Source organism: Cyprinodon tularosa, unplaced genomic scaffold (genome assembly GCF_016077235.1).
Source record: "Cyprinodon tularosa strain WSP-4 unplaced genomic scaffold, ASM1607723v1 ctg324, whole genome shotgun sequence".
NCBI lineage: Eukaryota > Metazoa > Chordata > Actinopteri > Cyprinodontiformes > Cyprinodontidae > Cyprinodon > Cyprinodon tularosa.
The window spans coordinates 366,573-438,661 of NW_024039035.1; the positions used below are offsets into that span (position 1 = coordinate 366,573).

General features: G+C 37.1%; 1 protein-coding gene across 2 annotated transcripts; it reads left to right on the plus strand.

The window, feature by feature from the left end:
• Positions 1-13,382: 13,382 nt before the first annotated feature.
• On the plus strand, positions 13,383-51,116 carry nlgn4xb (neuroligin 4 X-linked b). Of its 2 annotated transcripts, XM_038293352.1 has the most exons (9): positions 13,383-13,875; positions 16,477-17,389; positions 17,888-18,040; positions 22,803-22,988; positions 25,056-25,506; positions 27,876-28,089; positions 31,255-31,379; positions 42,584-43,193; positions 50,138-50,542. In XM_038293352.1, the coding sequence occupies exons 2-9, from the start codon at positions 16,921-16,923 to the stop codon at positions 50,540-50,542; spliced, it is 2,613 nt and encodes an 870-aa protein (XP_038149280.1). In that variant the 5' UTR covers positions 13,383-13,875; positions 16,477-16,920. The 2 variants fall into 2 exon arrangements, with proteins under 2 accessions (XP_038149280.1, XP_038149281.1); XM_038293353.1 differs by lacking the exon at positions 13,383-13,875 and having other exon boundaries at positions 16,921-17,389; positions 50,138-51,116.
• Positions 51,117-72,089: the final 20,973 nt, after the last annotated feature.

A 72,089-nucleotide genomic window follows, 5' to 3' on the forward strand; every position in this document is an offset into this window, starting at 1 on the left:
TAATTAAAATTTTCTATCATGCAATTTCAAATGATTAAGATGGGCAGTGATGGATTAGTGTTTGGACAGCACTATGATTTGCAAATGTAGGTTGGAATATTTTGCCTTAAACAGATAGATGCAAAACTTAGGGGGTAAACATATATGTATATCACCTATAAAATAACAAATTTAACCATTTATATATTTAAGTACATCCATTTTGTAAAAAGACATTGTTCTTTTCTCTTCATTTGACTTTATATCAGATTAAATATTTCATGTTTTAGGTTAGTTGCGGCCTAGTGGTTAGGGCATAGGGCTTGGAACCCTGAGATTGTGAGTTTGAAACCCACTCCCGCAGACTACAGCTGTGGCTGTCTGAGCAAAGACCCTTAACCCTTGATTACTACCCAGGTGCTGCACAATGGCAGCTCACTGCTCCCCAAGGGCGATGGGTTAAAGGCAGAGAGTCAATTTCTCTATTTTGAGTATATAAAGTTCAATATATATATATCTATATATATATTTTTTTATTTATGACATCCGATTTTTTTCCTAATAAAAACTAAACACTACCATTCATAGTTTGTTCCAGTGTTGTAGATGTAACAGACTGTGCACTGCTCCTCTTTTCTCATTACGCTTTAATTACGCTTGTTTGCAGTATTTTCATTCCTTTGTATTTGGAATAATTGCCAATATCTAAAGGACCCATTTATCCCAAGCTTTAACCTCCCTGCTGTTGTCTTAAGGTTATTGTAATCATCATCTTTCATTGGACCAGGTCATGGGGGCAGCAGTCTTGGCAGAAACTCTCAGACTTCCCTCTCCCCAGACACCTTCTCTGGCTTCTACCAGAATCCTAAGGCATTCTCAAGCCAGCCGAGAGACATAGACCCTCCAGCATGTCTTGGGCTGTCCCCTGAACCTCCTCCCATTGAGACGTGCTTGGAACATCTCCCGAAAGGGGCGTCTAGTGGGCATCTGTAAAATAAGTCAAAACGACCTCAGCTCACTTTTCTGGATGTGGAGGAAGCAGCTCTACTTTGAGACCTTCCCAGATAACCAAGCTCCTCCCTATCACTAATGGAGAGCCCAGCCAACCTGCCGAGAAAGCTTATTTCAACTGCTTGAATCCAAAATCTCCTTCTTTCAGCACTGATTTAAACTAAATGACCATAAGTGAGGATAGGAACGTAACCTCACCAGTAAATTGAGAGCTTTGCCTTTTGGCTCTACTCTCAATAGTGCAGGGTCCACAAAAACTGTTCCTGTTCCTCAAATTCCTCCTGTTATCAACACAATAGTTTACAGTATTAAATCTCTAAATCTTAAATTGAATTGCATAAAAACTAGACTGTGCTTAAAAAACTGAGAAATTGTAAACTTATAAATTGCAAATGAACCCAGTTCACTACTACTATAAACCTCTTCCCATGAATAATCAGAAGGGAATACAAAGAAGAATCAATTCATTAATTACTGTTGAGTGAAATAGATGCGTGATGTGAAATTCTTTGTGGAATTTTTTTCTGCGTAGTTAATCTGAGAGAAGTCATCTAACTTAGTAAACAATGCATTCACCATATCTGTAATAATCAGGTGGCGTACTGGTGCTCAGAAGTCAATAACACATTATATTAGGTCCCTTATATATCTTTTGCTATTTGTGTTTTAAACCTCAAATAATAACACTCTCTGCAGATACATATGTTTTAAATGAAAATCTGTCTCCAATTTAAAACCCTTTCATGCATCAAGGATAAAACCCAAATCATGGTACACTGAAAATTGTCTTTATCTCTGGGACACTGGGAAGAGTGTGAAGTTGTTTAGCCCTAAAGCAAATTTTGAAGAACTCTACTACAGAGCAAACTTAAATAAAACCCACCTCTGAAAATCCCTTTTAAATTTATTATCCTAATAATTTTCTCAAAAGAACTTAAAACTCTGAATATTTAAATGGATGTAAATGTGATGTTATCCACCTCACAGGGTTTGCACAGCAGAATGAAAGATTCATAGGAAGGTAACAGAAAAAGTGTTTAAGACATCAATGAATATTTTAGGAGCGTGTGGGAGCTGTGGGAACGACACACAAACTGAGAAAGAGTTGGACTGCTGCGAGACAGAGAAAATTTAATAGATGTGCGAAGCAAAGGCATTGAAGGAGACACAGAAAAGCAGGAGGGATGTGAGGAGAATGAATGGTGGATCAGGTATGAGCAGCGGTGTGGGAACACAAAATTAATTTGATGAGATGAATGAACAGGCAAACATACAGAGATTGAACAATCTGAATTACCTGACAAATATAAAATGACTGTCAAATGATTTGTTCTATAAGCGAGCCACACTGTTAGAACCAAACTGTGGACTGAGACAAAGTTCAGAGAAAGATAAAGTGTGTAAAGGCAAAAAGGAAAAGAACAAGCAATGTCATCAGTGCGGCATGTAAAGACATGATAAAGTCTCCAGACAATGACTTTGATGTGACATTAAAAACCAAATAGAGCATTCTTAGTGCAGCATATTAATGTTTTCAACTGCTGGGATGGTGGTATTCCCTTGTAATGGCAAGCATACACTCAGTTGTACGAGAAGCTTTTGGGTCAGGCCAAGTTTCCATGTGTTGGTATGGTTGGTAACGGGGGAAGATTAGCCTCTCATGATCACCTCTGATCGGGAATTGCACATGTCGATTGAAAATCAAACCTGTTTGAAGTTCAGTCAGCCCTCCTGAGGTGATTGTGAGCGTATCCTGGATGTTGAAGCAGAGCAACAAGCCGATATAACTCAACTTTGAATGTTGCCCATGTGCAAACAAGGGAATTCTTCTTCCTCTCTGACTTAAACTGCAGATAAAGGAGTCCGGCCAGCACCATCTCTCTACTGGGCTGAGTATGATGTGTGGTTATAAGTCAGTGTCACATATATTGTGAGCTGTGAACTTTTAAACTCTGCAGTTCCATGGTGCAATTTCAGCTGTTGCTGAGTACAAAGGACGAAAGTATTGCACGCTGTATGCCCGCTTTAAGATGGAACCAGAGTTAAGACTGAGACAAACTGACTCTTATACAAGCAATTTGATCAATGAACTGCAAAAACAGAACTGTTGACAATCCCTGGTAAAGTCCAACCAGCACTGGGAACAAGCTCTAATTCCTGCAGAGTTTGCAGACACAGCACTTGCTTTGAGGATACAAGAATTGGATAACCCCTAACAGGAACACAGATTGCTCATCTAACCTCAGCAGCCACGGTCATACACCTCTTCTCCAGATTCACAAAACAGGACTGCACAAACATGCTCCTATATAAAGGTATCCTTTATCCTTTACAAAAAACATGACTTAAACTGAGGGAATCTGGATCAAAAGAATCAAAGGCAGGTTATGTAGTCCTCACTGGAAAAAAAGCATCTGCAGTGTGATCCTGAACAAATTTAGCACATTAATAATGCCTCATGTATATAACAAGACTACAGAATATATTTCATTCATTTTTTCCTAATGACAAGTGCAACCTTTTTTTTAGATATGCTAACACACGGGAAGGAAAAAGAGTTTCAGAATTGAGTTTAATAACTTCTTTACAGGGGTGTGGGAGAATGAACGGCTATAATTCAGAACCTGAGGGTCAGTATCCTGTAACTTTTAGATGTGTCCTTGGTCCAACACACCTAAATCAAGTAGTAAAACGATTAAAAGGACTCTGCATAAATTGACTGCATACTGAGAAGGTAATTCAGGCAATTGATTTAGCTCTTTTGAACCAAGGACAACACACCTCAGAAACTACCCACCCCTTGTCTAATTCATAGTTATTCAGGTTCTAAATATCAAGTTAAATATTGTGTATTTCATTCATTTATTGTCAGTTTCAAGTTCAAATAACAAAAGTTAATCATAACCTAATGCAATACAGTTAGATTTGGTGCATTATGAAATGCCAGTTAGTAAGAAATCCAAAGCTTTACTTTAGCAGAACTGTGTGCAGCAAAACCTACCATGTACAATCTTGAAATGCTAAAAAGTATCCAAAAGGTTCACATTTTAAGCTGAGCACTTTTCTCTATTGCTTGTTTTTACAGTCTAAAATTTATTTATTTTAATCATCACAGCAGGACAGCTCTTAACTACCTTATGACAACCCAATGTTTTATTCTGTAATTCTGTCTATTAGCCTTCATTATCCTAACTTTCTTTCTTTTTCTTTTATTTTAATCCCCATTAGTGGGAGTTCCCTGCAGCTACTCTTCCTGGGGTCAATATGGCTGATGTCAAAAATAATGTGAACTTATTTTCTTAATGGTATCTGGAATGGTTAGCACTGAACTAAAATATGATTCAGAAAGCAGCGGGAAATACAAGTACAATACCACCGTGCATGGGGTCAAAAGAGAGAGGAATTTGAAAATGTCCACAAGTGTCAATTAAAAACATTTATTTCATTTTTCATCAGTGATCTCAATATCATTAACATCTTGCAATGTTTTATTCAACCAGGATCTGGGAAAAACACATTGAAAAAGGAAAATACTTGTATTTAATACTTTGCAGCATTTAAATGGACTTGCAAAATTTATTCAAATGATCTTATATGAAGTGCAAATTACATGGCACAATACATTAACAGATAAAAAAGGAAGTTTAGCTACACTAATCTGCAAGATTGAAATTACTTTAACCTTATTTTCACTTAAAATTTCCCCATTGTGGGACCATAAAGGGATTTTCTATTCTATTATTCCCTGTAAACAGCAGTAGACACAGCATCACAGGATGAAATGGTAACCCATGTTGGGGCATTCAGCTGACAGAATTTGTTGAAGTGTGTAAATCAGTTGACAAGGCAACAGTTTGCCAACAGAAACCCTACAAGAATTAGGCTTTTAAGGAAGTGCTACAGGAATGTGATTGTGTAAAGGAAGCCTTACCAGTCCCATTTGCAATCAGCCAGGCTGCAAATAGTTTGCCTGATTGCAAACTCAATATGAAGATTTTCTGTTGAGAAAAACAAAACGAAAGGTAGTTATTTGGTTCACACAAAAAGGACTATGTGTATCCAAAACACTGCACATATCCCTGAGCAACCTATACAATAGTTAAACATGGTGGTGGCAGCATTATACTGTGAAAAAGCATACAATCTGTCTGAAATTATTATTATTTTTTATAAAGACTTTAAATTAAGTTTAAACTCTACTTTTGCAAAGCTTGTAGAGAAATGCTCCCAAACATGGCTACATATAATTGAAGAAAAATTAGATCGTCGAAATTATTAACTAATGGAGACTGAGTTAAATTTCACACATTTTCTGAATTGTATTTGTAAACTGTTGAGAAAACTCTTAATCCTGTCACTGACTCTGCATCACATTGATAACACCAAACCAAAATTCTGCATATTTGCACCATACATATTTAATGCTCTGAACTTCCATATCCATGCGTTTTTTTGCACCATGTTTTCTTTCTCCCACACATTTTACTTTTGATCACTGCTGCACTTTAAGGAATGGAAATGTTCTGAAAGCTGTACAAAAATGAAAGTTAATTTTGTATACACTCAGTGTATACAAAATGACAATAAAAGTTGCCAAAGTCTAAGTCTTATAAAAACTTGAGAGATAACAATTAGGCAATATTTTGTGTTTTTTTACTTAGAATGTGTTAAAGTATTCAGTGTCTGTAATGACTTTTTAAGAAAGTTTATCCCAAAGTAATTCTTTTAAGATTTAAGAAACGTTGATTTTCTACCATATTATGGAAATATTAGGAGACTACTTGTAATTTTGTTCCTAGAAGATGTCATATGACAAAAACAATTATTTATTTTTTTTGGTTATTGGCACTAGATGAAAATTGTGTAAAAATAGGTACTTATTTTGTTACAGGCAGAGTAATTGTTGAGTTCTCCCTCATAACCCTAAGTAGTATTGCGTTTAAATCAGAATCTTTTGAGCATATTTTTTCAGGACCTTTTCATTGTGATTGTGAAAATATTAGTTGTCATAATGACAAATTGCAGTGTAATATCAAAACAGTGAACAACCTGTATATTATGAACTGATTTGTTTTGTCAGTAATAAGTAAGTCATTAGTGATGCAAGGCATGGTTTTCTTATAATAAATACAATAAGCTGTTATCTAGGTATACAGCAGTATCAAATATAATGATAAACCTCTTTTGAAAAATTTGTTTTAAACCTGTTTTTATAAAGCCATTTTCTTATCTTTTCTGGTGGGAGTGTCATTTGCTTTATTTAATTCAATTAAGTTTTTTTTTATATAGCACAAATTCACAACACATGTCATCTCAAGGCACTCTACAATATTTAGTTATTGAGTTTTCTTTTTTAGATTAGACTGTTATTTGATCAGGCAGGGTAAATTCAGAACAATTTCATGTCGACAACTTAATTTGCAGGCAGGACCTGTTGAGGGAGAGACGTACAAGGTGTAACACAATAAGACAAAATTAAAGGGAAAGAAAATTGTAAACACCACACTAAAAAACATGAAACATGCTAGTAATTGTGATCCTGACATTACCATTGCAGTTCTTTGCTTTCTCTATTTGCATCAATGGCTTGGTTGATTGGATATATCTTTCGATGTGATCTCTAAGTTTGTCATTTTAAAGAGATTCCACTTCAGTTGGCATATAGCTTTTTCCCTGCACGTTTTAAGGCTGCTAAACTCTCTATTTGTTGTACATTATTTCATATTTCTTTCAACCTCATCAGGACTGGAGAAATGCAGTTTTATCATTGCAGTATTAAATCACAAAGATATACGAAGCTGAGTATAGTCTGCACATATTCAGTCTGTTATTGTCTTTGTTGAAATTTTTATTTTCTTTAAATTAAAATGTTATTCAAGACTGCATTTGAGAAATAATCAGTTGAATTAATCTGCTCTTCGGGGAAGAAGAAAACATAACTAATTACTGCAAAGTCCAGGTCAATTATTTTCTGACAGCATCATTCTTGCATGATAATCTGTCTCTGATCATTTGCATTGTTTGGGACTCCTGTTTATAGCTACAATGATTCCCCTAGGTTATCTTTTACACTAATAAAAAAACAAAATTGTGTGGAAGAAGATAAAAATAAAGAGACTCCAACAGAGGACCTTTGTTCATGTAATGTTGATTTAGATTGTCAAAAAAAAAAAAAAACATTACAAAGTTTCAAACTCTCTGACCTCGATCACCATCATCAGAAAAAAAAATGCAAAGTACAGGAAATGTTAAAGTATAAAGAAACTAGAACTACAGCACTGTATGTGGTATGTTTACAGTAACATATGGTGGACTTTATCCACATTTTGTCACAGGAGGCTCTCAACCAAAAGATTGTAGAACTCTCGGGATATTACTGTGAGAGAGTAGATCAGAGGCTCAAATCTGTTGCGCTCCAAGTGTGATATCTACAAATTAAACAAAGGCTTACTTCTCTCCTCTATATCCGTTCTACAAATATATATATATATACAAACAAATGCATGAAGCATATGAATCCAAATTTCAGACTGATTACCTTTAATTGTTTGTTGTGTGCAAAGAAAGTCCTTTCTTGTGCATACGGCTGGACGATTCAGTAACATTTGTGTTTGATCCAAACTGCAGTTGCTACCTGGGCAGTAGGGAGGAGCATGATGTATACATTGTTTAAATGTCATACAGAGTGCAGTGCTGTGGCTCAGTGAAGCCAAGTTATTAAAAGGTCAGCCGCCTTGTCACTGTGATTACCATGACATTTTGTTAAATACAGACACCTACAGTGTAACATGGCTACATTTTTATATTGAACTGTTTTAATTTATGAGTAGAAACTATTATTCAGATTTAATTCTACAAATTTAACAGAAACTCAGTGGCACTCATACAGGTTTTGGTAAGAGAAATTTTGTAAAAAATGTAATGGGGCTATTGCAGTAATAAGCTTCATATGTATAACCACAGATTTAAATTTTCTAATGACTGCATAGTATGCAGGTAACCAGGAACAGCTTGTGTGTTTTAAGTTCATGGAGCTACTTGGCTCAGCGCGAGTGTATTGGTCCTCACAAGCACAGTATAACAGGAATGTGTGTGTGGCGCGCAAAGTTAGAGAGGTTGTTTTAAGCGACGAGGTGGATTCGTCACAGTCACAATAACCATGACATGAAATGTTCATATCCTACAACAGGGATGTTCTTCTGGCAAACGGGTAGATAAATAAGGATCTCACCGAATTTGGTGGAAGCTGCATCTCGGTCGTTACATTCGCCATCTTCCCTCTAATTGTCTGCACCTGCGCTTGGGTTCAGAAGCCTGTTAAAGCGCAGTATTTTCAGCGCCCCAAGACCATAAAGTTCCGAGACGCTGATTGGCCATTAAATTCACCTAGCAATAGTACATGATTGACAGATTCTCTGCAAATGTGGGGCTGTCTGATCACAGCCCCCAGAACAGAGACGGTAGGAGTCTGTCTGTGGAAATCCACAAATTAATGACAGTAGATAGGGAAATGTAGTTTATATAATTTGTTTTGCTTATAGGTACACAGTCTAGAGAGTAAAACTGACATTTATGAGTTAATTTCTAAAAATATATTTTACGTTTCTCTCTTCTTATCAGGGGGGGCGGTGCCCCAGCGCCCCCTATGGGCCGGCCGCCACTGCTGCATACACAAACATATGTGCATCAATTTGACTATTTTGCACATGCTGGATTAAAGTTAATGCAGCATGATCTGAAGCTGATGTTGAGTAAAGATAAAAAACGAGGAAAGGGAATATTTTGCTCTGAGTTAGAGGCTTGTAACGTTAAAAAGGGCTACGCTTGATGAATAAAACATTTTTAGAATGCAACCCAGAGAAAAGCTGGATGTTTCATTTGATCAATATCACTCTAAAGGCTTTTCAATATCACTTTAATCACTTTTGATAAATAATAAAACCACTTTTTCTTCTTTCTATTATATGCACCCATCAAGGCTCTGCATTGACTTGCTATTTGCTTTTTCATTGTTGGGTTAAGTTGGGGCAGAGAACATATTTAGTCTGCAAATTAAAGACCTGAATTCAAATTTACCCCATTAAAAGGTTTAAACATTTGTTTCTCTTAATTTTGACTTGACTACAGCTGAAGGAGATAACGTTAGAAATAACCTGGTGGGAAAGACATTTAATTTGCAACATTTAAATGATCATTTAACTATATAGCCTTATTAACTGGGTATACTCATAAACCATAAGATTTTTTTTTTTATTCAGTCAGGTAGCAACCAGAGACTTTATTGTACAGTTCATTGTTATGAAATGGAGAGGAAGTTATAAATATGTGATTTTTTTAGCTACAAATAAATATCTGTTTAGTGTGGGGTGCATTTTGCTCTCTTGACTCAATCATTTGTAGAACAACCTTTTACTGCAATTATAGCTAAAAGTATTTTTGTGGTACATGTGTAGACACTGAAATACCCATTTTTGCTTTCATAATAGCAGTATTTCAGTCAGGATGATGGAAAAGTTCTGAAAAAATAAATTTTACATTGCCATACCATACTTCCAGGTATGGCTGATGTTGGTACAACATAGATTATTTGAGTATCTCATTTATTGCAAGTACAGAATAAACATTGAGCAGGTAACAATATATAGCACAGCTGTGAAATGACATATTAAATGACAGCTGCTCAGTACAGTTTCCTAAGATATTTAAGGAGCTGGAAGATGGTCATCCAGGTGAGCTGAATGGTTTAGAAGGTGTTGAACAATGTTCCATTTGCTGATAATCAGCAGTGTCAGAGATAAGGAAGAGATCCATAAAACAGTCAAAGGGGGTTACATTATGAAGCCAAAAAATCTTGCACGAACTTTGCAAATTCCTAGTTGTCAAACATATGAATTAAATTTAGCTAGAGGTGTGTTTTTAAATTTGAATGTTCCAGGGAGAAACTTTGGGGATGAATAATAACAATGATTAAAAAAGGGAAAGAGCATAATATCACCATAAAGGAGCTACAAGGATGTGCTTGTTTATTAAAGTTTTAGCTGTGAAAGAAAAAAGTTAAGCTGGTAAAATTTGTCAATCAAATTAAATATTGGGAAAATTTAGCTCTAAAGATGAGACTAGAATTAGTTAAACTCTTATCTGAGCAATATTTTCAAAAATGCAATTCCACAAACAGTAGATATTTTAAAGTTGTCATTAAATTAATCGTGAATGCATTTCTGCTGTGTTGTATAAGATAATCTGCAAGCATGATTAAAGCATCATTTGCGTCTTATTCTTAACTCTACTTGTGGGCTACTGTATTAACCTTCCTGTGGTGTTAGGGTCCCTACGGACCCGTTTTGAGTTTTAGCATGCATAAAAGTACTTCATACATTTGTTTTCTGCGTTGAAACTTTTTGACTTTGTCAAGGACTTCCATTTAAACAAAGTAAAATCAAATTTTATTTTTTTACTGAATTATAAAGTGCTCTGGTGAAAAAACTGACTTTTGTGGTGTTTGGGTCATTTGTGACCCGGTTAAAATTTTTGATCTTAAAACAATAAAAAATGTCTAAAATGTAATCATGAACACACAATCAACCAACAGCCTCTTCTTCCAACCACTTGAGCTTCATTTAGGGCCTTTTATCTTTGCCTTTTTGCGAGAACAAACAAAGGGAGACATGTCCAGGCTTGTCAAGCCATTTGAGTGTAGAAGTGGTGACTTGAAGAGTACACATCACCAATTCACAGGATGCAACAATAAGGAGAAGATTCACTGTAAATAAAGCTTTGGATCACATCTTTGCTGCAAATGAGGCAGAGGACACACAGGGTTTTAGCGATGGAGATGAGCAGGCCTCTGAGAACGGGCAACAATGTCGCTTTGGACCTTGCAGATGATCTCAAGAGTCCTCAGATTTGACAATCGATACACCAGAGCAAAATCTGACAAGCTTGCTCCCATCAGGGATGTTTGGGAGAGATGGGTGCAACTCCTTCCACTGATGTTCAACCCAGGGCCAGAGGTGACAGTGGATGAACGTTTTCTCCCTTTTCGAGGAAAATGCCCGTTCCGGCAATACATGCCCAGCAAGCCAGGCAAATATGGCATAAAAATCTGGGCAGCCTGTGATGCTAAAACAAGCTATGCGTGGAACCTACAGATTTACACAGGAAAATCTGCAAGCGGCATCCTTGAAAAAAACCAAGGAAAACGGGTAGTCCTCGATTTGACTACTGGACTGCAGGGTCACAACATCACTTGTGACAATTTTTTTACATGCTATGACCTTGGACAAGAACTTCTCAGGAGGAAACTCACCATGGTGGGCACCATAAAAAAAAAATAAACCTGAGCTGCCCGCTGAAATGTGGCTGGTGAAGGACAGGAGGAGTGGACAATCTGGACAAGCTGACTGCCACCTACACTTGCCAGCGAATGACCAGGAGATGGCCAATGGTTGTGTTTTACAACATCCTCAATGTGTCTGCATACAATGCATTTGTGTTGTGGACCCATATTCACCAAGGGTGGAATTCAACCCAAAACACTAAGCGGAGAATGTTTCTTGAGGAGCTCAGGAATTCCCTTGTCAAGCCGCACATTGAGCAACGGGAACGGGTGCCCCGAGACCCAGCTACTGCAGACTTGGTCAGACAGCTGCAGTGGTCACCAAACACACCATCCACATCCACAGCAACAAGAAGAGTATCAGCATCAACTTCCCCCTCTGCAGCCAGCCCTGCCTGAAGCACTCCATCCACAGCCACAATGCCAGTGAGACCACCTCGCTCAAAAAGAAAGAGGTGTCAGGTCTGCCCTAGCAATATGGACAGAAAAACCTACACAGTGTGCTTCACCTGCAACAAATATATCTGCAAACAACACACTAAAAGTGTAAATATACACAAATATAAAAATTGTATTCAAGTTCTATTGAAAAAAGACTTGTTTTTACCCTTTTCTTGAAGTAAATATATACGGGTCCAAAATGACCCAAAACACCATAGATGTTACTATATTTGATAATATTAAAAATTAAATCTTTTTTTTTGTTGAACATTTATGAAATGTGTTTTAATATCTCTCAGTTGCACTCAGGTAACAAAACAACTGATTATTTTGTTGCCTTCTTCTCTTAAGGTTCATTTGACCACTTTTTAGACATTGAAAACGAGGGGTATGCTGCTAAAACAAAGGCCCAGGGGGCCACAAAAAATATTAAAACCAATCTTTTCATAGATAAGGGAGCCCAATCAGCTAAACAAGAGTTAAGAAAAACATTGGATGATAAAAGATTGTTTTTAGGGTATTTTATGGCTGATTTAATACTCGGGTCCAAAATGACCCGCTAACACTACAGATGGCAGCAGAAAGCTAACACAAGAGGAAGGTTAAAAAAAATGGTAAGGATTATTCGGGTTGATGCCAACAACTGTTGGGAATTTCTCATCAATATATTTAGAATAGAAAAATGTTGTGTTTAGTACCTATTATCTCTATACTCTATTGTGTTTTGGTGTCTTATCCTGTGATGTTTAATCTCTTACACACATTTCCAATGAAGATCATGACAATTTGGTTTAAGAATACAGTTGAATTTTAGCTGCTTTTTAAAAGTTCAACAACTCTAACCTCCCTATTTGACCTTTTGTGAGCAGAAAGCTTGATTATGGGTTTAGGTACTAATGGAGGGCTTCATTTTAGAGCTAAAGAGGAAAAAGTGACAACACTATGCTGTTCCAAGCTGCAACACTTTGTAGCTTAGACTATAAGTTAAGGGAATTTTCCTAAATAACCTCTCAAACCACATCTGTGCAAATCAATTTGCATTTCATTTCCCGCTTCTTCTTTCTGCTCATTTGATGTTGGTTTTAAAGAAAGAGAAGATGCGCAGTAGGACTGAGTGGGACGGAGCAGACACAGAAGCAAGGATAGATGGATGACTGGAAAGGAGATTGTTGAGGAGAGGAATAGAAATGTCCTGAATGCTACTGCAGCAGGGTGTGCTGACGTGAGGAGTGTTCCCAAACACAGTTAGTAGTGACTGCGGACCAACTGCATTACCATACTCACACACACACACCCACACACACGCACACGCAGCGCCTAAGGGAGGGAGCTGCTTGCAGCTATATAGAATGGGGACAGACTCTCCTGGTCTGCTCCTGAAGAGGTCACTGTGTTCCTCAGCATCATTTGTGTATGCGTGCATGTGAGATGGAGTGTGCAAGCAAGTGGAAAAATCCCTATTTTGACAGTAGTAATGATTTAACCATGCTCTACAGGTGTGCGTGAAGCCGTGCTTTTTACTCACTAATGTTCTTCTAAAGGGTCTCTCCCCCATTTCCCCTTTTCTTTCTTTTTTCAACCCCAGTCCAGCAGAGCTAGGTGCATATCATTGGATCAGTAGCTGCTGCCTGCCACACTGTCCAATCGCATCTAGGAAGAGAAAATAGAGAAAGAAAGAGAGGCAGTGAGAGGGAGATGGGGGAGGAGAAAGAAAGAGAGGAAGGTAGAGGGGGGGAGAGAGAGAGGAAGATTGATCATTTGGACGTCCTGGGCCCTGTGTTCAAGGAAGAAATACCTACATTCCAACTATCTGTGCTTTTGTTTCGTCGCTTTCACGTTTCACCGGACTGAGAGAGCCTGGAGGGCTGTTTTTTTCTTTTTCTTCCTTTTTCCCTTTCTTTTTTATATGGGTTATATCTATCCAAGAGACGTGCCACCACTACATCTACCAGCAGAAGCAGCAGGAGCAGCAGCGGTGTTGGAATATCTCTCCATATCCCATCCCGGGCACGTCGGATCAACCGCAGCAGCAAAAAACACGAGGCGATCATTGCGGTGAACAGAAGAGAACATGCACCGCGGGATTTCAGTCCGTTCAGCCCAGATGGGTACGGTGCATCTGTCATTTTCAGACTGTTTTTTTTTTTACTTACTGCAGCGGGGATTCAGATTTCGGTTTTTGCATTTTTTGGTGTGTGTGTGTCTGTGTGAAGGAAAGAAAGGGACGAGTGTGTGTTTTTGCCGTAGCTTCTTGCCGATAGAGATGCAGATGGGATATTCTGCCTGATTAGCAAACATTTCTACCCACCTCAACATCTTTCTTGTTGCATGCTGTTTTTATAAGTTGTTTCCATATGAACATTTACTCAGAGGGGAGGGTGGCAGGCGGTGGGTCTGCCTTGATAAATGGAGCGTTATTCATCAGCGTTGTGTGTGATCACCACTGGAATGTTAACTAGCACCTTGGACAGCACCAACACGACCCAGGAAGAGAGGAGATACTGATGATCGAAGCTATACTCTGACGCGGCTGCAGGTTATAGTTTCAAAGGAAGTGTCAGAGTGTGTAGGTTGGGGTGCAGAGGTGTGTGTGTGGATGTGTTAATATTCTTTCTTCAGGCCCTCAGAAAGAGCCGCCTGGGAAGCAGCTGTGTGTGTGTGTGTTTGAGATACAGAGTGAGAAAGAAAAGTGTGTGATCAGAGTGACCAAGACTACAGGCTGAATCCCATTTCCTGAGGTTTTCCCTACCAGACCCCCCCCCACCACCCATCAGTGGGCCCTCGGGACCTGGTTGTAATAAAATACTCTTTCTCTAAGATGCTGATGCATCATCTTATTTTCAAACCTACAAGAACATCTGAAAAAATAGTCATTAAAAAGCTATTCTGATTCAATTTAGAACGTGGCACACATGAATTATATTGAATTAATTACAATAATAAAAGTAAAGCATTTCTTTCTGTTCATTTGGATCATTGTGTCCTAACTGTGAAAACTATGCATTTTGTTTTCTTTTCAAGAAACTTGAATACTGATTATGTTTAATTTTAATTCAAACATCATCATTAGATACATAATTATTACAGGTAACCCCGTGTAGTTCAGCGGCATCTGTTGTCTCCCCCTATGAGAAATAAAGTATCAGTAAAGAAGTTGAATGGTCACACAATGCCATATCCAAGAGCATAAATGGAAAGTATAGTGGAGGAAAAAAATATACACAATGCTTGAGAAAAACTGCAGTCTTTAGATATGAGTAAAGCAAAGTTTACTTTGCATTTGAAAGAGATTTACAGAGCAAGTTCTCAGCACTCACTTATCCAGGACATGGGATTAAATGGTCTCATTCCTTTAGTAAGGCTACTTCTGAAGCCAGAGCCATAAAATTCTAACCCAATGGAGAAAAAGATTGGATGATTGCTCAGAGTAAATGTTTTGTTTTTAAATGAAATGCACATTGTATTTCAAGGTCCTTCATTCTAAAAAATGATGTTAAGATTCCATGGTCAAAACAGAAATACCAAGCCAAAATACATCAATCTTTGTGCAATTAATCTATAATCATAGGAGTGTCATTTCAAAGGGATGCTTTTTTTCTCAGGCACATCTATAAGCATAACATTAACATAAGCATAACATTAATGTGCCTGTTTACATCAACATCTATATTTTTCATGCTTGTGGAAAAATGTACTGTGCTTGTATTGCATGTGTTTTGTTATATTCAATATTTATAGATTTTTGTTAGGAAATGTATTGCCAACAGCAGTTCTAACCAACATACTAGATTTTTTAAAAGTACAAAATCATAGACTTTAACACATCTTGAAATATAGTGGTTAGTTTAGATGACCTGAGGATATAAATGTTTCTAAATATAGTGTACAAATGTTGGTACTAGAATACCATTATCTTCAGACATTGTTTACGGGAAAGATAACGATTATATGAATTAACAAGCAATAATATACATCAAGTTCAAAGATCTAGTTTTTACATTTTAAATTAATAAATTTTTTTATCTCTGTCATTTTAAATAACACAATTTGTCCCTTCATATATGAAAATGACTAAATATTCAAATTTGTGAGAATTTATTTAGTATTTATACCATTCTTTGTTGTAAGCTTGTCCCATAAAAATCCCAATTGTTATGGGCTGTAAAGGTAATTCCCTTAGTCTTCCCCATACTCAGCAGAAACAACTAGGAAACAAAGGGTTAAAGCCTTAGAATGACAGGCAACAGGATGGAATTGGATTTAGCTTATTGTGAGTGAGGTGAAGAAAGAATGAAGGTATGTGTGGAGAAGAAACAAGTGTGTAAGAGTCACATGTGTCCAGCCTTATGCTACATGCAGGTCAGGAGCCCCATGGTGCATTCAGGATTTAATTAAGCGTGTGACATGACACCCACCCTGACACACACACATGCATACACCAACGCCCTCCCCCAACTAGGTCCTGTGATCTGTGAAACTGTCTGTAGTGAGGATATGACACAGCAGCAGCCCTGACAGCCTGACACCAAGTTAAGCTGAGCGGACAACATCTCGTTTGGCCCATCTATCACTTTCATATCTATTTTTAAAAGTAAACTGCAAGCAAAGTAGCTCAGCATATACCTGATAATGTGCGTGATTATTCCACTGAAGACTCATTAAATTCCTTTTTCATTTCTATTTCTCTCCCTCTCCTCTCTTGCTTCCAGGAGACAATACAGGCTTGTTATGGGGGTGACCAGAAGGAGATAGTGACAGAGGAACAGTGATGCCACTGTTTACATAACGACACACTCACACACATGCATCTAAACACGTATATACCCACAGGCACACATGCAGGCTCAGATTGCCAGTCCAGGACACACACTCACTTAAACTCTTCAGCACATACATACGTATGCTCACACAGAGTAGTGACTGAGTCACTGCACACAAAGAGGCAAAGACTCACTGACTCACACACATACGAAAAGGGAAAAGATTGCTTTTAAGAGACAGAACTGTGTGCAGTGTGTGTTATGGGCCAAGGTGAGCAGCAGCTGCGAGTTAGAGCTGGATACCTGTAAGGGATCAGCAGAGACATAACCCTCAACCTGCCTCCACTACCTTACCCTCCTCCTCCCCCTAGTTTCCCATCTTAACAAACCGCCATGTCTGAACTGAGGACCAGCAGAACTCTTCCTCCCTCCCACTCATCCCACATTGGATTTTCATCTCTCCTCCTCTCCCTTTGCCTCTCCCTTTGCCTTCAGCCGACCTCATTGTCGGCTGAGCAGACTGTGCCTGTCATTTCAACGGCGCACGGCCGTATTCGTGGCATTCTGACCCCTCTGCCCTCTGACCTTCTGGGGCCTGTCATCCAGTACCTGGGAGTACCGTACGCCAGGCCACCAACTGGGGATCGGCGGTTCCAGGCGCCTGAGCCGCCTCTGCCATGGCCAGGAATACGGAATGTGACACAGTTTGCTCCAGTGTGCCCGCAGTCTGTGGATGAGAGGAGCATGCTGGCAGATATGATGCCATCCTGGCTCACTGCAAGCATGGATATAGCAGCAACTTACCTTACTCACCAGAGTGAGGATTGCCTCTACCTCAACATCTATGTACCCACGGAGGAAGGTGAGTGAACTTGGCAATGTGCACTAAGTTTAGAGGGCTGAGATGGTTAAATATGCATGTGGGGTTAAGCTTGGGATTACATGTTATGGTTCATGCCCTAAAGTGAATTCATGGGTAAGGGCAATGATACCATTGGCTGTGTCAAATTATTAAAACATGACAGCGAGCTGTTTCTGCTCACACTCAGGCTTGCAGAATAAATAAATAAAGATTTTTAAAAATGCGCTTTGTTTTCTCTTCCCCTTTTACATGCCGCTGGTTGAACTGACGCTTAATATGCAGACACCTGCGTCAGTCGCTAAGGGGTTTACGGATTTACTTGTAGAGGAAAATGGGAAGGACACAGGCTTACTCATGCATACATATTGGTTAATACACATGCATGCGGATCTTTGCACATACACACACATATCAAGGACTGCTCCCTCTGGCATTTGGCGGTTAACTAATGTCACCTTGATGATTTGAACACATTGGTAATCTGTCTGTCTATCTCAGACATCCATGAGGAGGGGGGGCAGCGGCCAGTGATGGTCTATGTCCATGGAGGCTCGTATTCCGAAGGCACTGGGAACATGATGGATGGCAGTGTGCTTGCAAGCTATGGCAATGTCATTGTCATAACCCTCAACTATCGCCTGGGAGTTTTAGGTAAAGAATCAGTTATCTTAGTCATCTGTATAACAATTTGCTGTTATTGGAGAGCAGGTTGCACTGTTTGAGTATATTGTCTTGTTTGCTCTTTTTCCAAAGTAAAACTTGAACTCACATTATATGACATTTATCTATTTCATGTATTTCATTCAGTGTTGCCAGTTATAATCAAATGATTAAACATGTTTTTCTATACATTGTTAATGATTTGTAAATGTTTGACATGCATGAAACATTTCATGAAAGCTCTAAGTGTCTTTCCTGATACATTTAACATGTTGCTGCTGTTAAGTATGTTTGGAAGCCCACAGTGGTAGAGAACAGAAAACAGAGTTCCTTCTTGTGTTTATACTGCTTGAAGATATCAGCTTGGATTATTTATTTTTTAGTAATCACATTGCTTTTGGAATTTTCAGGCTATTCATAAGTTATAAACTGCAAAACAGGAATAGGCTAGTTCAGTCCAGGTTTAAGGGTTTTATTAAGTATTAAAAAGGATCTTTCTGGTTATTTCGAGGTTAGTTTCAATGGCTCCTTTGTCAGAAAGGACAAGTGGGCCGAAAAAGCTAGATTCTCTCTCATCATTTGCCCTTACTCCTTAGCTGTACCACTTTAATTTGCTCTTTCTTGCCAAGGTCTCTGGGTTTCTCATTCCTTTTTGTAATTTTGAGGGTTTGCAGAGATTTAGCTCTACTTTGTTCTTCAAACAGATATTTCCTTAAAAAGCCAGGTATTACCTGCATAAGGAAATACTCTTGCAAATATTTTCTTACATTTTATCTACTGAGCATCTGGTTTGCATTTGTATGAAGATGTGTAAAAGTCGGTATATCTTTTCCCTGTTTCATCTTTCTATGCATCTCAAAATTTAGTGTAAATAATTTGATTTCCAGTCAAGTGAAGCTGAAACATAATTTTTGGACATTTATAACATTATGTGTATGAATGTATTGCACATACATGGCCCTGATGTGCACACATTGCAGCAGTGATTTCATTAAAGATATTACCTAATCTAATGCTATGATGTGTAGATTTTCTGTCTGCACTGCTGAGGATCCCTTAACTCAGCATGAAAAATGTATGTAGTGGAGACACTCTAGGGCACTAATAGTTTATATATTGTCAAACTATCATCCCCATGCAATTTTTTTGAAAAAGAAAAAAGGCCAATTTAAAATTAAGTTTAATTAAAATTTATAACCTTCTACATTTTTATGCTATAGCACGCAGTCATTTTTTTCATTTTCCATTTTCACTGTCCATTGCCACAAGAGTCTAAACTCTGATTTTATTGTTTAGCCCTGCAAAGGTGCTCTTAATGGTCGACTTTGTTTACTCAGAGCAGAATAATTGTAGTACATGTAATGGAGTTATCTGTATGACATTTATTCCAATATTTCGTGAGAATCTTTATAGAATCTTGAATTTACTTGACTTTACAGCTATTTCGAAGCTGCAGCTGTCCCTGTTGTTATTACAGCTCTTTCTACCACAGTGTTTTTCTTTCACTAGACAGTCCATTAATAAGATTGAATAGATTTTTATTGGTTTTATCTAATAATATGTCTTCTGGGAAGCAATCTTGCAAACCACAATAAATAAACGTAACAGAATAAACACTCTAAATATACCCTTCAGCATTCAAATTTTTTTTATGAGTTTTACTTTTTAGAATTAAAAATTGAATAAAATTGCACTTTTATTTAAGGTTATATGTACCTTTTATAAAGCTGTAACAACAGCTGAAATGTAGTGGAGAATTCATACTATTTTTACCATCTGGGTTATTTAATCCTTCAATGAGCTATAAAAATGTTAAAACCATCAGTGATTTTTATTTTTATTTTTTACCCCGAGCATCGTTCCTCTCCCTCTATTTCTTTTATTTGAATGAAAACATGTTCAGTGTCCCTTGTGGAAGCACAACCTCCCTGAAGCCATTTTTTCCCCTCCACTACTGTCATCGACTTGAATCTGATCCTTTTTAACTCCATGGCTCTTCTACTCGTTGCTCTGTGAACAAGCAGAAAAAAAAAATTCCCTTTGGTTTTCTAATTTTACTCGAGCTTAGAAATCCAAGAAGCTGAACAAATAGATCTTTAAATCAATTTAGGCTCTTTGTGGCTGCAGTTATCAAAATGACATGGCTTTAGAGGGGGCACATAAAGGTTAAAACATTTAATGGCATAAAGCATCATTTACTTAGCTGTACTAAGAGCGAGAGTATTGAGTTGTTTATGTGAGCGGAGTATCTATGGGCTTTTTCTACTAAGTGCACAAGATGCATATTTAATTCTATGGGTGATATTGATATTTTTTTTATAAAAACAATAATAGTTATATATGAAATAGGCCTTGTTTCATTTTTCCCCACTTAAATGATAAAAGCACAAAAGTAAAAATAATTTTGTTGCATGAAGGCATGAAAGGATTGGGTAAGAGGTTCTGATCTTGGAAGGAAAGCCACATGTTTGGCTCAGCTTTAATTAAAGAAATTATATTTTTTTTATTAGATCAGAGTGATGCAGATGGGAAATGGAGAGAAAGGCAGGCCATCCAGCAGGTCTAGAATCAGTCTTGGGATTTGCTGCTTACAGGCATTCATGCCTATGTGCCATGCACTCTTACAGCTTAACAATGAGGTCACCGCAGGCAGAACATGTTTTGTTGAAACCCAGACTGAGCCAATTTTAAAATGTTTAAATGTCTTTAAACATTGAATCGCAAGGCTTTTATTAAATGCAGGCTTTTTTTCTACCTCTCCAGACTGTTGTAGATTTTAATTCTGACCTTGTGGAAAATTGGTGCCTCAAATGTGATCGACCTTATTAGCTGAATATTGAGCAAGTCTAGATGCTTAAATTTGGCTTCATTTTGTCTTCACCCCCCCCCCCCCCATTTGTGTGTTTATGACACCTCCACCAATACAATCTTCAACATGATCATCACCATCATCATCCTCATTTCAAGTAGAAACATCACCTTCCTCCTCCCGCTGTTCTCCATCATCATGAGTGGATGCATGAGGTGAGCTCATTTACACGATGCAATACTCTGTAACACCATTAATTTTTTGCTTATTCTGCAGTATTCTCTCAGGAATGAAGCGTGGCTCTGTGAAACTGTGAACTACTTGAACAGCTTTACTTAAATATTGCTTGAATGCATATAATCCTGTAAACACTGAGAATGAATACAACCCTGATATTTTCCTTTTTGCTCCAATGAAATCGCTGACAAAATGCACATAAGTGAAGTAATACACTACTTCAGCCTTTCCTTCATGGTTATTATACCCTTTTTGTGCCGGGGGTTCATAGAAATGAGCTTCTGCAGTAATGAGATATACTGTGGCAAAATGAGCCATTAGGATCTTCTATGTTTACTTAATAATGTCAGTAGAAAAGGGAATAAGGGATGGGTGTGGGTTTAAAGGCAGGCATGTGTGGTTTTCTGCTTGTGTGATTTCCAAGGACTGTGAATGCACTGTTGTGGTTTGATCCAGTCTGAGATAAAGTAGGAACACCACTGCTTTTTTTTTTTACGTTTCCTTTTTAAAACTATGATAAAAAACACTGCCTTAAAAAAGTGGCTATACTCTATGAAATGTCCCAGTTTTGTCACAGCACAACTACAGGCTTCATTGGGCTTTATAGGCACATTAACATATAATTTATAGTTTTTATAGAAAGGTGACGGTTGCATCGTTTCACAAATGTTTTACAAAAACAGCCTGACAAGTTTCCAATACAGTACATTTGTAATTAGCCTTTTTTACACCAGTACTTCCAAATAAAACCTAATTCCCCTGCAATATTTGCCCCTGTGAACTTGGGTTCCTCAAAGTATTGACCGAGAATGACTAAGAGGGACTAATATCGTTAAAAACATTATATATTCTTGATGACATATGCTATGTTCAAATGCATTTGAGTTTTGAACGATTTTTTATCTTTTATTTTTTGAAAGGGATAAGTAGCAGTACCTTGAAGGATAGCAGTTTAAAAAATACAAATAGATGCTTCTATCAAAACGTGTTTATATATTTTTTAGATTATGGTAAATGGCATGTACTTATATAGCGCCTTTATTCAAGTTAGGAGACTTGACCAAAGCTCTTTACACTACATTCATTCACCCACACACTGATGATGGTGAGCTACATTGTAGCCACAGCTGCCCTGGGGCTCACTGACAGAAGCGGGACTGCCGTACACTGTCGCCACCGGGCCCTCTGACCACCATCAGTAGACAATGCAGGTGAAGTGTCTTGCCCAAAGACACAACGACACTGAAAGTCGGAGTCGGGGCTTGAACCGTCAACCCTTCGATTTTAGGGCAAACTCCTACATCCAACGCCACTGTTGCCCCAGAGATTATCCAAACTAATGGTCTTCAACTCACTGGCAAATGGTCCACAGAAATTCTATGTTGATACCTTCTTAAAGGTGCCGTGCTGCATGGAGTTTGCATGTTTGAGTTCTTTTTGGTTTCTCTAGCTTTCTTCCACAGTCCAAAACAAGACTGGTAGTTTGATTGGCGTCTTTAAATTGCCCATAGGTGTGAGTGTGTGTTCATGATGATCTGTCCCTGTGTTACCCCACAATGGAATTGCAACCTGTGAAGGTTGTAGCTTGCATTTTGCCAAAATGCTGCAGTAGATGAGAACCAGTCTACTGTGATAAGCAGTATTGCTAAGGGATGGATGTTTTACAGTGTTTTAATATGACTTTCTGTTATTTCTGCATTCTTGTAGGGTTTCTTAGCACAGGAGACCAGGCAGCAAAAGGAAACTATGGCTTGCTCGACCAGATTCAGGCTCTGCGCTGGGTGAAGGAGAACATTGCAGCCTTTGGTGGAGATCCAAGTAGGGTCACTGTGTTTGGATCTGGTGCTGGTGCATCTTGTGTTAGCCTCCTTACTTTGTCCCACTACTCTGAAGGTAAAAATATAAAAAATAAGATACAATTTGGGGAAAAGAGTAAGCATGTTGATGAGAGTGTTCTGAGACATCACACATTTAGGGATAAAGTGCATTTTATATTTGTTGGCATGACTGTAAATAAATGCAAAAAGCCCTAAAGGCTGTGTGTTAAGGCTTTCATAAGAAATACAAATCTTTTCTTTTACTCTGCTTTTTACATAAACTTTTTGTTTATGCTAAAGGTGCTGTCGCTACCCGATCCGTACCGGAAGCACGATCCGTACCATCAGCTCATTTGCGCGTGCGCAAACAGAATAACTTCCGGTGGCAATATTTCCTTTTTCTTACTTTTTTATTCTTTTGTATTTTTTAGAGGCATGGGTTTCTTTTTGTATATCTTTGTATTTTCGTCAATATTGCATTTTCTAAAAATAAAAAAACAGAAATACATAAAAAAGTTAAATCGCCTTGTGATAGTTACTTTGACTGCTCTGAGCATGCGCAAATATACGTCACACAGCGTATATATTTACATTTGTTTAAATATTTGATTTACTCTGTACTTAACTATGCACTCCAGCAGTACTGATCCCACAATGGATTCATTTGCTACCTTTCGTGACCTGCAGTTTTTCATTGATAAGGGAACATTTCCCAAAAATTTTGATTTTTATTCCAGAAAAATTACGTCAAGCAATACAATGGATTGAATTTAAAAAGCATCCATTTCTTCCAGAAAAGTCTTCAATATTATCTTTACGATGTAGTTTAGTATTCTTTAATTATTTAAGGATATAAATAAAGTTTTTTCAGTACCGTAATTACTTTATTTTTTGGCGACCCGGAAGTTATTCTGTTCGCGCAGGCGCAAATGAGCTGATGGTACGGATTGTGCTACCGGTACGGATCGGGTAGCGACAGGTGCACCACCAGTGTTTGGTTCAGTTTAATTTTTAATTTCAATGTAATGCCTTTTTCCTGTTCCTATTTTTTCACTCTATTTGACATTTTAACTATAAGTTATATGTAATTCTGTTTTGTCCTTCTTTTTTATTACGTTCAATTTAGTATGTTCAGAAGTTTAATACTTTACAAATATATTTTTTAGTTCACCTAATTTAACATGATTTCCTATGGTTGTTTGCATGTTTGTCATTTTAAATCTGCAAAGGACAGCATGTTGCATTTAATTGTATGATAAATGTTCATTATACTAAAAGGCTACCTGAAGAATAACTAACTTAAATGTAGTTTGTTATTTAAAACTCTTTTAAACTGCTCTTGGGAAACTGTTCAATGTGTATAGCAACGAGACAAACTGGTCCTTCTCCAGCCTTTGTCACTTTTCCTGGAAACAGTTATTTAGGCATAACCATGTTATTTTTCACTGTTTAACATTAAATTAATCTAAATATTTCCATTTTTCTGTCAGCTAATGTATCACCATTATTCCTGCTTGCTGTATAATAGAGTAATAGAACAGAGTTGGAATTTTTTAAGATTGGGTGAGTGGTGGCCTTGTGGTTAGGGCATAGGGCTTGGAATCCTGAGGTTGTGAGTTCAAAACTCACTCCCACAGACTGCCACTCTGTCTCCCTGAGCAAAGACCTTTAACCGTACACTGCTTCCCGGGCTGCCACAAATGGCAGCTAATTGCTCTCCATGGAGATTTTATTTTTTGTTGTGCCATGGAGATTTTGTTGCGCTGTACTTGTGACAGTGTAATGGCAATACAACCCTGGAAAAGAAAAATAAGATTTTTTAAATTCTTACTGAAACATCAGTTTTGAAAGGCCTAACTTCATGGCTGATATTTTAAGATGCTGATTTTGATCTAGCACAATATGAATGCCGGATAGAGTAGTGCATTTTAAGGCTGTATACTGCTCTCTAAAAATGGTGCCAATAGGTATGTAAATATTGCATGATGTTTTAAGTCTTCTTTTAACCCGAAATAGACTTAGATTAAATTTAAAAAGGCTTAAAAAATATTTTATCTTTGCTATTCTTAATATTAAAAATTTATTTGGTTATATGTCTTTTGTTTATGCATGCACAAAACTTATATGCGCTTTTTTGTGTTAGATCTTTTCCACAGAGCCATTATCCAGAGTGGCAGTGCTTTAGCTAGTTGGGCTGTCAACTACCAACCAAGCAAATATGCCCGGCAGCTCGGCGAGAGGGTCGGCTGTGGCATTGATGACAGCACTCAACTGGTCACTTGCCTCCAGGGCCGGAGTTACCGTGAACTGGTGGAGCATAATGTCTCTCCGGCCAAATATCACACTGCTTTTGCCCCGGTGATTGATGGCGACGTTATACCTGACGACCCTCAGATTCTGATGGAGCAGGGAGAGTTTTTGAACTATGATGTGATGCTCGGGGTCAACCAAGGGGAAGGTGTGAAGTTTGTGGAGGGAATCGTGGACTCTGAGGATGGTGTCACAGCTGAGGACTTTGACTTTGCCGTGTCAGACTTTGTGGATAGTCTGTATGGCTACCCAGAAGGCCGAGATACACTAAGAGAGAGCATACGGTGAGTGAGAAAGTGAAAAAACTATGCATGCTTTAACAGTCATATGACATTATGTGATGTATGATTTGTCATCCTTCTCGCTTGGAATAACCAAAGTCGATAAAAAATAGGAAAAAAGGGATTAAGGTTACAAATCAGATGGACATTATGTAGATTTACCTCACAGTGATGAACATTTAATTAGTGGAATGACACTGCAGAAGAACTTAACTGTCCAATAAGCAAAGATAGTAACAACACATATTTGTAGAAACAGAAGATAAGAGCTAAAACTTAATCTCTAATCGGTGCCCTTTATGTTCATAGAATCCTGCATTAGCTTCGCTATACAGCTTTGTTATGTAGAATATAGGAAAAGAACCAGTGATTTAAACTTCACATTATTTTTTATGATATATTTATTTATTTTATCATGTTTTTTTAAAACTGAAAATTAAGATTTATTTCTACTGATGCTAAGCATATTTTAACATATTTATTACTGCAGTTAAGAGTACTTATGATGGTTATAGTACCAGTAAGATACTAAGCATTATATGGACGTATGAAAAAATTAAACTCTCAAATGGCTACTGTCCTAAGAATTTATCAGGTGTGGCTTTTTTCTCTTTAAACAGTAGCACCCAGTGCAGCGGTAAAACAAGTTGTAATTTAAAGGCTTTGTCAATTAAAGCTAACCTGCCAATTAAAATGTTGAAATACTCAAAATAACAAAAATGAAAATGGTGAAAGAATAACTATCCTATAGAGTAAATAAATTATTTAAAAAAGCTTTTACAAGAGATAAAAACAGTTCTGGAAAAGTCCTAAAGAGTCTTCAACTATTATAGATACAGTTTTTTTGTGTTTTTCTGGTCTTCTGATGTTTACCACTTCTAATAATTAGTAGGCTAGTATAAGTGTCAAAAAGCTGGTGGAATTCAACCACCAGACAAAATGTAGTAAATCTTATCTGTCATAAGCATCTTTAAACAGCTATTAGCCTGAACAGAGTGGTTAAAATTACTAAAAATAAACAGCAATCCATGTGTATTTATAATGGAATATTATCTATCTCTAAGATTTTCTAAAAAGAACAAAATACCAACATTTTTAAACCTAGCAGACTGAAAACGACAAATTCTTAATTCTACTGCAACACTTACAACAGTTATCGATTAAGCCTCACAATCTCTTTATAAATAATAGAAAATGCAGTTTCCTACTATGTAATTTATTATACCTATTTAAACTTTCCCGTACTTAGCATCTAACACATGATTAGAAAATATCTATTTTTGAAGTAACAATTTCCACATTTTTCTTTTTCTATACACAAGATGGTAACTCCTAAGAAGGGTGCATTCACTGATCAGAAAAATGCAGGACTTTTGAGGTTTCAGCTTTGTATAGTTGATGATCTTTTACCAAAGTCATAAAAAATGCATTTTTATGTTCACAAATAAGCAAAATATGAATTTATTGTTTCAGTTTTAAAGCATAATTGCAAAAGTCAGACTTAAAATAATAACAGTTGCATTGCAATCTCATCCCTGCATGCCTATGCAGTTCTACTATGGAGAAAAACACACTTCTATACCAGCAGGTATCAATGGCCATTAGATAAAAGTAATAAACTATTACATTAAATAAAAATACAATCTCAGAAATGATAAACATGGCAGATTAGACTGGTATCTCTCACTATTACAACCCCAGATACATTGTTCACAAAGTAACTGTAGCCCATAAGAATCCATAATTTGCTGTGCATAAAAAGCTCTGTGTTGCCAAGTAACAAAGTGATTGCTGCACTTCTTTCTGGACAGTAACATCCATTAGTCAATTTGTTGTACTTATTGGTCTGATCATCGTTCTGCTCTCAACTCCTCTGTACTTCTCTCCTTCCTGCAGTAAAACTGCCCTCTAAAGATTTCAGATACTCAGCTATATAATGTCAAAGTAGACATGGACGATTAATGAATTTAGCATTTAACGTGATCTGGCAAGCACTTGTTGGTTATTGTTTGCTTGTACACACATTGGGTGTGTTTGGTGGAGATCATTTAACTTGATCTGTCAATATGTTTTTTGTTGCCTTCTTTCCTTGTTTCAGAAATAACAGCCAAGCTTTTCTTTTTGCAAGGACCATCTTGTACTGTAGATGCCATTCGTTTTTTTTTTCTTTACAATGTTTGGCCATAAAATGCTGTTAGAAACTGTTATGCCAGCACCACTATTACTACTCAGCTTATGCAATTATTTCCTAGCTAAAACTTAACTAACTAAACTTAAAACTTAGTTAATTAACTCACCTTGCAGAAACTTTTAAGCACAAATTACTCTGCATATTTAGTTTAGTAAAGTAATTTCTAATGTGTTTTGTTAAGGTTCATGTACACTGACTGGGCTGATCGCGACAACGCAGAAACTCGTCGGAAAACACTGGTAGCACTTTTTACCGACCACCAGTGGGTGGCGCCAGCCATTGCTACAGCTGATCTCCATGCTCAGTATGGATCTCCAACCTATTTCTACTCGTTTTACCACCACTGCCAGAGTGATGCCACCCCACCTTGGGCTGATTCTGCCCATGGTGATGAGGTAAGATTGCTACTGTTTTTATATTATAATGATAATATGCATATACAGCCTAGAAGCATATAATAATATGGTTCTACAGGTAGGCTGATATTTTAGGCAAATGCTTTTAAAATATTGCTAAAGAATCTGGATTTTTTATACGGCTGGTACAATGTTTATTTACAATTACCATTTGCAGAGACTTTATTTCATTTTTATCCATCCATCCATTTTCCATGACGCTTTATCCCAGCCTGTGTCAAGAGGGGTGCTGCCGCCTCTCTAGCTGTCTACGGCTGAGAGGTGGGGTACATCCTGGAGGAATTCATTTTTTGTCTTGATACATATATTTATATTTTTTTTAAACAAAGCGGAGTGTGTATGACGTCATCCGTCATTTGTTTCGGCCCTGCTTATGTAATTCGGAGCCTGGTGGTCTTACTGTGGATGTTCTTCATCGGCCTGCCTGAGAGAAGAGACTGGAACGGTCTGTGTGCTGGGTATTGGCGAGTGGAACACCATCCCCCTGCATCTCAATGCGTAAAGGACAAGGTGGAGGGAAGGCTGCTCCCAACAGCCTTCTTTGCAGCCATAACCAGTCTCTACACAGGCACCTCCTCCGCAGCAGTGCAATTACCATGCCAAATGGTGATGTAGATAGAGAGAACGCATTTCACCACACAGAGCAGACGAATGTAAGAATATTGGCTGTCAAGGTGGCTGAGGGCTGCGTGGACCACTCATGAGATGCGTCAGTAGTGGATCGGTGCCTCCTCAAGGTGTACTGATTTGAGTCCACAGTGACATTGATGGAGTCTTTAGCCTCAATTACATTACCCGTTTGAACTCTGCCAGACATAACCGGACCACGCTAAATCTAGTACTAGTTCAACAAGGAACCAAGCTTGGCACTGTTAACTGATCCAAGCTCGGTCCGAACTTGGCACGGATTGGTTTCAGAGGGGTAATGTAAATGGGGCATTTGATGTGGGTCATGGCTATCCCCTAAAAGCACTTCATGACTACCAATGTTAGGTTTATAGGTTGGTAGTCATTCAGGTCTGAAGCACTTAAGGACAGGGTAAATATTGGTGATCTTTAAGCAGGTATGGACAGATAGTGTAACAATTAGTTGTTGGAGATGTCTGCCACAACCTCAGACAGCTGTTGTGCACAGTCCACTAGTATCTGTCCTGGTATGCTGTTGGAGTATGCAGCCTTAAAATGGTTGATTTCCCTAGAGGTTCTTCTTCACGTCCGGTGTGGTCACATTGATGGCCATGTCACCAGACTGTGGTGATATAAGTATAGTGCTGTTGGGGTCCTTAGATGGAATATAGAATCTGTTAAGTGTATCTGGAAATGGGGGTTCCTTGGGCATTTTGTTGCATATTTGATGTGATGTGTTTGATGCAGTTAGTTTTTTCCTTGCCTTGGAGTGCTAATGCCTCACCTGTCCGGAGCACAGCATTCATTCCTTCCAGCAGAGCTCTGACCTTAGCATTAAGCCAGGGTTTCTTGTACAGATAATAAGCTACTGTTTTGATGGTGGTGACATTGTCAGCACATGTAGAGTTGAAGCTGAGAACGCAGGAGGTATATTCCTTTGGGTCCACTTCTCTCTCATATGTAGCTGCCTCTCTGAAAACTTTTCAGTCTGTGTACTGAAACAGTCCTTTAACAAAGCAGTGACTGTTTTCTTTCTTTTCAATATGCTGCCAACAGCAGGATGGAGATGTGGCCAGAGAGAGCAAGATGGGGTTAAGGAATTCTCTGTGTAAACTGTGAATGCTAGTGTAAAAAATCGTTGAAGGGTCTTCATCAGGTGCTACCAGTCTGTAGCTGCCGAGATCCTTCAGATGTTTTGTCTTTAGGAACGGTACTGCACAAATGGTTTTCCACAGTTGTGGTACTTCTTCCTGCCTTAGGCTCAAGTTGAACATATAGCACAAGTGCTAGTCAGTTCATCTGCACAACAGATCAGAAGCCTGGAGCTGATGCTATCAGGACCTGCAGCCTTTTGCACCTTGAAAACTTTTTGAACGATAACCTGAATCTAACTGTACTAATGTCTAATAACTAGGAATAAATTGAAGAGACAGCAGCTTTGATCATCAACGCTTTTACAGGAAACAGTTGGAAATCTGCAAAAAGTCAGTTCACTCTGATTCCAAGCTTAAATAAGCTTCCTTTTCAAAGGAATGATAAAGTGGTGCAGCTACGCCTGTAAGGTTATAGCATACCACAGGGTTCTACACATGAGAGGTGGCTCAGCACCACTCCAAAGGGATGGTGTTGAGCCACCTTGCGAGACTAGAGCGGAGCTTTCACTCACTTTTATTACCTCTTATTTGATGTCAAAGCTGTGAGACATGCTGGGAGCTTTAGAAATGCATGCTGGGGTGGTAGTTGCTAGTTGCTGGTTTCTTATGGGTATCTATGGCACAACAGTGCTGCTATCCATTTATCCCTGTGTACCTCTGTGCAAAACTTGGCAAAAGATGTAAATGAGCAAATAAAAAAAAAAAACATGTATATAAGCAATTATTTTGTTTTGGATTAGTCATATTCACTATTGATGATAGGTATATTCTAATGAAGGCTAATTGATTAAATTAAGTAAAAAATATGATTCAACAAAGTACAATTTTGATGATGTGCAAAGCTATTCAGTTAGGTTACTGTAGTTATTTTCATACTATTCCTATCAAAGATTTGTTTACTTTTTAGCTAAAATAAAGCTGATGCAGGCAGAAAAAAGAAAGAGACAAAAGAAATATATAAAATAAATTTAAAACTGTGCTCTAAAGTTTGGCACCTATTTAGGCATCATCAATTGCACAAGAACCGTTGGAGATGATAAGGGTGTTAATGTGCTTATCACAATTTGATCTGCAGTGTGGGTAGTTGTTTTCACTGAAATTCTGAATTCTTGTTTTATAATATTTGACAAGAGAGAAGGAGCTAAGGTCTAATTTTCTTTTAGATTAGTTTAATACCAGCTTGTGATTGGCTATGAAATTTTAGGTCACTAATGCCAGTCTTCTTCTTTTAGGCTTTAAGCAGATTCTCTAAAGCAGCAACTGTCTTTTGGGTGTAACTTCTGGCAATCTTTGAAAGCTCCAAATGAACCAAATGGATTTGATGTATTGTATAGGTTTATCCAGTGTTTGTACGTGTGTGCAGGTGCCCTATGTGTTCGGTGTGCCTATGGTGGGTCCCACTGATCTGTTCAACTGTAACTTCTCCAAAAATGACGTGATGCTGAGTGCAGTGGTAATGACTTACTGGACCAACTTCGCCAAGACTGGGTAAGCTTAAAAAGGCTCAATGATGTGAAACATCAATCAGATGGAAAAGGTTTTTCATTTTCTTTCTGCGGCAAAAGCCTATGAAAAACAAAGCATCTCCTTAGCTAATTAGCTTTACTGTGATATCAATTTCTAATCCCTACCCAGGAGTAGAAGGGGCCTATTTTAATGAATGATGATCCAGACATCTAATCACATTTTTAAAAGTAGCATAAATGCACTGATTTATCCTCCCTTTCCCCCCATGCCCCCTTTGTTGTTTTTGTATGACTTCACAGAAACAACTTATATGGTTATTTGATTGTGGGCAAGGGACTCTTGAATTCACAGAAGTAAATCCCATCCAGGCTTTGAATGATATATCCAAAGTCTATTTTGTTATCAAGATGAAACGTTTTACACCTCTTCACTTTGTAGTGATAATGCATTTTACATAGGACAATTTTTTTTGGGTTAAATAAAAGCAATTCATATAGCTATGTATTGATATGTTTTTTTTTAAATAAATATAAACTTTATTAATGCTAATTGGGATGATAGCACTTTTTTCTCCCCTTATCCCATTTTTGATATTCTTTTAATGCATTTCAGATGTATTAGCAGAAAACACTGTTTAAAGGGAAAAAATAATGAGCTGACAGGTGAGGGATATGCTTTGGTTTTATTCCTTCAGGACGTCTTTGGTTTTACGAGGAGAAACTTATCAAAATAAATCATGAAAGAAGCACCACAGATTATTTTGGCATTGATCGTATCATAATGTTCTTTTCTTTTGTTTTGTATTCTTTTGGCCTTGAAGTTACACACTTTCTTTTTTCTCTACTCTGTCATTTTGGAGGGATGGGTGCTTACTCAAAATGTTAAATGAAAAACTACTGCCTGTAGCTAAAGGATTCTATTTATTAAACTGGAAATGAGATTATCTGCCAGCGGCAAAGAAAACATAACTGTGCAGGAGAAATACCACTTTAAAACTTTGCAACCTGACAATACAGTACCTTTGCCAGGTTTGTGTGCACAAATAAGGAATTTGATAGGTGCTGTGATACCATAGGCCTATTCAGATTTTAAAGATTATTCTACTTTTTTGCATGGGGTTTGCTTAGATTTTAACTGCTCTTTCCCTTATTCTAACACTATTAAACAACTAGATATAATAGAAATGGGTAGCCCCAATTACCCTCTTTCCAGACAGGCCACTGCAGTCTTGACCTGTCCTGTTTTCTGGATCAGCCAAACCATAGCAATGGATTTGCACAATACAGACCCCCTGCTCTGTCTTCTTCTGAACAGCATCTTTGTGTAAGGACTAACTTGGGTCCAGAGAAAAGACTGTTCCCATGAGACCATAAGTGATCTGCTGTAGACATGATGTAATTGAGGATGGCGAGGGGAGGGACTTTGAGGGTTGCTTCCTGGAAGTCCAATATCTCCAGTTTTAGGTGGGTAAAGCCCCAGGGGTTCCTGAGTACACTGATAGAGTTACTTGATTAATCTTCTCACTGTAGATTCTCACTGCAGCTTCTTTTAGCTGCTTGAATCACCTATGTCAGTTTTTTTCCTGCCAGATTATACAGAAACTTGTTCCTATATTTGGGCGTTTCTTCTTTGGTTCGATGCAGGTTCCTCAGATGTTAAAATAACCATTGTTTTATTTTATGTGTGGATGATGCTACAGTTTCAGCAAGTCTGTCCAGTAGCCGACGGTTCAAAAACCTCAATGTGGTCAAAGCAGGCCTGTAACATCTGCTTTGACTCATCAGTCTCTGTCCTCATGATCCTAGCTACATTCTTAGAGGTTTTCAGTTTTTGCCTGCAGGTTGGAAAAAGATAAAGCATACAAGTTATCAAAGGGTCTTAAAGCTTCATGGGAAACTATCCCCTCTGCCTGCTTCTTTTCAGATATAGTAACTTGGGTCCAGTGTGTCTGTGGTTTTTTTTGGTACATTTCCCTCCTTATTGTATTTTGATTATTCATTTGAGATGTCTGATGATGTCAAAGACCCCAGCTTCTCATATGCAGACTTGTAGTGGTCATAACAAGTAAGATAACTTCAGCTGTGAATGAAAGGCTTTACAGTTTATAAAAGACGACTCCTTTCCTCCTGATAATGGTCCGTTCGAAACAGTGAGGAGCCTGACATCGGAGTCTTCTGTCCAGGCTATCTTTACTATGTCAGCTTTTGGTAAAGCAGAGGGTGGCAGACTCAGGATGTCTGAATTTTTTGTGCTAAGAAAGAGAGGCTGATCTGTATTTTTTTTTCCTGCAGGGAGCAGGCAGGTGAAAAGATGGAAGCAGTGATCATGTGCCAGGACAATATGATCAAAATATTAAATTTAGCTGCTTATCTATGTCATGATGACACAATGCTGTTGAGATGATACTACCATTCAATTCACTGATTGAGCTTGGGCTATTTTGCAGCAATTTTTCATAACCATCATAATAGTTCTTTGTAATTATGCTCTGCTTATTGTTGGTTTACTACTTAAAACTTGCACCAAATACATTATTATTATATTGCTTATGTAAAGCTTAGCTCTTATGACACTGATAAGATTTGTTTTTCTCTCTGTACTCTAACACTGTACAAGACAAATATAATGGCTGAAAATTAACCTATTTTATTGAAAATTTTGCATTATTTTATTAATTTCAGGTTTACTCCACTGGAATTATTTTAGATTTCATCCATCTTCTCCTGCTTAGTCCTTGTCATGGGTGTGGTGGGGCCTATCTCCGGCAGTCTATGGGCGAGAGGCAGGGAACATCCTATACAGGTCACATGTTTATTGCAGTAGATACATCTTTAATGTATAAATTTATCTAAACAAGCACTATGTTTCACTATTTGGAAAAAGACCTTTCAAAGGTTTTAACTCTGACATGCAGAAAGAATGAGGATGCAATAAAGCTGTGACATTGTGTTATATTTGCAGTTTCTAGCACAGCCAGAATTGTCATTACCCCTGCAAAATCACCAAAAAGAGGGATGTGAATGGTTCAGTCCACTCTTCAATTATCAGTTGGAAACTTTCACTGAAAAGAGGTTTTTCTCTCCTGAGAGCACCTCAGACGATGATTGAACTCTGCGACAACTCAATTTAACCAGTGAGAGGCGCTGATCCCTGATGTATATTTGTAAGCTGCGTGGGCATATCAATCTTCACCTTGTGCACTTGTTTGGGTGTTTGTAGGGCTTCAAACTATAGATGCCTTTTTGTCTGCACATTCAGCAAAGTCAGCAAAGGGTATTTTAGTTTTCAAATGGATTTTTCTTTGATAACATTTTTTCTTCTGATGCAAAAACGTAATGTCCATTAAACAAAATGCAGTTTCTATAAAAATAATATGTGATTTCTTTCTATCATTTTGCGAAAAGTACAGTATATTTTATTAGGCTTTTACACCACAGATCACCAAAAACCAATAGAACTTTTTGAAATAGAAAGGAGTAATACATGGCTTTAGATATTAGCTTCTTTTCCATTGCTTCTCAATCCTGGGGCTTTTCAAAACCAGGTTGACATTTCAATATGTATTTACACTCTCCTGGGGCTTTGGTCCTATACCTGAGATGGGCCTGAATAAAATTTTCAGGGATTGAAAACAATATTTTGCGTTCAGGTATAATAATAATAATAATAACAACAACAACAACAACAACAACAACAACAATAATAATAATAATAATAATAATGATAATAATAATAATGATAAATGACCTGTCCAGGGTGTACCTTGCCTCTCGCCTGTAGACAGCTTGAGATAGGCACCAGCACCCCTTCAACCCCAGCAGGCATAAAGCATGACAGAAAATAGATGGATGGATGGATAAAAATAAATACCTTTATATAGTAAACACTAGATAGATAGATAGATAGATGGATAGATAGATAGATAGATAGATAGATAGATAGATAGATATAAACTAACTCCTTTACCAAATCTAAATAGAATACAAGTTGTCACATAGATGTTAAAATGTACAATATGAGGATAAAAAGTTAAAACAATAAAGCAAATCCACAAGAAAGAAACCAGGATTAAAAACATTCTCCCTGATGTATATATATATATATATATATATATATATATATATATATATATATATATATATATATATATATATATATATATATATATATATATATATATATATATATATATATATATATATATATATATATAGAGAGAGAGAGAGACTGTTCCACAAGGGCAGAACACAAAAGGAAAAAGCAACCTTCCCAATTGTTTTCCTTTGGACTTCAGGAGCCTTAAGAAGGGGAGAGCCCTGAGATTGGAGAGCATTAGGTAGAGAATTTAGGGTCGAAAGGCCAGAATGAAAGGAAGGGAATGTTTTACACTAGTAGTTTGATTAGATCATAAAAGCTGCTGAAAATCTCACAAGGCAACCAGTGAAGAGATGTAAATGCTAGATTTATGTGCTCATATTTTCCTGTTTTGGTAAAAAGCATTTTAAGCACATCCTGCAGTGTAGTGCAGAACTAACTTTATAACAAGATTGCACATAATACTCTTAATACTTTTAATTTGTCTCAAAATGATTTTAAGTGTGGAAAAAGACCTTTTCAAAACAGTATTTGTTCATTCAGTTAATGAAGAATCAGCCAACTTTTAACTATGTTTTAAAGGTTGCACAGTGGTAGAGTTCTGTGCTGTTATGCTGCTTTGGCTGCTGGCTAAGCCTGGTGTTGGAGTGGGGTTTACTGTTGAAAGTCAGCCAGTCAATCATTCATTCTCCATTAATAAGTTTGTTACAAAATGTAAATCTCAGATGTTTTAAACAAGAAAGTACATCTCAAAATTTAGTCTCTACAGTAAGTTTATCTACTTTCAAATATTGTTTTGGAAAATATTCAGCAAACTGTAGAATACCACTGAAAATCCCCAGTTATTAAGTGGAATAACTTGCTAATGATGAAAGAGAGCCCTTTTACCTTTCCTTAATACTTAGACTTTAACTGTCATTAGATTGTCATTTTTTGGTAAAAATCTGTTATATTTCTTGGAGGCTGAGCTCTTTAGTTTTTTCTCCCTATTTTTATGGTTACATGCTTACAGCCATGCAGGAGGAGAGGAGAGACCTTGTTTTGAAGGCAGTGATTTTCTTCCAGCCAGCTAGCAGAAATCCATAGTCTTGCCATTATCGACTCCTCTATTTACAAGTTTTTATTTGTTAAAACTATTTGCTAATGACATTATAGTCAAGGTATCCATCTAACTATTGGTGCACTCTAATGAGTACAATTTAGACTCAACACATGTTCAGCTTGTGCTGCAGATATCTGATATTATATTTACTGTGTTATTATTAGGATAAAAGTGAATCATTTTTAGTAGTTGTTGTAGATGAATCAGGCACTCATGAAGTAACAACCCTGGCTAGATTGAAAATTCATAAAAAAGGGGATTTTTTTTGGTGGCGCAGTGGTTAGCGCACACAACCCATGTATGGAGGCCTTAGTCCTTGAAGTGGGCGACCCGGGTTGAATCGACCTGTGGTCCTTTCCTGCGTTTCTCTCCCTCTCTCATTCCCCCTTTCTTTTCATCCTACTCTCCCTAGAATGAGCCAGTTGCGCCGTAAAAGCTCAAAAAACAAAAAATAAAAGTAATAAATAAATATGGGACTTTAAATCCAGGAGCTTTCAGTGTAAAATGTTTAAAAATAAATTGTAAAATGCATGTGTTTATAGATTTTTATATTTCTGGGTAAATCTGTACCCATTTATGCACACCTCTGGGTTGGTTTCTTATAAAATCATGCCAAAAATTAAAAAAGAACTCCTGTGACATAAATATAACTTACTTTATTATTACTTTGTTAAAGCATATATTTGTGTAGAAAGGGTTTCGCTTGCAATATAATCTGAACTACACAACAGACAGTTATTTTCAGTGAGAAAAAACCCCGCACCAAAATGTTTCCTCTGAGAATTTACTTGCTGCCAGTAGTTTGTTTCATTTCACCTTTATATTGATTGGAAGGATGTCTGTGTGAAATTGTTGGCCAGCTTTGAGAGAAACCCAGTTCCCTCAGAGGACATTTCCCAGCTTCTAAGAAGCTTGGATGCTTTTTTTGGACTCCCCTAGATTTAAGAGCTTCAAAAGAATTAACAGAAGTATACTTAGTAAATTTCCACAAATATCCGAACTAACATTATCAATTAGAATAATTCTATTTGATTTCAATTTCATAATTTAATCTAATATTGATTTATACATTAAAAAGTTATCTTAGTTTTGCAGATCTTTACAGAAAATTCAAAATCCTAGTTAAGGTCCTACTTGAATGTAAGCTAATTTCTTACTGGTTTGATTCTGATCAGTCATAAGTAAGATAAACAGCACAACTGTTAGATAATCATTGCTTAGCAAAATTCAGATCATTCTTTTCTTTGTGATTTTAGGTTTATCTGAAGCCTATCCCTTTTACCTTTTTATTTAGGTAACAGTTGTTCATGCAAAGAATATATTGGATTTTGGAGCACTAGTGGCCTTTCTATAGTGAAGTAACAGGAAACAGGTTAGAGAGAGGGGAAAATATGCAGCAAAGGTCTCCACAGGTTATGACTTGGAAGGATGTGTGAAGAACGAAGGAATTGTGCCCTTTAACCTGGTGCTACATGTCATTCTATGCCCTCAACAATTCTTCGAACAGAACAATTTTATTTTAGAAATAAATGTAAAGGGAAAAATGGGTTTGTGTAATGTCTATCTGCCAATAGTTGGGTAGAATCTTAAAAATAATACATATAGAATAAAATACTTTTAATCCAAGGATGATGATGACAAATATTTTAAAGGTATAGTAATGAAATCTGCTTAAGAACCCTCAAGTTTTTAAAAGGCAAACAGACTCTCAGTGGCCAAAAGAAAAGCAATTTCATGGAAAAACTTAGATGTCTGTGACAATTTAAATCTATAAACTGGATGTAAGCCAGGTTCTCATGGTCGGTCCACACAAGAACCGGGTGCTCAGCTCCCTCCAGCCAATGCCTCCATTCTTCCAACGCCAGTTTGATAGCCAGGAGCTCTCGGTCACCCACATCATAGTTTTGTTCAGCGGAAGAGAGCCTACGGGAGAAGAAAGCACAAGGGTGTATTTTCTGGTCTGAGTCAAGCCTCTGGGATAGGACAGCTCCAACACCGGAATCTGAAGCATCCACCTCAAGGATAAACTGCTTCGCAGGATCAGCTTGAATAAGGACAGGTGCTCTGGAAAACAAGGATTTTAATTTTTCAAATGCTGCTTGAGCCTCGGGAGTCCACTGAAATGTGCGTTTAACAGAGGTCAGGGAGGTTAAAGGAAGGGCGGTCTGGCTGTAGTTTCTAATGAACCGACGATAGAAGTTTGCGAATCCTAAAAACCTCTGAAGTTGTTTTCGGTTCTCAGGAACTGGCCAGTCTAAGACTGCCTTGATCTTGTCCTCTGAAGGTTTTACCTGGCCGCCCTCTAGCACAAACCCCAAAAAGGTGACAGATGGTTGATGAAATTCGCACTTCTCGGCTTTCACGAACAGCTTATTCTCCAGAAGTCTCTGTAAGACAAGACGGACATGTTTCTTGTGTTCTTCGAGGTTCTTGGAGTAAATGAGAATGTCATCAATGTACACGAAAACAAACACGTTGAGAAAGTCTCTGAGAACATCATTTACTAGAGCCTGGAAGCAGGCTGGAGCATTAGTTAAACTAAAGGGCATCACTAGGTATTCGAATTGGCCCAAGGGTGTCTTGAAGGCAGTTTTCCATTCATCGCCCTCACGGATCCTGAGGAGATGATAAGCGTTTCGTAAATCCAGTTTGGAAAACACTGTTGCACCCTGTACTGGTTCAAAGGCAGAGGCGAGAAGAGGCAGTGGGTATTTGTTTTTGATTGTAATCTGGTTCAAACCTCGATAGTCTATACAAGGCCTCAGGGAACCATCCTTCTTCCCCACGAAGAAGAACCCGGCGCCCAATGGAGAGGATGAAGGACGAATTATTCCAGCAGCTAATGATTCGTTGATGTATTTTTCCATTGTTTCTCTTTCGGGCTTGGAAATGTTATACAATCTGCTGCTAGGAAGAGGAGCACCAGGTAAAAGTTCTATGGCACAATCGTATGGTCTGTGTGGAGGTAGGGACGTCGCACTGACCTTACTGAAGACAGGGGCTAAGTCATGGTACTCAGAGGGGACTGAAGAAAGGTCAGGAGAGTCCATCTCCCCCCCACCTCTAGGAGACCCCAACAAGGGGGCAGCAGAACGAAGGCATGTAGTCCAGTTAATGTGAGGGTTATGCTTCTCCAACCATTCGAACCCGAGAACCAGCGGGGAACATGCAGAGGGAAAAACAAAAAATGTTATTGTCTCTCGATGGTTACCTGACAGAAGTAGCTCGAGGGGCTGGGTTTGGTGGGTAACTCGATGGAGTCTTTTCCTGTCAATAGCGGATACACAGAGAGGCTGAGAGAGAGGAATGGTTTTAATCTGGAGTTGCTGGACGAGGTTAGAGTCGATTAGGTTACGTTCACAGCCTGAGTCGACGAAAGCAGAGAAGGAGAGGCTTTGATTATCACAAAAAAGCGTGGCAGGCAGTAACAGTCGAGGAGATTTCTTCGTGTTTATTTGGCCCGCCAGACTCCTCAGATCCTCTGGCGGGCCCCGGCTTTTGATTTAGCCGGGCAGGAGGCGATGAAGTGTCCACTCTCACCACAGTAGATACATAGTTTGCTAAGAAAACGCCTCTGTCTCTCCTCTGGAGTGAGCCTGGTGTGTCCCACCTGCATGGGTTCGACATCCCTTTCGCCCGAATGAGAGGCCTGAACAGGCAACGGTAGAGACTGGGGCTTAGACCTCTGAGTGGGCAACTGCTCTGTAGAGGGAGAACAAACAGTCATGTTATGTGAGGCAGAAGAAAATGTACTCTGCTTCTTAGAACTGTTTCTGGCTCGAATTCTATTATCTAATCTGATGGAGAGGCGAATTAGATCTTCGAGGGTGGCAGGTTCATCGAGGGTTGCGAGTTCATCTTTAATTTGCTCGTTCAATGCCATGAAAAAGGCTCCTTTCAAGGCGCTTTGGTTCCATCCGGAAGCTGCCGCCTTAACCCGGAAGTTAATTGAAAATTCAGCCACCGAAGAATTTCCCTGTTTAAGGTTGAAAAGAGCTCTAGAATCAATTGTTTGGTCAGTTTCTTGGTTGAAGACCTGGGTAAATTCAGCAATGAAATCAGAGTAATAGAAATTTAAACTGTCGTCAGCGGCAAATCTTGCCTGAGCCCATTCCAAGGCTCTTCCTGTTAACTGAGAGAGAATAAAAGTTATCTTCTTGTGATCTGTGGAAAAACAGCCAGGGGAGTTCTGAAAGATCAACCGACATTGAAATAAAAATCCTTTGCATTCTTTCATGTTACCAGAAAATCTTTCTGGAAGACTAGGGCGGAACTCAGATGACGTCACTGCCGGTGACCTCGGAGGTGGAATAGGACCCGGAAATGGTTGTGGAACTGGTGTAGCGTTAGCATTGTTTAAACGACTGGTGAAGTTTCGGACAACATGGTCTTGGAATTCTATACGGGAGTTTAACTCACTCAGAGCTTGAACTTGTCTGTGGATATGTGCATCCCGTTCCTCCAATAGTTGACAGAGATGTTCTGCTGGGCCTTGAGTTTGGCCGCAATGTTCTGTCATGATGGGTTCACTGAAGGAGACCCAGTTATGCAGAACACCACTGACGGACACAGGGATGAAAAGTTGAACAGTTTATTAAAGCACAAAACACACAGAATGTACTGATTCTGGTTCGGGCCTGGGAACTGGTTCACCGGAGTCTGCGTGAGAGACAGCACAGTTAGTGACTGCTGACAGGGTTTGATTTCCACTGATTCACTGATTGTACCTTGAGGGTTCTTCAGGTTAATCTTGGGAGAGTCACTGTTGGTTCTGGAGAAGGGTTTGCCAGCAGAGTCCGTTTGCTGCTTCAGCGTCTCACGTCTTAGCTTGAACAGACCTTGGCTTAGATTTTCCAGCTCTAGTCCTGAGCTGCTTGGGGGTTCTCTGTGAATCTTCAGGGTTTGGCTAAGAGGGTCGGCTCGGCAGGTTAGCTCTTCTAGAGATCTCACAGAGGAGGCACGGGTTTCCTGGAAAACAGAGACGGTAGTTAGAATCCAGACTGGATTCAAAGTCATGGAGAAACACTGAAGATCTAGGCTTTAGCGCTGACCAACTGGAACAACACAGCGGCGTTGAGGCAAGGTCTGAAGACAGCTTATATAGTGGATCCTCCGATGATCCTTGACGAGCTGCAGCTGTGCAGGAGGCTCCCTCAGAGGATCCACGGCAGACTCTGCTGGAGAAAGATGGGAATTTCTCCAGCTCCCAACAGCTAGAGACATCACAGTTAAGATAAAACAGTAATGCAGATCTATTTTGGTCTTTTGGGTTGTCACAGTGGTGCTGGAGGTTCGACAGGACCCAAATGCAGACTGAAGCTGAAGGAGCTTTCTTGAAATTTAATTAACCAAAAGTTCAACAGAAGAAAAAAAATCAAGACATAAATCCACAAAAATACTGAAGGCCAGGAATACTCAAAAACAGGGTGCAAGGAAATGATGACAAACCAGCAAAGAGTGTCTGAACAGGAGGAGATTATATGAGAGAGAGAAACAAAGACCAGGCTAATTAGCAGATTTGGAGCAGGTGTGAACAGAGGCAAGAAGGGAGCTAGGGAAAAGGAGACTGACACAAGAGGGCAAACAGGAAATATCTAAGGACTGAAATACAATCAAAAATACCTAGAACACAAGAATCGAAATAAGACCAATGAAAACTCAAAATAAAACTTGGACAAAAACAAAACCATGACATGGTTAATGTCAGAGCAGGCATGATGAATCCAACGTCTCTAAAAGCTAAAAAAAAAAAAAAGGCTATTAAAACACAAAAAACTTATCACATAATACAATAAAACAAATGAAATGATTCAATAGTCCATATAGGTGGCCTAGTCCTAGTTTTAGTCCTAGTTTCTATTTTTTGACTCATCATGAGGGATTGATTGACGAGCCAAGAGTTGGCTTAGATTTAAAATCAGCAAGAAATTAAATTAGCCAATAGTTTTACGATAAGAATGTAAACTAGTTTGTTTCATTTGTCAGTTTACCATGTGTATTTAATCTCAGTGCTGTTTTCTTTTAACAGGGATCCAAACCAACCAGTTCCTCAAGACACCAAGTTCATCCACACAAAGCCCAATCGCTTTGAAGAAGTTGCTTGGTCTAAATACACTCCCAAAGAGCAGCTGTACCTCCACATTGGCCTCAAACCTCGTGTCAGAGATCACTACCGCGCCACCAAGATCTCCTTCTGGCTCCAACTAGTTCCTCACTTGCATCATGTCAATGAACTCTTGCAATCTGTTTCCTCTTTCACACACAGTCCATCTCCACAAGATGATACCCCTTATTCTTACACCAAGCGTCTATCCAAAGGCTGGACTCCTATAAGCACACGGCATCCAGGGTCGCAAGGAGGCACACCACAGCCACCGGAGTCTGCTTTGGGTCAGGATGGAGCAGAAAGTGGAGTTCGGATCCCAAATGAAGACTACTCCACTGAACTCTCAGTGACGATAGCAGTAGGAGCGTCACTGTTGTTTCTCAATATACTTGCGTTTGCTGCTCTGCTGTATAAAAAAGACAAAAGACGCCTTGAGCACCGTAGACCACGGCCACTGCCTCCTCCTAGAAGAGATATTACTCCTGCAGACGTTGCAGCACACCTGCAGGGAGAGGGACTGATGTCATTACAGGTGAGTAATTTAAATAGGCCCATGTAAACTAAAATGTTTCAAGGCATTCTTTTTTTTCTGAGAGACAATCATTATTCATCATTGCTAATAAAATAAAATAAAAAGTTAGTCCTTAAACACTTGTTCTCTAGTATGAGATAACAAAGCTAATTGAAACAATTGTAGATCTTTTTTCATCCTGTGGAAGAATTTCAGTAAATATCTCATCAGGTTATTTTCTATTCTAAAAAATGTCGAAACAATCAGTGGATTTTTGGTATACTTAGTTTGATTAATTAATTAATAGACTATTTGATTGTTAACAAGATGTGTTCTGTGTATGTTTCCTAAAAAACCCTCAGCACTCAAAATAAAGGCTTTATTTCAGGAAATTTTGCAGCCAGTAGCTTAAACAGCAGCCTCAGACTAGCTCATAGTAACATACATTCTTCTAGTCTTTCATATGTTCTTCTTGTTGAACCTAACAAATTGAGTTGCAGTGTTTTCTTCCTGGAACAGATGGTATTACTACTAAACCTTATAGCATAAATTCAGAATCTGGATTCTAGGGATAACTGCGGTTTTTTTTTGTGTGTGTGTAAATTTATGAGTCTGGAAAAAAAAACTAAATAGCAATAAAAGTTAAACAAAAAATGCTCTTGCCTTAGCTAGAGCAAAGTTGTTAGGAAAGATTAACTAAACTCTTGGTCGGTTGGAAGTACAGCTGCTGGCGGATTGCTCTTCTGACTCACAGACTGTCATCAGAGGACATTATCAGTATGAAAATTAGAGAGAACATTTGGATGCATGCACATGTGTTAGATGTGTACAACTGCATGAATGGCTACACATTTCCTCCATTTCATTCCCAGAATATTTCAGTTTTATTTGCTGTGTATTAGTTGAAAATGTTACACAGTGTGTGAAGCTATTTATATATTTTTTTATGCCTGACAATTTCTAATAATTAGCAATTCAGCTGTGTTGCTGTGCACCACAGCTGCTTTGATGATGTTATTTGTCTGTGTATTTTATCATATTATATAAGAAAGAAAAAGCAGCAAAACCCTTTTGTTTCTGCAAACAGTGTTGCTATTAATGCTTGTGTTGAAGACATAGGGATATTCTAGTTTCAGATGCTGTTTAAGGGCATGCTGGAATATGTTTACAAGACTCATAGGCTGTAAAAAAGGAGACAAAATACTTTATGTTCAAATTTGATTTACTACAGAGCCAATGTCAATTGACCAATTGTTATCCACTGAGATTCAAACTAATAGACTGACTGCTTAACTGATGATTAAATAGGATGTTGTTTTCTTCTTTACTAGCAGGACTATTGGATGGTGAAAAAAACAACAACTAGTTTTTAATTTTAATTTCTAAAAGCACTTTAATATAGAAGCAAGCTGAAACTTACAGTAGGAGTATCAGTACTGATATTTTTAATTTGTATGTTGAATAACAAAATCAAACTTATAGCTAATTGTATTATTCAAAGACAATAAAATCATGTCTGAGAAAGAACACGAGGTTTAAAGCGTGTCTTCAAAGATATTTTAGTACATTTTGTAAAACCTTTCAAGCTGATATGAAGACTTTATAGCTTAAAACTACTGCGGTACCAGTCTAACAATAAGATACACACATTATGTTTAACACTGCATCACTTTTTTGAATTAATGTCTTACAGGAAAAATATATTTCTTTTAATATGATTTCTTTTGTGTTTTAGCAATTGGACAAAAAAAGAAGAATTTTTTAAGTAGCTACACTCTGGTTTGAGCAACATAACGGCATAAAATCTCTACAAATGTCTCTCTTGAGTATGGAACACACAATTAACGGCTTTCCAGTGAAAGAAAGAGAAAGCTCTATGCTGCTCCCATTTAGTAGAATTTGTAAAGGTTTATTATTTTTAATTGATTAGGAATAAAACACAACGTTCAAGCTAAACATAAGCTGAATTAAATTAATGATGCCAATAATAACTACATAGGGAGAAACTGCAGTCTCTTGAAATCAGAGTTGAGGAATCAGATAAAAAGGAACATAAAACAAACTAATAAATTCACATTTACTTTCTTCCATTTTTAAGTTGTAGTATTTAACATCTCAGTCACCTGTGTAGAGCCACAATCAGGTAGTCTTTAGTCTGTGGATGATCCACTGATAGGTTTCACATACCACAGTATTTACCTAATGAATAATAGATTGAGGTATGAGCAAACACACTGCCGTTGAGGGCATGATGCTGCCAGCCTCATACTTCAAAGTAGGGATTGTGTTCTCAGACCTGCAGGCTTCTACCTCTGTTAGTTACATTAGTGTAGATGTCAGGATTAGTATTCTTTCACTGTGGATAATGACGCTCTCGTAGCAGCTCCAATCGACATCTTATCAAGGTTTTGTGAAAACAACTCAAACCAAATGACATACAGTTTTATAACACACAGCCCGTCTCCTTTTTAAATAGAGTTTTGAATAAGACATTCCCATGGAGTTTATTATAGTGTATAACTGTCGGAAAAGATGAATGTGTCACCCTAAGGCAACTGTTGTTCAATAATGAAAATTATACTTTAGAGTTAACCAGACACGTAGAGATCCCACTATTATGTTCCTGATATCTTTTCTGATATCCTTTACCCCATAATGTCACGCAAAGAAGCAGTTTCTTTGAAGTGTTATCTTAAAATACATACAAAGATGTGTCACACTATATCGGATTTCCTTAATTCTTTAAAAACATAGTTGATCTAACTGTATGTGAACTTATGTATTTTTAAGTAACAGCATCAATGCATTGTGCATTTATCAGATGTGAATATAAACAATTTAGGTTACCCTTATTATGCCAATAATTTCAATTTAATGCTGACCTGGGGGACATTAAATATGTTATTTAATCAAGTAATTTTTGGACAATTATATGTTGTCCTCTGTATGAACACCCGCCCAAATGGCTGTGTGTTAGTACAACAAATGAAGGTGCGATTAGAGCCCAAATCCTGGCCAAACTCTCAAAGGTATTGTGGAGGATTTTGGAGAATTTTTGAAAATACCTGCCCTCTCCACTTAAAAAAAAAATGCACATGCACAACCCTGTACCTGCTCATGAGAGGGAATGCCTATAAATGCGTGCAAGAGCACGCACAAGCCCATTTCTCCTCGTTAACGCTCTGTTTAAAAGGTACTGTTCTCATAGCTTATGCAAACTTACTGTGTCTAAACATCCGCCCTAACCCCTAAATCCCTCAATCACTATATAGAGCGGGGACTATAATATGGATATTATAGTGAACTCAGTTAACTTACCATTCGAACAGATGATCACTGCTTTTTGCTACCCGTTGGTCACGTAAATCCTCCTCAACTGCGTCCCTGTGCCATTTTTGTTATTGTCGTGTAGCGACCGCCTAATGCATCAGCGGGCCGCTGTGACAGCAAGTCCCATAATGCTTTGCGAGGACAGCTCTTCACGCAAAGTATTCCGGGATGTATCTGCCACTCTGAGACCTTTTATTTCTTCTAATGCACTTCGTAGACACTTTTTCTATTACCACAGATATACGCCTGAAAGTGCGAATGCTCAGAAAAATATAGTTGACGGGACGAGCACATAGGGCAGCTTTACATAAAGATATCACCAGAATGAGTGACAATTAGGAGGACCATTTTTTAAGATGATCCACCAGAAATCAAAGATCGTCCTCTATACTTTTAACTCTGCACACATATGGAATAAATTCACAACGAGAGCAAATATTTTGCTTCCTATGTTCAAAGTTAATATCATGGCTCATGATATAACACCCTATGAACACAAAGCATGTAAAGTTGCTCTTGTCTTATATTGGATAGTGAGATTTACATTTTTTCTGCATATAAATCAATATCTGGTTTCAACTAAAACTGATATGAAATAATATTAGCTGTTTAGTCACATGTGGAAAAAAGAAATGGTGAAATTTTCTCCTTGAAAATCTGAAGCAAAAAAAAAAACTAAATGAAAGGCATGCTGAAACAGGCATTTAAACACATGTCTGTTTGATTGAATGATGTGCCAATCATTAAAACTGGGCTCCATGATCAAATGTACTTGGTTCATTGACTCTCAGATACATCAAAAATAACATACATGCATGTATACTGTATACACAGAGTGGTAAGTTAGTATTTTTATGAATGCAGCTGTTTTTAGACAGTGATTTCATCACAGTACCCTAGTTTTTCACCACATTGTAAGAAAGAATATTTTAAAAAAGATGTAAAACTTTATGATTTACCAAATTTCTGTTTTATTCATTAATATTTTCACTTGTCAGTAAAAAAAAAAAAAAAAAAAAATAGATAAATGGAGTCAGATTAAAGGGTTTCAGTTCTATATTACTGTAGAAGTAGTACTGTGGAGTTGCTGGCTGGAAAATCCTAAAATGAAGATTACATAAAGTATCAATTAGAGGGTTACGTAAAATATAAATATAGAAATAAGGTGTTTATCACTCTCAGTCCAAAATTGAGGCATGTGAAGAGTTCATCTTCCAGGCTAAAAATTATTTTAAACCATCCAAGTTCAATAAATTACAAAATCAGACATTAAGTACATGAGTATGAACTTTTGTTAATATCCTCTTCTCCACATAGGTTTAAAATTCTGCATGCAGCTTAAAATTCTGGCAAATTCACCAGAAACCATTGATGTCAGGGTGGAGGTTGGTTGGGGACACAAATGCAGAGATGAAGAGGCAGAGATGAGTTTTGCTGATTTAACAAGGCAGGAAAAGAATCACAAGTTCAGGAACAAAATACTGAAAACCGAAACCTAGAAGTATCCAGGGGAAAAAACACATAAAGAGCAAAGTAACAACAAGAAACCGGCAATGAGGAACTGCAGAGGAGGTGTATATATGGGGACACGACAAAGAATGGGCTAATGAGCTGATATGGAGCAGGTGTGGATAGACGTAACTAGAAGGAAGCTTGGGGAAATGAGAGAGGTACAAGGAGGCATCAGAGAGAACTGTAACTTGGACGCTGCAACCCAGCTCAAATATATCACAAAATAGAAAAGAAACTACCAAATTACCAAAAATAGAAATTACCAAAAATAACAGAATGGTAGAGATAAGTGAAAAATAAAAAAGAAACGCAAAAAGAAGTCCAAAAGGGGAGAACCGTAACATAAACTAGCAGATAAAAGACTCTCTCTTTAGTAATCAAGCTTAGGCTTAGATCTTACTGGATATTTGACCATTCCTTACAAAATCGAATACAGTTTCTTTCCATTGGTTGGTTTGCTGACATAGACCAAATTTATGTTTCTCTTTACCTTTTCTAGGTTAAGCTGGGGGACTTAAGAAGTTTAACACTATCCTGCTTCATCCCTTATAATACTATTCCATACAGACCATTAAAACTACCGGTAGCTATTAATTGCTACATTATCAAAGTAGTGAGGATTCTACTATTTTTCATGTCAAGTTTTTAGTTCCCTCAAATTCATTTATGTCACAAATAGGTACAGGTGAATTAAGAGATTCTGCACCATTCAGAAAAATACTATAAAAAATTATTACAAGTTACAAAATCTTTTGACAATGCTACAGGAGTGTTAGGAAATACTTAAAAATCAGTACAAAATATTCCAAATGCATATAAGGCTCAAATACAATTAAGTGTAACCATTTCACTCTGATAAAATAATTATGTTCTACAATGTGTAGCTGTGAAACTTGAGTATTAACACCCGCTGCTTATACTGTAGCAGGACTGCTTTTAAAAGAAGCTGGTAGCTTAGAATATAGCCAGTACAAAGATTGATGCAGACTGATTGAAGCTAAGGGTGAAAAATGAGAATTAGCCACCTGTTTGAAAATGGCATTCTATGTGTTTGTCCTGAATCCTTGAGATTATAATTCTTAGGAATGCTTACAAAGTATTTAAATCTGCGTATGTTCCAATATATAAGAGTTAAGAATGAATTTATAAAGAAATAACTGTTTTGCCATTAAAGCTTTTAATGAGAAGGGCTTGTAAATAAAGACAACAGTAAATTTAAGTTGTGCCTGAAGGTTTTAATTTTCGGGCAATGTTTCTCTCTTGATTTGTGTCTCTTTCTATGATGACAAACTAGAATATCGATATTTCAGATGCTTTAGTTCATGATAAATTTTAACATTTGACGTTCTTTATCTTAGGTCCCTGACATAACTCGCTGATTTAGACAGCGTATGCGTGACATTCCACAATCTCCTAAAACTCTGGCAGATGCTGAACTTTCTATGTATTGTATTGTTGGAAAATTTTGAGCATGCTCAAAATTTCTCAACGTACTTGCAGTATGTTGAGATGTGCCAGCGTTTTCCAGCCTGCTTTAGTGTACTTCAGCGTGCTCACAACTTATACAAAATGTACCCATAAGTTATCCAAGGTATGGCAGCGTTTTTTTGCCTGATTTTTCATACGTCAGGCATACACATGTCTAAATGGTCAAGGTCAAGTCTTGACAGGGGCTTTAGAAAAGTTCCTTCAACCTAAGGATCAAACTGTGGATCATATATTTAACCTTAGACACAAAAGCCACACAGCCACACATTCAACCTTGTGGCTTTGGCTTAAATTAAGCTTTGCGAATGGCCTGACCAAAGCCCTAACATAATTCCTACTGATGTCATGAATAGAATATGGTTAAAACATTGCGTCTGTGCTACAAAATCAACCTCTGTAAATTAACCTCATCATTTCTATGAAGAAAACTTAAACATTTTGTTGTGTCATTATTGTGATATGGCAAAAAGAATAGTTTAATGCAGCGATAAAAACCTAAAATTATAACATTGATTTGGTACACTGACTTTGATCTGTTAACTAATATAGTCGCAGCTAAATCTAAACATTTGACTTAATATTTTTTATTTCGTTCATCTTCATCACCTCTTTTTTTCCTGTTGTTTATGCTTCAGGTGAAGCAGCTTGAATGTGACGTTGCGTCCGCAGATGAGAGAAACAATGCTCACCATCACACTCTGGACACCCTTGATGCTCTTGATGGTTTGGACACCCAGGACATTTACAGCACACTCGACACTGTGCGCCTCACCTGTCCACCTGATTACACCCTAACTCTGCGCCGCTCTCCTGATGACGTTCCCCTCATGACATCCCTGACCCCAGGCTCGCTGCCCGTGACCCCAGGGTCACATCCTGTTACCCCTGCAACACCAATGACCCCAATGACACCCGGATCAGTTGCTGGGATGAGGATGGGCCACCCTCACCAGGGATATACACACCATAGCCCATATAGTAATACACACTTGCCCCACACACACATCTCTGCACATACACACTCCACCACACGTGTATAACCGCAGCCAGACACACACATACAGCCACACACAGTCACAGCTTACACTAACAAATACACATATTCACACACATGCATAAAACAGACTGAAATACCTCTTAATAATTACCCTGCAGGATTGTTACAGATTGATCCACAGAGAGACATTTGTCGGAATGAGAAGGCAGACCTGTGTGTGTTGCATGTTGGGGAAACTGACTTAAACCTGATTCCCTGGAGACGCAGCTCTGTGCAACATTTGCTAAAAACCCAACGTGTCAAGAGCCGCTCTGGATTTTAAAATCTGCTTTTTCTACACCTCAGAAGGACAGTTGCACGTGTCAGTTATGATTCTATTTTACTGCAACTGAGTGACCGTTTTGGGAATTTAGAGATCAGACACATACATAGAAGCGAGCTGAGAAGTATCACACACAGACTGCTGATGTCAACTTGAACAACCTGTTAAAATGTGAATGTAGCATTTTTTCCATTGAAATAGATAAAAGGCCCTATCTGCCAAGGATCCAACTAAGCTGAGAGGAAAAGAGAAAAAAAATATAGCAAGTGACAGTTGTAAAAAAAAGGATAAAAAAGAGAAGGATTAGAAATTATATATATATATATATATATATATATATATATATATATATATATATATATATATATATATATATATATATATATATATATATATATATATATATATATATATATATATATATATATAAAACATGAAAAGAATGACAACAGTTATGTTCAGACAAGGAATGGGCCTCGGAAGCTTTGCTAGACTCCCTTAAGAGTCATTCTAACCAGCTATGTGTCAAACTCTTGTAAATAGAATGGAAAGATACAGATGATATATTATGATTTATAGCATTTATCTGCTACTTGCATTAAGACATGACTTATTTAACCACATTATTGCTTTCATTTCAGATACGTATAAATATATTATTGTATAGATGTCCTAAAGCAAGGCTGGTTGTCTTTCCATCTCATCTCCTGTAGTATGTACACAGTATGTTGATATAAAAGCTACATTTGCTATGCAGAGTCATTTTAGTATTTTTTACCTATGTGGCGACCGTTAGATACTTGTTCAGTAGCTGAACATTAGAATTTTTTGTTTACATCATCCTGTTTATTTTTCTTTTAATATTGATCAATGATCAGTGCTGTCTAAATGACGCAGTATTGGTTTGATGATTAAGCACCAGCTCAAAAAAAAGAGAAAAAACAAAAACAAAAAACAACTCAAACCCTTTGACTGTAACCTCTTGTATCAGATTGTTTACCATAAATACTTTACCTTTGCAGCCCAAACGCTTCATCTTTTGAAATAGAGACAGATGGTCAAATTAAGGGTGCCGTGCTATTTACCGAATATCTGTAAGAATCAACATTGCTTTTTTTTAACAAGTCTTATAGGAAGTAAATAATAATGGGATTTATGCTAATTTTATAATGCTATAACCACAAACTTTAATGCATACTGTAGTGTATTTTGTGACAGGCCAACACAAATTAGTATTGTTGAGTGGAAAAAAGGCATGTTCTAAACATGATTTCAGGTAAAATGCTTTGCAGCATCACCTTTCCACTCGCTTACAGCTGTGAGTCATTGAAAGTATGTTGCAGCTCAAACTAGAGTCTCTATGTATTTTTAAGTCTTGCCTCAGATTCTTAATTGGGTAGCTGCGTTGCCTTGAACTTTAATCACCTTCATTAGATTGAATGGAAAATAAGCTAGAAACTAGTCTTTCTTTTAAAAACATAAATAATGTATTGAAATGCAGCACGGAGAAGGTATTTTTTTTCCACTGAGGAAAGGACATTTCTCTTTTTTATTTAGTGTTATAATGCATTTTATATATTATAAGATTAAAAGCTTCCATCTGTGTGTAACTATCTTATCACAGCTGTTTAGGTTTGTGGTGCTAAAAGCGCTCACTCTGGGACAGCTACTTACTCCTGTCTTTCTTGTTTTTCAAGTTATAAATCAGAAATCTTAATTCTGTTTTGTTGTCTGGAGTTGTTGAGCCAGTCTTTTTTTTTCAACTTTCTTTGTATCATTTAAATACTGTAATATTGCATTTATAGAAAGATAAGAAATAGAAACAGAAATTTTACATTCATTTAGAAAAAAAAAAGGGTTTTGTGTGTCCGGCGTGTCACAAAACAGTCTTTTGTGCGTGACATTGCTTTCACAAATTAAAACAATTACCTTAACCTGCAGTTAGAATGATGTGGTTGCAAGACCCAACTGTGCTGCATTTGAGCTTTTAATGCATCTAATATTTTTTTTTTTTTTATCATTTCACATTAACAGGGGAGGTCCACTATCTTTTTTCCTCTGCATGCATCTTCTCCACCTATCTATTAGACCTGCAATCTGTGCAAGGTGCTTTTGCAACATGCAGCTGCCTTTGAGATAGAGAAAATAAATCCACTCTGCTGTCCAAAAATATCCATGGTGACATCCAGCAGCACTTGCAAAATTCTAATTTAAACAGGCTTGTCTGCATCACTTCTGCACCTCATTGATGGGACACCAACTGCAAAATCACTCCGCCAACACTGAACTGCAAGCCAATGTAGGAGAGGCTCCAACAAAAGCAGGATAGTTTTAACGGTGCCATATTAAAGAACAATGTTACCTTAGGAATTTAATGAGGCATTCTTCCCTGATCAGCACACCATCAAGCAAAAACAACACGTGAAATTGTTTTCTGCATCAAGTCTGTAAAGTTATGATAAGGGAGCAACAGTCAAAGTTAATGTCCAGGTTTTTCAGACAAATAATGATTTATTTTATGAATTTAAACATCACAAAAAAACAGGTAAATTAATTGTTACCTTTAAAGAAACAAGCAGCCTGTAGCTCCACTTGACTACTGCTGCATTCAGCTGCTCATTAGATCCACAACTTTGTCCATCTTTTAAAATGTCCAAGATCTCTTTTTTGTTTTGGAAATAGAATAAACTGTGTTTCAATCTACTTCAAATAAATATATTTATTATATAAAAAATGTATCTGAATTGAATTTATCCCGCAAAAAACAACAAAAAAACATTTTGGGTCTGATCTTCAAGATTCCAAATAAGGTGCTAAAATGCACATGCAATTTTCTTTTAGTACCTGCAATAATTAGGTCTGATGTGGTTGATCAACAGATTGCTGCTAAAATATCAAGATCTCCAAACCATTTGGTTCTGTCCTATTATGCGTTGAATGAGTAGATTGCCTGTTTTCTTCATGTATTTGAAAGTGGCTATAAAAGAAAGATGAGGTTCTTAACCATTTAGAAAGAGGTAGTAATAATATAAATTATTCAAAAATGCTAAATAATATTTAAGGAGCTAAAGTTATCATAATATGATAAATTATCTAACATGAGAAAGTTTTCTTTATCTGTTGATCGTCTAAAAATGTTTGTGTATCTTAAAACAGGTGCAAATGTATAGAATATAGCCATGCTACCTGCTTTTTTAAACTGAGGGATTAAAAGATCCCTGCTGTTAGGAGTACGAGACGTGAACTTTCACCACATGTGTTTTTGTTGACCCATTTGATATTCTATTTTTTTATATGAACATACCACAACATTCAGTCATTTTCTTTGTTTCAATTTAATGTATAATGATTGTCTGCCCTATTTATTTATATTATTCTTCTGTTGCCATGTCTGACTTTAAAAATCCTTAAACTGCTGATTGAGTTGAGTTTCAGATTTGGAAAATTGTTTTTCACTCGGCAAAAGTTTCCATTTCCATATTTTCTACTTATTTGCAAAGTTTGGTAATTAGAACATGATCTAAACATTGATAAAGACATACACAAAAAAAGGCATGCACACACTGTCGGCTGAATTGCAAACACATATTTTTTGCACAAGATCTGCTGAGGGCACACAAAGATTTTTGCACCTGTTTAAGAGAAGCAAACCTACTGAAGATCAGGCTCTTACCATTTTGTTAGCCGTGTTTTTGAACCAATTTCCCACGTTTTGTATGCCTTCGCAATGCAAAATCCTGGCAATGTTATTGGAGGGCACTCTTACAGGTGAGGGCCAATTTACTTAGAGATAAACTGTATTTTATTATTGATCAGTTGCCAACAAGGATCCAGGGTGACATGTCAAATCACGTGCATTTCTTTTGTTGCACAAGCAACTTAAAATTTGTCTATTTGGGATATTAATAGATCAGGACATGAAGGCCAAAACAGCTTGTAAAAACCTGCAAACATGCAACTGTTATTTTTTTATCAACATTTATAATGACAAGATTTGTAGAATGTGAGGCAAATCATTTCACAGCCAAGAGCTTTTGTCACCTGAGTGGCGGATATATATAACTGCTTCTTACCATAGGCCTCTTGGCTGGTTATTTGCAACACTCTTGCATAATCTTTTGGTTTTGGTCTTGCGAAATATACAATTATCCTGAACTTATTTTTTCTTTCCTTTCCAGATTAAGTTTTGGTAAAGGAGCCCCATTAGATGTTTGAACCTAGTATGGCTTTAAAATATTTCCCAGCTTTCCGTCACCCGTTCAGAGTATTCCTACATCTTGATTGTACAATTTGTTCACTAATGTTCTTTAAAAATGTCTCTGAAGCCTTTCTAAAACATCTGTATATATACTAAGTTTAAACCACACAGAGGGAAACTACTGTATTTGTTAATTAGGTGATTTCTAAGGAATTTGCTGCACTGAATGTAATGCAGGGGTAGGTGAAAAGATTATAAATAGTTTTATTTGATATAAAAACAAAATTCATGTATCAGTTTTTTTACACTTTACAAACTACTTTGTGTTGTCTATCACTTGTTCTCCTAAAAGCATTTTAAAGTTTGTGGTTCTAAAGAAAAAGAAATATAAGCATACTTGTGCAAGGCTCTGTGCCTTTGTTATCTATACATAATGAGGGGCCCAGTTTTTCGAGTCCTGCTCCTCACTGAATAACTCAAAAAGTCAAAAAGATTTCTATAAAATCTATTTTTAAAGCCAGGTTTACCTTCTGTAACATTGGTTTGAAGAAAAGTTTGATTGATGAATTGAAGATAAAGTAGTTTGTTTTTTTTAATGAACAAGACTTAACACTGCAGCACAAAAAGGCTACAAAGTTGCTGCTTTTTAAGCCTTACTGGTAAAACGTTTGAATAAAATAAACTTTACCACTGGAATTAAAACCATGTCAATATGATGGCTTTACTGGGGGTTTTCTTGCATTCTTCACTGTGAGTGTAGGAGTTCTGTGGTTGTTACTGGTCTAAGTCATTAACATAAGAGATCAAGCATTTCTCAAATCTATTACAAACAATTTACATGCATAAGTAAAGCGTTTAATGAAGAGCTCCCATGGAGACCACATGAAAGCCTTTTCCTGTGCTCCGATTAACCAAATGGGCCCATAATGACTTTAAAAATAGTAACCCAACCAAGGGCCAATACAAACGTTTTCTGGTGTTTCTGTATTACCCTGCTTTGGTTGACCCAGCTTTTGTCCAGCACTCCCATTTCCTCTCTGTCCTTTTCTCAACATGTGTGACTACAAACTGCTTTGTCACATTGAAGCCTACTTAATCTCTACTCATCCTAAGTAACCTTCATTTTTTTCCCCTCAGAATTTTTTAGTCACTTGTTAACTGAATATGTGAAACATTTAAAGTTGATGAAAAAAAATTGTGGTGAGCAAAGAACTTTTACAAAATGATATGAAAATAACATTTAAAGGACATTTGACTGATAATTTGTTTCTTCTTATGGGTTTATCATCACAGCAGACGGATGGCGTGTGATGAGCCTAAAAGATTTCTGCTGCGTTTTTGAAAAATAAAAATATTAATATTTTACCATTTTTGTGCATTTTACATTTTTTATGTGTTTGTTTTAACATTGTAGTAGTGTTTGGGAGGATTTTCAGTGTGCTTTTATATTAACTTTCCCACAGTATTTTCTTTTTGTAGTGACAGTTCTTTCTTTTATGTTGTTAGAAAGTCTTTGAAAGATTTAACTTCTCAAGTAAAGTACAAGTAATAGATATTTTAACTCAAATAAGAAAAATATTAAGAAGCTCATGGTCGTGTTTGTTTTGTTTCGCCTTTTTTCCTTTGGATAAAACTGTGTGGCTAAATCTCAGTTATATAACTATTGATTTCTTGAGCTCTCAGCTTATGGCAGAAAAAAAACTACTTTTAAATTTACAAAAATGTAGATATTTAAAAAGAATGAAAAACAATTAAAAGCAATTATAGAATAGAAAACTTCAGTAACATAAATACATAAATTTCATCAGCACAAAGGAAGGTCTGACCCTTTGCTTTAGCTCTGCATTTTGAGGAAAACGCAAGTTTTCTTTTTTTTCAGGTCACACGTAAACATATAAAAATGTACAGGATTTTTTCCCTATATTTTAATTTAAGTTAAATGTTCATTTAATTTAAATTACAGTTTAATTTAGATAACGCATGAGCTGAAGTCTTTAACATTTGTGTTTGAAAAATGAAAGATATTTATTTATACAGTAAATGAGGTTCTGCTGGATAGCATTGCTATGGTGCTTTAGCAAAGATTTTACTGAATGACAAAATGGCCATAATGTTCTGATATATTATATAATATTCTTGCAACTTAATCACTTAATTCTAAAGAGCTATTTGAGACAATACACAACCACAGTCTGTACTGACCTTCCATATTTATAATTATATGTACTAAAGTGGTTGCATTTGTTAGCATGTTAATTCTCTGTTTTGATATGATTTATTGAAAATTTGACAGAGGACATCTTTCTGCATGGTTTCAGTTTATGGTTTGAGAAAAGAACTTAAACAAAAAAAAACTTTTTTTCCCCTTAGAAACATAGCACCTTTTTTAGCCACATAATGTGTCACACAGGAGACTTCTGTGTACACATGAGCACAAAAAGTTTATATGAAGAACATAGGGAGGTACCTACTGTTGTCCTTATATCTTTTATTATTGTTAATAGCAAAAAATAGGGTAAAAGATGACCAGAGTTAATCCAGAGCAAATGTAGACAGTGACTCAAGTATAGTTTGAATACATTGCAGCTCAAATATAGACTGGTCTAATATTATATTCAGGGAATCATACGTGGTTGCAATATTGAAGACCCTGAAACTGTGAAGACAATTAAAATCCAATATCTCATGGGGATTTATCTTAGATTGAAAAGGGACATCCCTATTCTATATGTATCTGATTGAAGTCACAGCTGAAGAAGAAATTAACCGACAAAAATGTAAATCATTCTGAGCCATTACCAACTGCCAGCTGACCAAAGAAACTCTGCTGAGATGTCAACAAACCAAACTGATGGCTGACTTCCAGACAAGATTAATGTCCTCTACATTGTGTTCCTCTGCTAATCCCATTAACTACTCTTAATATGATTTGTGGAAGGCACCATGTCAGAATGCATGAACTGAATCCATGACCAGGTGTTCCTTTGCTTCATGTCAAGACCTGTGAGAAACTGTTCGGATATGAAAACACTCTATTGCTTTATATAGCTTGGCAACTATGACCTGGATGGTAGGCTTTGGAGGTTTCCATTAGAAAAATAACCATAGTTATGGCTTATCTTGAATGTTTCCAAAATCATCATGTTACTGAATAAGATAGTTAATAAATACGACTTTATATGTGTAGTGATAGGCATTTCACATAAAAATTGATTTACAGTGACTTCTAAAGATAAACTTGCAGTGAATCTGCAAAGACACATCTTTTTGAACTCTAAATCGGAATCTAAACCTCAGTTCCATAGACGCAAGTCAGTGGAGAAACAATTGTTTTATGCTATAGTTGGGCTCAAAAACGATTTTCTTCATTTCTCAAAAAGGCTTCAACATTTTGGTTATAAAAGGTGGTAACAGTAAGCAAAAATAAAGTTCATTAATAACTATACGTGGCACCCTGAACTGCTATGCATTTGCACTAACTGCAATAGGTGTTTTACCTTATTTGTGTAGTATTTTGTAACCCACAATTCTTTGGGTTATCCTGAAGGAAGAGGATATCCCTTTAGTACATTTATTTATTTCCTTTCCTGCGGCATTCCTCAAGTATTTTAACCCTAATATTACAAACTGATTGGCAATTTGACTGGGGAGTATTTTCTGTTAGAAAGCAGGATTCATGGGCCCACCATTTTTTTCCCCAAATATTTTTCAAATAACAAAGTAGCCCCAGACAGTCAGATGAAAACCACTATGTTTCACTTATCTATGTTTTCCCCATTTGTGGATAACAGCTCTTGAAATTGTCTTGAGTTGCAAGCCTTATAAACACTTTTTTTTTTACAATTTCAAGACTAACAGATCCCATTGGATGTTATTTAATCTATTTAAATTCCTTGGATGATGTACTTCTTGTTGAGATCTTTGTCTACTCTACATTGCCTCTTTTATGTTACTGGTTCTTTAGAAAGGACTTTTGGATGTGAATATTCTATGTATTCTCGTAAATTTTTATTCAGAATGTAATGAAACAACTCACAGAAGCAGACATAATGTTGGAACATTGGTCATGTTCAATAGTGTCAAATTAATGTAGGGGTAAAAAAAACAACAACTTATACTTGATTTCAATATACACATACTGTTTTAGAATTTGACTGGATTAAAAGCATCACATGCTTTAAAAACATGGTAGGGCTTGATGTTTTAAAAACTGCCTACCTAATGTGCTTTTCAATATGCTAGAGATGAGGTTACAAAGCATGACGGCTGGTTTAACAATGAAGGGAAAGGTATTAAATGGGATTAACCCTCATTATGTTTGACTTCACCATTATTTTTAATGAAAACCTCATTTATGTCTATGTTTGTTTTAAATAGTTTTTTAAATGTCTGATGCTGAGTTGGGGGAAGGGAAATTGTTCTCAACATAGACTTGGTTCCAGATATTTAAAATAATAATAATACATAAAAAATTATCCCTAAATTAAAACAGGCTTGGAAATATTTTTCTTCGCTGCATAGAGTTTGAGATCTAATGGTATTTTGTGTTAAATAATCAGCATGTTAACTGGCTTACAATTACTTAGGGAAATTACATCTGAAGCAGATGTTAATTTTGCAACAATTTGGTCTTGAGACAAAAGATCACCAAACTCATTAACCTTTCTCAAGGGAAAATGATTTTCTGAGCAAAATATCATGGCAGTACATCCAAAAGTAATTACAGTCTCAGTCGTCCCTGCAGAGCTGTCCTGTTTAGGCCAGTTAAGCAGCTGTCAAGCACACACAAATACAGTTATAATATAGAATATGATAAAAAAAAAAGTTGAGTTTCAGACAACTGCATCAAGCTTCAGCTCTGAATAAGTTATATTCATCTATGTTGTATGTCACGTTCTATACATGGTATCAATGTCATTTTCTTACCATTTTTCTATTTCAGGAAAGTAAGTAGGCAAGGGCAGAGCGGAAAGATAAAGGGAAAAAAACAGCTGAACCAGAATATATCGGAAGAGTAGAAGCACAGGAGGAGAGACGAATGATAATAGGACACATGCAGGAGAAAGAGTGAAGAAGATAATGTAATAGAGAGTAAATAAAGGATGCATGTAAGAAGGAGAAGAGCGTGGGGTAACTGATAAGGGTAACTCATTAAGGAATGGAACACAGCCTGCCTGGTTGTTTATTGGCTGGCAGGCTCCCAGCACTTCATCACTTCTGCCAAACTGCACACTCACATATACATGCACGCATATATACACAAAGACATTCACAACTATGCTCACACACTCACTCTCCAGAATGCTAACATACACAGTTTTGCATATCTCCCCCAACTGATGCATAGGTTAACACAGGGCTTTATACCCTGCATGGATCTGCACACAGGCAAATAAACATGCTCAATGCCATGCCTTGTGGCATCTTGAGTCATTTGCTTCATGGTCTTCATCACTCCTATTCATATCCTTCTCTACTACTTTTTCTTTGCTTAATATATCTTCTCTTTTGCACTCTTCACTTTCATCATACCTCTGTTTGGTCTTCTCACAATCATCTTCCCCCCAACAACCCCATAACCTGTGCTAGATCCCCCAATCCTCTCCTCCCCTGAATGGGTCCCCTCTTATCTAACAACCTTGAGATGATCTTCAGAGCGTCATTGCAGTGAAGCATGTGAGGTCGCAGCTTCCTGCTTCTCATCCCTCATTTGGCTTCTCTCTCCTCTTCTCTCCACTACACTTCACTACACTCTTTCCACAAGTCTCCTTCCTTCATCTAATCTAGCCTCCCCCTCCTCCTCCACTTACTCTCTCTGCTTCCCTCTCTTTTCTTCCATCTCACACTCCATTTCTCTCCTTCCTTGCTACCATCTATCTTTACCTCAAATGGTTTCATTTTCTCCTGACTGATCATCACTCTGTCTCTGTTTTGAGCCAGTCTTTGACTCCTCATTCATCCTTTACCCTCTCTTGCTCTAAACACTCCACCTCTTACCTGTCCTTTTTCTCTTACACAACTTGTTTTTTTTTGTCCCTGTTTTCCTCGCCTTTTTTCTGAGAAAAATTTCTGAAGAAGGGAAATTATGTTCTTCTATTGTTTGCTTGCATACATCTTGTTAATTCACATGTCTGGGTCTATTTAATTTTGTGGCGTCTGTGTGGTTTTGTTGTGATCCTCTATGCTTTAAGCAGCCAAAAGCCCCACAGGGTTTCCCCTCTGTAATTAATTAAGTGTGGGATGATTTAACACATATATGTCTCACTTGCAGTTGACCATCTGTCCGTCTTACCTCACTGTTGCCATTGTGGTGTAGTTTGCCTACCTGTTAGGGGTCCATTCCCCATCTGTCTGTACCCTCTTTGCTCTCTACCCAGTCTCACCTATCCTGTTCCTGTCTCTCTACTTGTCTCTTTCTCTCTGATTGCACACTCGGTTAGATTTCTTGTCTGTGGGGGAATGGCCACATTAGTCAGTCATCTCTGCTGCTCACCGTTTTTCATAGTACTGTAAACAACAGTAGTAACTCGCTAGGTCCAGCTGAGGTCAGCATTGTTCCTGATTATTAAGGGAGTAAATGGCTTGAAGGGGGGGGGGGGATTAGATGGAAGTTTCTGCTTGTAGAATGTTTTTATACATTAAAGCACAATTATTAAGAAACCACAAGGGTACTAAACCACAGAGGTTGTGGCTGGGAAGCAGCTTTAAGCTTGAGGTAATACTTTAACACAGCTTGAACATAGTGCTTCATGTACCAGGTGTGTTTACAAAATAGTGAGCTATGATCTTTACAAGACATCAAGAGTCTTTATTCTCATAATACAAATTTGGTGAGGCACTGGCTCAGTATGCACATACCAAACAGACTTAGATAAATTATAATGAGAAGCTTTAGAAGAGACCTAAAAAAAAGAAGCAAAAAACAAAAACGAAAAAACACAGAAAACAAAAAAAAAAGTTAGAAAAAAATATTAAATACTAGACACCCTTCAATTATTGGACATGAACCTGTAGCATGTATTATTTATGTAGAAAGCAGCTGTGCTGAAGTAGTCTCTGATATGGGCTCTTGGTTTATTTCACTGTTAGTAGGAGGAATTCCACATGCATATAATCTTGTCTGTCTGAGGAGAGCTGTGGGTGTGCATGTGGAGCTGAGACAGGATGTGAGAGTCTGACTTGAGGGGGACGATTGCCTTCACAACATTAGAAAAGGACATTTTTTCACAGTATATGTGTTTTGGATTTTGACTGTAACTCAGGGCTTCGTCAGAGTTAAGCGCACGTTAAACACATGTTGAGCATATGGTTGAAAAAATGCTGTGCACTTGCCTCACTGCATTCTCACACCAGTAAGTGCATGCTTAGGTCAGTGATGCAAACAATACAGCATGTTGTTGAGAATGTCACTGATTTAGGAGCAAAGTGGTGCAAATAGACTATGGTTAAGGTATTTAGGGACAGCATGTCCACAAGTTCTTTAATGGTCTTGAAAACTGAGCTTAAGTCCAAAGACTTGACCCACTTTTTACTAATTACCTAATGTACAGGGCTCATACTTGGTTATAGTTCTACGCTGGGTGATGGAAATATAAGCTATTTAGCCAAGAGTATAATAAAATATACATATTATATTAAATACAGAGATTGTGAAGCATCTAGATACAATAAGGTGAAGTAATCGAAATGTGACCATTTTTAACCCACATTAAATATTTTAGAATTTGCATTTAGCTGCTTATCAAGATTTTCAATCTTTATTTGTAATAATGGCACAGTGTAAAAGTATTGAAGACTTTAAGAAACGGAGGTGCAAAAAGCAATGGAAAGCCAAGACACCAGCCGAAATCTCTCAGTAATTAGAAAGCAATCCTGCCCCTTGTCAGTGCAAATTAATATCAGCTGGTTCGGTCCCAAATTATGGCCTATAAAAAGGTGTCTCTGGTATCACACAATAAACATCCCATGTTGGGTGAAAGTAAAGAGCTTTCTCAAGACCTCTGTCACCTTATTGTTCCAAATCATAATGATGGTATTGGTTACAGAAGGATTTCTAAACTTCTGAATGTTCTAGTGAGCACTGTTAGCGCCATAATCCAGAAGTCGAAAGAACATAATTTCACCTTAAACTGACCAGAACCAGAGGCTCCTTGTTTGATTTCAGACAGTGGAGTGAAAAGAATAATCAGAACAGTTTTCCAACATCAAAATATATTGTGGAGAGCTACAGAAAGACCAGGAATTGGAAGGTACAGTTGTTTCAAAGAAAACAATAAGTTATGCGCTCTACTACCATGCCCTTTACGCACGCTCTCCAAGACTCCAATGCTGAAGGAGAAGCATGTGAAAGCTTATTTAAAGTTTGCTGCACAACATTTAGAAAAGCCTGTGAAATACTGGGAGAATATAGTCTGGTCAGATGAGATCAAACTTTAACTCTGTGGAAGCCATTATACAGATCATGTTTGGGGGTGAAATGGCACCGCACATCATCCCAACAGCACCATACCAACAGTGAAGTTTGGAGGTGGGAACATCATGGCGTGGGGCTGTTTTTCCACACATGGTTCTGGCAAACTTCAAATAATTGAAGGAAGGATGATTGGAAAAATGCATCTACTAGAATGATGAAGATGATAAGTGGGTGGACTTTTCACCAAGACAATGAGTCCAAACACACACCCAAGGAAACTCTCAATTGGTTAGAAAAAGACAATAAAGCTGGTGGAATGGCCCAGCCAATCTCCTGACTTGAATCCAATAGAAAATCAGTGGAAAGAAGTAAAGATCAGAGTTCATAGAAGAGGCCCAAGAAACCTTCAAGATCTGAAGACTGTTTGTGTGGAGGAATGGGCCAAAATCACACCTGAGCAATGCATTTGACTGATTTCTCTATACAGCAGGCATCTTGAAGCTGTCATTGCCAAGAAACGCTTTTGTACAAAGTATTAGATTAATTTCAGTAAGTGTGTGGTAAATACATTTTCCCTGTGTCATTTCACTATTAACTATTTAAAATAACTTAATTTCTGGTCATCTATTGTCTGATTTCTTTGTATGTGTGGAATACATGGATTTTTACTGACATATGGTGAAAATGTAATGTCAGTAGAACCTCTAGAAATATATTGACCAAGAAAAATGGTGGCATGTTCAATACCTATTTCATCCTCTGTAGCTGGTGCTTGCACCTCTTAAGCACCCAGGTAATGAGACTGATGATATGCAGGTGTGAATGCAGTGCACCTGCGGACGATGACCCAATCTCTGCAGCAGGTCCAGGAGAAGCCATCTGTTGGAAAAACCCTTAAAAAAAAAACAGCCACAGTTACACCCTAACAATGATGACGTTATCCTTTAAGGAGCTTGGTTAATATGCTTTAAACCAAATAGAAATATGCCAGTTCAGATGCACTTTTTTCAAACTTTTAAACGTTTGCTTAAAATTTGCATTCGGATAGAAACATGGCTACTGTGTTTCTTTCCTTTCCTTTCATCATTATGGATTGTTTTGTGTTGGTCTAAAGAAATCAAATTATTTGAAACATGCAAGGGTTGTAATAATAATGAAGAAAAATTTACAGAACAAAAACTGTAAGAGGTGTGAATACTTTGCAGTCCTTTCTGCAGGATTAAGATATGTGTTTGTAGAAATATCCATATAATTTTCTGTCCATGATCTTTGAGTTGTGTCTGTGTCTAAAGTTAGATAGAGATGGATGCATTAAAGATAACATATGTGTTATTTTTGGACTGTGATTTCTCAGACAGGAAGGAAGTTTGGCTTTTCAGTACTGACTGCCCTCTATAAAAAATGTCCTTAGCAAACTCTCCCATTCAGATACACTTAAACTTTGGTCTCTGAAGACATTACTGCCATATGCAAACATGATCTATACTCCAGAACAGAAGTTTACCCTGAAATGAATGCAGACATTAACATTCTTATAACACATAAATAATAACTGAAGTAATTTATTTTTTCTTTTAGATCCTTCAGTAGTTCTCATGCATTATGCCACAGTGTCCCCTGAAATAGCCCATACAGCAGGCTAATTGATGACCCTCCTTGACACACTGAAGCCCACTGCTCTCAAAGGTTATCTGGATTGTGTTAGGCTGCAGAGTTCCTCCGAATCCCCATTCTACCTCATTTATTAATTATTCGATATGTTTGCCGCATTACAATGAGCTGGGTAGCTGAGTGTAGCAAATGAATGCTGGAAACAACTCATTACAATTTCTCATGTTATTACAGTTGGGGCTTTTATTGGTCCAATTACGCAATATGATATTGACTTCATTCCCACTCCCTGCCATTTTCCCTTGGTCATTGTCCATTGGTCTGAGTTCTCACCAGTATTAAGAAAGCTGCAAACTAAACTTAAAGAAAGAAAACAAAAAAAACTTAGCTGCCAAAGTAAAAAAAGACAAGTAAACTCTGAGTGTTGTTGTATATAATATTTAGTCCTTATTACATATTACACTGCCAGAGTCAGACACCCCTCTGGTCAAGACTGATGGAACATTAACTGTCTTTGGGACTTTATGACCTTCTGTAATTAATCCCTTCAAATTAGGCCTTATGAATCACAGACTTAACTAATCAAGTCAAAGCAGTCTACTTCTAAAAATACCACTGGACAGGGCCTGTGTTAACCTCAAAGTTAGTCTTTGATTCTTGGTCTTTTTTACTTTTTGGTTTCAGAAAAGATCCTGTCACTATATTGAAATAACTTTTGAAATAATTATAAAAAAAGAAATGAATAAAATAGCCTATTGGACATAAAAATATCATCAGATTAAACTTGATAAAATACATATCTATAGCTCTCAGTAATCAGATACATTAGTTAGTATTTCAACAGTTTTGGTTTCCAGATGTTGGTTACTTTCCTTGTATGAACAGCTGGCTTTAGATCCTTTACTACTCTGTACTCTATTTAGCCAAAATCAGATCTGGATTTTGAGTTTTCAGATTCCTTTCCATGTGTTTTTAACAGAGTTATAGGTTTATTGTTTTATGTCCTTTAGTCTGCTTCTAAATTGAAGGGGCCCCACTGCAAGTCATTATGAAACACCTGGCAAAGTTTTTACTCCGGATGCCCTTCTAAACACAACTGAGATTTGAACCTTGCATTAAAGACAAAGACTAAACAGAAAGCCCATATTTTTTATCTTTAGATAACACAGAATACATGTCAGATTGAATAATACTACTTCAGCGATAGTATCAAGGTGTTTATTGTTTGTCTCGTACCATATCTGTTGGTTGTGCTGTTCTTCTTACATGTCTTTGCAGGTGATGAAGCAGATTGAAAATGTTTTATCATTATCTTCCTTTTATCTCCACTTTCTTTCATCTTTTCTCCTTTTTTTCTGTTTTTCCTCTTCTGTTCTATTTACATTGCAGTGTCCATATAATCTGTAAAACTCCCTGCATAATAATAATAAAGCAATTTATATGCATGAAACAAGCGGAACACTAGGGCAATAGCCATAGTGCTCCACTTGTGGAAGTAAAATCTGTCGGGCTCTTTTTGGCATCAAGACAATTATTCTTATTGCCACATTGCCAGACAGGAAACTGTTTAGAAAAAAAAAGAAGAAACAAAGACTAAACCACTTCACCATCAGAAGCATATATTGATTTTTTAAAATCATTTTTCAGATCTAGAACTAGAAAAACTTTATCATTAAAAAAACATATAGACACTAGGTAATTTATTAGGCTCTTAATATCCCCTAGATTGCTTTAAAAAGCAAGCCAAATGTGTTACATTTTGAGTTCTCTTAAAGCATTCTGTAAAGTTAAGCTAAGCACAGCTACAACTCAAATCAGTTTTATGGTGACTGAACCCTTTGACCGCCAAATAGGAAAGCCCTTACATAGCAAGTGGATTCAAAGGGACAGATGTGCAGCAAAAGGAGAGACCATCATGGGAATGCAAAGAGGGACTGACATAAGTGGACTGGGAACCAGTAATGGATAATTGAAAATCATATTTTACTTCTAGGACTATTTTTACTGCACTATACCTTTAACTTCTACCCAAGTAATGTCATTTTCTAAGCAGTGGTGCTCTTAAGTAAAACTTCTGGAAACTCTAGCCACTTTAATTAATCTCAACAAATAAAACTCCAGCATGTTTTAATCAGAAATACACTATAATCCCAGCTTGCATATTGGTGTTAAATACAGAATATATACCCTAAATATTGTCACTAGAGGTACTTTAAATAATTTTAACATGTACATTACCAACTGTACGTACTGATTCAGACACTTTCTGTTCAGGAATGCATTTTGACATAGAAATCTTTTAATCTTTTTTAATTTGTTTATTGATCAGTGTGTCCTAATAGTGGTAACTTATAATTGCGAATTGAGTAAAAAGATTCAAAGTAATGCTATTCTTATCTAAATAAACTTTTCCAAACTGGTTGTAGCAGATCATTAAAATACTGTTAAAATTGAGTTGTGAGAAAAGGAAAACTGTTTGAAGTTTAATGTGAGCCCTAGCCCAAACCATGGCACAACAACCTCTGTGTTTTATATCTCTCAAGTGAAAATGTAGTTGTTTCCTTTAGACTTAAGGATACGTCTATCTCTAATATTTCAAATAGTATTCCTTCCAGCAGCTGGTGATCTGGGATTTACAGTAGCCTGCAGACAAACATTATTGTTTTGTTTTCAAGTCAGAAGCTATCTCCCTGCAGTCTTGCTATAAATGTGATTGCAGACCAGTGTTTGTCTGATGGCAGAATCATTAACATTACACTTCCAGGGAAGGTAATAATAGCCTTGGATTTCCTCTATTCGTACACAGTCTGACTCTAAACAGAATGCTTTCCTGTTAGAAAAACTGTTCCAACTCTATATAGCTTGATGAGATTAAGAAAGAAAAAACGCTGAACAAGAAGCATGAACTATTTGGTTCTAAACATTAAAATGTCAATTGGCTTCCTTTCTGAGATTCTAATTTTTTTTTATTGTAGTTTTATTTTTATTGTATTATTAATGTTATAGTTAATATTTCAAACTGAATTTCCTGGTTGCTATTTTTCATTTAATTATCCACTTTTCTTTTTTCGAATACTTTGACTCACTCACAACCTTTGTCACCCCCAGCCGTCAGTCATTAGGATGCCAGGATGTGCAGCAGCTCTGGCCTCTGTGCTTTAAGTGGCATGACTCTCACAGACAAATGGTTCTGCTTATCCAGTCTGGTCATGTAGAGATAGATGAGGCAAACAGAATCACTTGGCCTGCTCTCCAGGTACTGTGCTTTGACTCTGCTCTGATTCAAATGACAGATGCATAGCCACAGTCTACTGAGACTAAGCGATTTCTTAATTCTAAACAGGTCTTTTTCATGCCTAGACTCAGGAACTTACAGTCATTCACCGCCTTTGTTTTAGATGTATAAAAGATATATCAGATTTTTTGCATGTGGGTCTTTATGTGCTTTTGCTTTTAATGTGTAGTCATGTAAAGTATTCCCAGCTGTTAGTTTAAGCTTTAAAGTAACTCAGGTTGTAAGCTCACAGCTGGGAGACACAGATAACCACTTAAAGATGTTTTTGTTTATGCAATTTATTTTAATATTCTGTGTACCCTGAATGTACTCTTAAGCAGTTTAGCTGACTATAATACACCAAAGGCCGTACTTGACCTTGTGATGCTTTTCCTCTGTGAAGCTGACCAAATTGCCCTGAGGTTTTTTTAGGAACAAAATTAAACCTGACCGTGTTCACACTTTTTGCAGACACAACACAGGTCTCTAGAAAAGAGATAAAAAAATGAAGCAAATGTCAGGTCAGGTTTCATTTCAGACTGCATAAAATAAATGTTAATACTAAAAAAGAAGGATTTAATGAGACTGAGTTTGTAACTGCAGGACTTCATTTCCAAAACCTGACTTCTAGAAGAGGCTCCATGGCTTTTATAAAGAACACTGGTGAATTAAATGTATCCCAAGACCAAAATATACAGCAGAGAGGGCCAAGGTAAAGTTGCAGAGAGGTTTAAAGCAGTATTAGGTTATAAAACACTTTCCTAAGAATTTCATGAAATAGTATTCAGTAAAGATTAAGAGTGTGAAATAATTACAGTCTATCAGAGCATGGCTGATCACCTTGAATGAAAAGCCTACAAGGGTAGTGTAAATCAGAGAAACAGCAGAGAAGCTCATTAACACTATAAAAGATCTGCAAAAGTCCAAAATGAAAATGGGTAAACTCTTAACAAATCTGCCTTCATAGACCAGCGTGATTTACTAAAGTTATAACTCCAAAAGTCATGTTGAGGACACAATTTGTATATTTTGGCAAGTGCACAAAATTCTATTTGTGTCAGACAACTAACACTACAAAATACCTGAATACATCATGATGTGGTAGCATCATGCTGTGGGAATGTTTTACTTTAGAGAGGACCAGAAAGCTATTCAGACTTTAACAAGGGATTACAGGGCAAAAGTACAGTGAATGTGCTGTGTTAACGTTTAATCTCAAACTCAGTCCTGTACGAAAATGGGTTGGAAGATTTAGTAGAGTAAAAAAGCTGCCAAAGGTTTCTGTTTCAAGAGCACAGGGACCCTAAACTGTGGCAAGCCTTCACTTCTAATTTTATTTATGCTCTCGATCAAATCTGACTTAGTGATTATGATTCTTATAAGGATAAACTTTAGATGCTTTCACACTCACAGAAACTACATTTGAAGCCTGTCCATGCATTTGTTACATCAAGGCTAGACTATTGTAATTCTTTATTATCAGGAAGTCCACAAACTGTAGTTCAGCCTTCAGTTGATCCAATATGCTGCAGCCAGAATTCTGATGAAAATTAAAAGGAGAGATCATATCTCTTCTATTCTAGCATCTCTTCACTGGCTTTCTGTTAAATTCAGAATATAATTTAAAATCCTCCTTCTCACATATAAAGCCTTAAATGGCCAAGTTCCATCTTATATAAGAGATATGATTGTTCGTTATGTTACTAACAGCACTTTGCTCTCAATCTGCAGGTTTACTAGTGGTTCCTAGAATCAATTCAATTCAATTTCAATTCAGTTTATTTCTATAGCTCTATAGCTACAATTCACAACACATGTCATCTCAAGGCACTTTACAGTTCAACCAGATCATACAGTCATATTGACTCAAAGTTTTCTATCTGCAATCCCTCACACTAAGCATGCTTGTAACGACAGTGGAGAGGAAAAAAATCCCTTTTAACAGGAAGAAACCTCCAGTAGAACCAGGCTAAGTGTGAGCGGCCATCTGCCGAGGCCGACTTGGGTTAAAGGAGACAGAAGCAGAGATACAAAAAGCAGCTGTAAAAATCGTCATCCTATTATTAGGCTCCTCTCCTGTGGAACCAACTACCAGTTTTAGCCCGTTGGTTAGGCTGATGGGATTTGTAGCAGTGAGCATATTCAGCACCAGAATGCTAACAATGTAAGTAAAAAAAAAGCTCTATAGTGAGAGAGAGTGACTCCAAGCGTTCCTTCAAGTGAATTATTGGGCATTCTTTTCTACTCCACAGCATGCCCATGCATCTGTGATTTCATATAATGTGTGTTTCAGGGTAAAGAAAGCTGCAGGTAAAACAAAGTGGAACTAATGGGATTACAAGGTAGACAACAAATATTAAATGATTTTTAATCATTTTAAAAGTTTTATCTGTGAAGCAAATTAAGGCTTCTTACTTTATTAATTATTATTATTATTAATTACTTTGAATAGCTAAGCCCAAATAAACCCTGCGTAATATACAGCAATGGAACTTTTTGCAGACTTATCTATTAAACCATTAGCATAAAAAGACTCAGTGAAATCCAGGGAAATATGTGTAAATAATAATGAAGGAAGGAAGGAAGGATGATATAAAATGTAGTGGGGCTTTTATTCCATGTTTTCTGTAATTATATTTCTTTGTAAACATTTGTATGTTGTCTTTTGTTTGTTTTGGACCTGCTGTATAAGAAAGGAGAAGTTTATTATGTTACATTTTCAACAAGCAATGCATCAATTTGCGCCCCGCTTGTAGACATTTCATTTCTGCATGGGCAACAACTGACTAAGTAATTTTGAATAATCTATACATGTCTGCTGTCAAAAAAATATAGTTCTGACACTCCAATAAAGATGGAGGTCACTAAGAGTTATTTTTCAAGAAGTGACTAACCCAAAAGGAGATATGTGCTCCAAACATTTGAAATATTGTGCAATGTAAAATTCTACAAAAATAATGCACTGCAAACACTTTACCTGGTATTATCTCAAAGTTCTATATACATTTTGGGCTGGAAAACTACTATTGATAAAAAGATTCCCACAGACCCTTGCTGGTTTTCACAAATCATGAAATTTACATTAAATGAACCTACAAAGACCTTAACAGCAAGCAGCCCTTATAAAAGCAGTATTGAGGCTAATGTTCCATAACAGATACATTTAGAGTGAGGGGAAAAAGGCTACTCCTTTTCTGAATTTCATTGCTGATGCCAAGTCATGCAACTGAATCTCTTGGACCATTAGTCACTAATCAAAGCTACACAGTTCCAGAAGGAAACATTAAATTGAAACCTGAACCCACACGCATTGAAGAAAGGACACAAAAATAAACACTGATTTCTTCCATGATACTGACTTTAAAAAGTCATGCTAAAACTTTACTATATAATTCTGATTATAAAAATAGAACCTCCTCAGTGAGTACCACCAAAACACTATGTATTATAATTTCGCTTAGATTTACATAAATAACAAATTGTAAAAAAAAAAAAAAAAAAAAAAAAAGAAGAATTCTGTATTTAATGAAACCTTCACTATTCTGCTGTAATAATTTCTAATTTTAAACATGAATCCATGTTCCGACCAAAACAGTGGAAACCACACTTTGAAGTTCTAGATTGTCATGTGGGACAGTTTTTTTTATTATCTGCTGATGATTTACACAACTGTCTTTGTGACATCAATAGACTATACATAAACCCCCTTTAACCTGGAAACTGAAAAATCTAAGCAAAAAATTAAGGAGTATGATTATGTTAGTTGAGCTAC

What these genes read in the sequence shown, in the direction of transcription:
- nlgn4xb (XM_038293352.1), top strand. Translation starts at nt 16,921, where the DNA reads ATGTCTGAACTGAGGACCAGCAGAACTCTTCCTCCCTCCCACTCATCC. An exon ending in CTATCGCCTGGGAGTTTTAG is followed by an intron (nt 18,041 to 22,802) that starts GTAAAGAATCAG and finishes GCATTCTTGTAG; the next exon opens with GGTTTCTTAGCACAGGAGAC. An exon ending in TTTGTCCCACTACTCTGAAG is followed by an intron (nt 22,989 to 25,055) that starts GTAAAAATATAA and finishes TTTTTGTGTTAG; the next exon opens with ATCTTTTCCACAGAGCCATT.